Below are 72,089 nucleotides of genomic sequence, written 5' to 3' on the forward strand. Positions count from 1 at the left end.
ACTTCCGCCACCCCTACTGCCGTGGTCACCACCACTTCCGCCCCCACCAGCGCCACTCACCTGCAATCTGCTGACACGCCCCCCACAGACCCCACTGTCACTATCCCCACCCCCCAGAACCTCGAGGGGAACACTACCCCTGCTCATGACCCCACCCCCATTCCCCCCACCATCACACCCACTCCAGTTACAGGTTCCGCCCCCACTCCCAGCTCCACACCCACACAAGATCCCAGCTACCAGCCCTGCCAAATTTTCACCATCCCTCAAGACCTCCCCTCACTGAGGACGAACGATCAGTCCTCAGCAAAGGACTCACCTTCACCCCCCTCCGTCCACGCATCAATAAACTTAATACACGCCGTGATGTCGAACAATTCTTCCGTCGCCTCCGCCTCCAAGCTTACTTTCACAATCAGGATTCCCACCCACCTTCCGAGGACCCATTCGCCCACCTCCAACATACTGCATCCATCTGGACACCCCGCGCTGGCCTATTACCTGTCCACGACCTCTTCATTTCCAAGTGCTGCCGGGACATTAACCGCCTCAACCTGTCTACCCCCCTCCCCCACTCCAACCTCTCACCCTCACAACGTGCAGCCCTCCAATCCCTCTGCTCCAATCCCAACCTCACCATCAAGCCAGCAGATAAAGGGGGTGCAGTGGTAGTCTGGCGCACTGACCTCTACACCGCTGAAGCCAAACGCCAACTCGAGGACACCTCTTCCTACTGCCCCCTCGACCATGACTCCACCCCCCATTACCAGACCATCATCTCCCAGACCATACAGAACCTCATCACCTCAGGAGATCTCCCACCCACAGCTTCCAACCTCATAGTCCGGGAACCCCGCACTGCCCGGTTCTACCTCCTTCCCAAGATCCACAAGCCTGACCACCCTGGCCGACCCATTGTCTCAGCATGGTCCGGCCCCACTGAACTCATCTCTACCTACCTCGACACTGTCCTATCCCCCCTAGTCCAGGAACTCCCCACATGCTTTCGAGACACCATCCATGCCCTCCACCTCCTCCAAGACTTCCGTTTCCCCGGCCCCCAGTGCTTATCTTCACCATGAATATCCAATCCCTCTACACCTCCATCCGCCATGACCAGGGCCTCCAAGCCCTCCGTTTTTTTCCTCTCCAGACGTCCCCAATAGTACCCTTCCACCGGCACTCTCATTCGTTTTGCCAAACTGGTCCTCACCCTTAACAATTTCTCCTTTGAATCCCCCACTTCTTCCAGACCAAAAGGGTAGCCATGGGCATACGTATGGGCCCCAGCTATGCCTGTCTCTTTGTTGGCTACATAGAACAGTTGATCTTCCGTAATTACACCAGCACCACTCCCCACCTCTTCCTCCGTTACATTGATGACTGCATTGGCGCCACCTTGTGCTCCCGCGAGGAGGTTGAACAATTCATCAACTTCACCAACACATTCCACCCTGACCTTAAATTTATCTGGACCATCTCTGACACCTCCCTCCCTTTCCTGGACCTCTCCATCTCCATTAATGACAACCCGTATCAGCGTTCCGGAAAGACCACTCCATCCGCGACTCCCTCGTCAAGTCCACACCCCCACCAACCCAACCTCCACTCCCGGCACCTTCCCCTGCAACCGCAAGAAAAGCAAAACTTGCGCCCACACCTCCCCCCTCACTTCCTTCCAAGGCCCCAAGGGATCGTTCCATATCCATCACAAATTCACCTATACCTCCACACACATCATTTACTGCAACCGCTGCACCCGATGTGGCCTCCTCTACATTGGGGAGACAGGCCGCCTACTTGCGGAACGTTTCAGAGAACACCTCTGGGACATCCATACCAACCAACCCAACTGCCCCGTGGCTGAACACTTTAACTCCCCCTCCCACTCCTCCAAGGACATGCAGGTCCTTGGCCTCCTCCATCGCCAGACCATGGCAACACGACGCCTGGAGGAAGAGCGCCTCATCTTCTGCCTAGGAACCCTCCAACCATAAGAGATGAATGCAGATTTCTCCAGCTTCCTCATTTCCCCTCCCCCAACCTTATCTCAGTCCCAACCCTTGGACTCAGCACCGCCTTCTTGACCTGCAATCTTCTTCCCGACCTCTCCGCCCCCACCCTCTCTCCGGCCTATCACCCTCACATTAACCTCCTTCCACCTATCGCATTCCCAACGCCCCTCCCCCAAGTCCCTCCTCCCTATCTTTTATCTTAGCCTGCTTGGCACACCTTCCTCATTCCTGAAGAAGGGCTTATGCCCGAAACGTTGATTCTCCTGCTCCATGGATGCTGCCTGACCTGCTGCGCTTTTCCAGCAACATACTTTTCAGCTCTGACTTGTTCTAATCCCATGCTGCACTTCCAAGAATTTAGAAATCTCATCCTTAATGATGGATTCTAGAATTTTACCTACAATCGAGGGTAGGCTAATTGGCCTATAATTTTCCATCTGTTGTCATGATCCTTTCTTGAACAAGGGGGTTACGACAGCAATTTTCCAATCATCTGGGACTTCTCCTGACTCCAGTGATGATTGAAAGATCACAACCAATACCTCCGCTATTTCCTCAGCCACCTCCCTTAGAACCCTAGGATGTAGCCCATCGGGGCCAGGGTATTTATCAATTTTTAGACTATTTAGCTTTTCTAGCATTTCCTTTTCATAATGGTTACCATATTCAACTCTGCCCCCGACTCTCCATAATTGTTGAGATATTACTCATGTCTTCCACTGTGAAGACTAACGCAAAGTACTTGTTGAGTTCGTCAGCTATTTCCTTATCTCCCAGCACTAGCCTTCCTGCATCAATTTGGAGTGGCCCAATGTCTACTTTTGCCTCTCGTTTGTTTCTTATTCATTTAAAGAAACTTTTATTACCATTTCTAGTATTACTGGCTAGCATTCCTTCATATTTGATCCTCTCCTTCTTTATTTCTCTTTCTTATCCTCTGTTTGTTTTTGTGGCCTTCCCAATCATCTGTTTTCCCAGTGCTCTTGGCCTCTTTTTAGGCTCTGTCTTTTTCTTTAATACATTTCCAGACTTCACTTGTCAGCCATGGCTGTCTAATTCCCCTCCCCCTCCCCCCTCACCCCGGTAATCTTTCTTTGGGATGAACCTCTGTACTGTGTCCTCAATTACACCCAGAAACACCTGCCATTTTTGCTCTACTGTCTTCCCCACTAGGCTCTGCTTCCAGTTAATTTTCATCAGTTCCTCTCTCATGCCTCTTTAATTAGCTTTATTTAACTGTAACACCATTACATCCAATTTTGCGTTCTCTCTTTCAATCTGCAGACTGAACTTTACCATATTTGATCACTGCCTCCGAAGTGTTCCCTTACTTTAAGGTATTTTATAAAGTGGCTCATCACATAGAACTAAGCCTAGAATAGCCTGCTCCCGTGTGGGCTCCATCACAAGCTGTTCCAAAAAGCCATCCTGTAAGCATTTCATGAATTTCCTTTTTTTTGGATCCATCGGCAACATTATTCAGTCCAACTGCATAAAGACAGATCCTTTAAGCTCTAGCTGAAAGGTCAAAGTACTAAAACGCCAGCATCCAGCCATGAAGAGTATCCTTGAAATGTACTCTCATTCATCCATTAATTGGGTGCATGCCCCTACATGCAAAGTGCACTGTCTGTAGCATTCCAATGGATGCTGCCGGTGCAGCCTGAAGTACAACATTCAAGAAGAGCTGTATTGTGCCATGAGGGTACCGAGTGGTTGGTCTAAGTGTGATACCATCTTTCATGGCTGGGGAGATACGTGCAGTCACTGCCCATGGAGCGTGCTCTGAGATGTTTATGACTACTGTCAAAGACGGAGGCCTGCAGGAGCAAGCAGTGAGTTGGAATCGCAAGTTACCCATTGTGACTTTTGCATTGGAAATTGTCACCATCTAGTTTCTACCCAACAAGTAGGAAAATAGGAAATGGTAAATCAATGAGGTGAGATTAACTAATAATGTAATGCTATAGCATGTAAATCATTGCCTGCTCACAAGCAAGATTTCTGTCTCAGCATTGAACACCTGGTTGGAGAACCAGATCTTTGAGATCAAGCAAGTCATTTCTGATGATCTCACTCTATTTTCCCAACTTTCTCACACAATGCTAGTATCATTCAAGGTCTGAGAAGATTCTGTCCATAGTCACAGAAATTTCCAGACATCAAAGTTCTTCTGTAAGAATTTTGCAATTCCCCAATTCACACTTCTTCTGCCTGGCCAGTAAAAATATATACCATTTCCATGGACATGCTGCTGCCAAAGTGAAATAAAGATATGAGTTAGGGATGCTGTGGGAAGGTTTGAACAGAATTGATAAAGGATACAGTCTTAGTGATTTAACCCGAACGGTCAGTTTCACAGGGAAATGACGATTGTTTCTGAAGAATGTTTAAACTATCAGACTATTTTGGCACTCAGAATTGCTGCAGGTACAGCTGCATAAACAAGTAAGTTATCTCTGAACTAACAACAGGCACATGAATTTATTCAGGAATTTGATACTATTGCCCATGAATAGTGCTAGGAAAGGAAAAGCTTCCACTTACAAGGGGAAACAATGGCATAGTGGTATTATTGCTGGACTGTTAATGCACAGACGTGGATAATGTACTGGGGACCCAGATTCTAATCCCACCATGGTAGGCAGTGGAATTTGAATTCAATGAAAAAAAAATGGAGTTAAGAGTCTAATGATGACAATGAAACCATTGTTGATTGTCAGGGGAAATACCTACCTGGTTCACTAGTGTCCTTTTGGGAAGGAAATCTGCCATTCTTACCTGGCCTGGCCATGTGTGGATGACTCTAGACCCATAGCAATGTGATTGATCCTCAACAGCCCTCTGGGCAATTCGGTGTGGCCACTGATGCCTTCAGCCTGTTAATTAATGAAAAATAATTTGGGCCTTCTACAACCACTTGATATCCATTTTACTTTACAGACAACAAAAGTATTTTTAAGTGTAGTCTCTTGTTAGGTTGAAAACACAGCAAACAGTTTACAGAAATAAGTTCCCATTAACAGCAAAATGGTAATGACCAGGTAATCTGTTTATGTGATGTTGATTGAGGGGAAAATATTGACCAGGCTACCACAGGTAATCCTCCTACACGGTGGTTCAGTGGTTAGCACTACTGCCCTTGGTTCAATTCCTGCCTTGGGCGACTGTCTGTGTGGAGTTTGCACATTCTCCCTATGTCTGTGTGGGTTTCCTCCAACAATTCAAAGATGTGCAGGTGAGGTGAAATGGCCATGCTAAATTGCCCATAGCGTGAGGTGCGTTAGTTGGAGGGGAATGAGTCTGGGTGGATTACTCTTCAGAGGGTCAGTGTGGACTTGTTGGGCTGAAGGGTCTGATTCCACACTGTAGGAGTCTAATCTAATCTTGTGCAATATCCTTGTATAGAATCATTGACATCCACCTGAATGGAAAGACAAGGTTTCAGTTTAACATCCCATCCAAAAGATGGCACCCCTGACAGTGCAGGACTCTCTCAGTACTGCATCAAAATGACATCCTTCATTTTAGTGCTAGGTCCTGTAGTCAGTCTTCTACCCACATGTTTGTGATTTAGAAGCAAGGACGTTACCAAACTGAACACTGAGGAAATTCAAGTCCATTGCAATCAAGGTCCATTCTAGAACCTGATTGAATAATCTAAGCTGACAGTTCAGTGTTTGTACTGCCAGAAGCACCGAGCTTTGGATGAAATGTGAAACAAAGACCTTGTTCAAGTTGACTAAAGGACATCAGTACCTTTTGTAAGAAGAATATAGAGTTTTCTATGATATTCTCAACCAGTCTGATTTATTTAGTATGCAGCCATTAATATCTCAGCTACAGAGTAAATCTGTGTTCAGGACTGTTCTAAGCTTTGAGGCACAAAGTTGCTTAGCTTTTCCATAAACTAGCCTCAATTGTTGCATGAAGATCCTGAAAACATTGGCATTTTTTGGACTTTAAGTTGATTACACATGCAGTTCCTTTACATTGCTATTTTACTTCGTTCTGTGGAAATAAAGCAACTGAATGGTAGGGTTGCTAGCACACAACTGAAGAGGTTTCAGACTGGCTATATTCCTGAAACAGCACCACAGGACTAGTCAAATCTCCTGCTGAAAATTTGGCATGTTGGTTTCTGAGATAGGTTCATGTTGAATAATCATGTGCTATTCCTTGTAGCAATGACCTGGGTAAAAATGTTTTTTAAAGAATGAAAATCTATTTAAGGAACACAACCTTTTATCATAACAATCATTGCATATTCAAACCTAGTGACTTATCTTCCAGTTTAACTTTTTGGTTGAAAAAGTTTTTTAAACATTTTTTTATGAAAAACAATAGCAGTTTACAGCTTTTAAAAAAATCATGGAAATTAGCACTACATTTGAAGCATTAAATTTTATTCACAATAACCAAAATACCATTATGGCAATGGTGAGAAATTTTCTCAGAGTTGTTTTCTCACCTGATGCAGTAATGGAATTTGATTTTTGAAAAACAAGATTTTCCACAAAAGTTCTGGAGGGACAGAGAGACCACATCTGAGGAAATTCGGGACCAGGAGATTTACACTCTGGACCAGAGTTTTTCAGGAGATTGGAGAAAGTGAGGACCACAGAGGCTGGAGAATTGAAAAGTATGGCACTGGAAAAACACAGCAGCTCAGGCAGCATCTGAGGAGCAGGAGACTTGATGGTTTGGCATAAGCCCTTCCTAAGGAAGGGTTTATGTCTATAATGTCGACTCTCCTGGTCCTCGAATGCTGCCCGACCAGCTGTGCTTTTCCAGCGCCACACTTTTTGACACTTCCAGGCGGCTCATTTGTATTCAGATTTATTCATACATGAAACATCTCAATCAGATGACCACAATACTGTAATACTATCCCACCTTATTTCTGTAATCTTACTTTAAAATGAATGAGCTGACATCTCCATAAAGACAGTAGCTAGAGGACAAGCAAATGGATAGATAAGAATGAGGACAATTCTCAGTGTAGGATGATTCCCAACCTTCTGAAAATTTGTCAGAAAATGTAAGCCACTAAATTTGTAAAAGGGATAACTGTGGATGAAAAACAATGGCCATCGATCAGCAATCAAATACTAATTTCGATATTCTTCCACGGGATGTCTTCATCACTGGCCAGATAAGTATATATCCCAATCCCTTACTGGTTTGACAAGGCTGTGTAGTGTTTAGTTGAAAAGTGTGGCGCTGGAAAAGCACAGCAGGTCAGGCAGCATCTGAGGAGCGGGAGACTTGATGTTTTGGGCATACGCCCCTCATCTGGTATGTGGGCAGGGTGAAATGGGGGCTGAGAGATAAATAGGAGGGAAAATGTGAGGGGAAAGTAGCTGGGAAGGCAATAGGTAGATGCAGGTTCGGGTCGGGGCTGATATTGATAGGTCAGAGGGGAGGGTGGAGCAGATAGGTAGGAAGGAAGATGGACAGGTAGGACAGTTCAAGAGGGTGGTACCAAATTGGAGGGTTGGACTGGGATGAGGTAGGGGGAGGGGAGGTTGTGGGCGGCACGATGGCACAGTGGTTAGCACTGCTGCCTCACAGTGCCAGAGACCCAGGTTCAATTCCCGCCTTAGGCGACTCTCTGTGCAGAGTTTGCACATTTTCCCCGTGTCTGCGTGGGTTTCCTCTGGGTGCTCTGGTTTCCACCCACAGTACAAAAATGTGCAGGTTAGATGAATTGGCCATGCTAAATTGCCCGTAGTGTTAGGTGAAGGGGTAAATGTAGTGGAATGGGTCTGAGTGGGATGTGCTTCGGCGGGTCGGTGTGGACTTGTTGGGCTGAAGGGCCTGTTTCCACACTGTAAGTAATCTAATCTAAAACTAGTGAGTCTGGAGTCCATGAGGGATAAGTCAGCTGCAAAAGCAGATGCTGAGGAAGGATACGCGGCTGTAGTAGTGGGTCTGCTTCAGGACGTAGTTGAAGAGGTTCAGGGCAGAGGAAATGACCTGGAGGAGGAGAACTTCTTCAAGATGGGCAGTGTAGTGTCCAATTGTCAGGCCTAATTCTATCAGTTGTAACGTCAGACAGTGATAATTTATTTGAAAAGTTCTAACATGATTGAGTTTTATTATTTATGTTTCAGCGAAGCACATGAGAGCTGTGCAGTAATCTTATGCAAATGGAATTTCACAATGATTTGATAAAATACCACATAATATATAGGAAAGCAAATGGTATTAAAAGATTTACATGGATACAAAATTGGCTAAAAGACAGTGCATTTGTTTTAAGACTGGAAATGTACTGTGGTGTTCCCCAGGGTGTTGTATTAGATTACTTATAGTGTGGGAACAGGCCCTTTAGCCCAACAAGTCCACACTGACCCGCCGAAGCGCAACCCACCCAGAGTCATTTACCCCTTCACCTAACACTACAGGCAATTTAGCATGGCCAATTCACCTAACCTGCATATCTTTGGACTGTGGGAGGAAACCAGAGCACCCGGAGGAAACCCATGCAGTCACAGGGAGACTGTGCAAACTCCACACAGACAGCCACCTGAGGCAGGAATTGAACCCGGGTCTCTGGCGCTGTGAGGCAGCAGTGCTAACCACTGTGCCACCGTGCCGCCCACGGTATTAGGATCAATGCATTTTTTAACAACATGGATTTGGGGATAGTGGGCATAATTTCAAAGGTTGAAGATGACACAAAATTCCAAACTTTACTAAGCAATAAGAATCATAATAGCAGAGTTCAGGGTGTCATAGACTGGTGAAATAGACAGACACATGGCAAAGAAGTGTGAAGTGATCAATTTACTACGTAGAACATCTAAGTAACCACATTATGAACTAGATGGTACAAAGAGGATGGAGGAACAAAGGGAATCAGGGTGCATTGTACACAATCTTTGGAAGTGACAAGACAGATTGAGAAGGCTGTTTAAAAGAACAGAGAGATCCTTGACCTTATTAATAAACAGCGATCAAAAGCAAGGAGCGTGTGTTTATACAACATCTGATTTATCCAATTCTAGGTAAACATCTAAGGAAGGCTATCAAGGTCTTAGGAAAGGTGCAGAAAAGATTTATGAGAATATTACCATGGATCAGTTACATAGATACAGTAGAGAAACTGGAGTTATATTCCTTAGAACAGAGAAGATGAAGGGATGATTTAATAGAGATGTTCAAAATCATGAAGGCTTTTGATAGAGTACATATTAAAAAAACTGTTTTCCCTGGCAGAATGGCTTGTAACTAGAGGGGTACAGATTTAGGTTACTTGACAGAAGAATCAGTGACAACGTAAGGAAGCATCATTATGCAGCAAGTTATGAAACACATTGCCTGAAAGAGTGATGGAAGTAAATTTTAAAAAAACTTTCAAAAAAGAATGGGATAAATGAGCAAGCCACGAGGAAGAAGTAGGGAAGTGGAACTAATTGAATAGTTTTTCCAAAGAACAATGCGGACATGAGGAGCAGAACAGCCTCTGCCTGTGCTATAAATTATTCTCTGATTCTGTGATAAAGCCGAGTGCACAAATAACTTCAATTTTAGCTGAAGGCATCCTTAATATTTCATACAGGATACCATGATCATTGAACGGAATTTAGTCATATCTGAAAGTTTTAGAACATAGAACATTAAGCGCAGTACAGGCCCTTCAGCCCTCGATGTTGCACCGACCTGTCATACCAATCTGAAGCCCATCTAACCTACACTATTCCATGTACGTCCATATGCTTGTCCAATGACAACTTACATGTACTTAAAGTTGGCGAATCTACCACCATTGCAGGCAAAGCATTCCATACCCTTACAACTCTCTGAGTAAAGAAACTACCTCTGACATCTGTCCTATATCTATCACCCCTCAATTTAAAGCTATGCCCCCTTGTGCTCGCCGTCAACATACTTGGAAAAAGGCTCTCCCTGTCCACCCAGCTAACCCTCTGATTATCTTATATGTTTCTATTAAGTCACCTCTCAACCTTCTTCTCTCCAACGAAAACAGCCTCAAGTCCCTCAGCCTTTCCTTGTAAGACCTTCGCTCCATACCAGGCAACATCCTTGTAAATCTTCCACATCCTTCTTATAATGTGGTGACCAGAACTGTACACAATACTCCAAGTGTGGCCACACAATACTCCAAATGTGGGCGGCACGGTGGCACAGTGGTTAGCACTGCTGCCTCACAGCGCCTGTAGACCCGGGTTCAATTCCCGACTCAGGCGACTGACTGTGTGGAGTTTGCACGTTCTCCCTGTGTCTGCGTGGGTTTCCTCCGGGTGCTCCGGTTTCCTCCCACAGTCCAAAGATGTGCGGGTCAGGTGAATTGGCCAAGCTAAATTGCCCGTAGTGTTAGGTAAGGGGTAAATGTAGGGGTATGGGTGGGTTGCGCTTCGGCGGGTCGATGTGGACTTGTTGGGCCGAAGGGCCTGTTTCCACACTGTAAGTCTAATCTAATCAGAGTTTTGTACAGCTGTAGCATAACCTCATGGTTCCGGAACTCGATCCCTCTATTAATAAAAGCTAAAACACTGTATGCCTTCTTAACAACCCTGTCAACCTGGGTGGCAACTTTCAAGGATCTGTACCTGGACATCGAGATCTCTCTGCTCATCTACACTACCAAGAATCTTACCATTAGCCCAGTACTTTGCAATCCGGTCATTCCGACCAAAGTGAATCACCTCACATTTGTCTGCATTAAACTCCATTTGCCACCTCTCAGCCCAGCTCTGCAGCTTATCTGTGTCTCTCTGTAACCTACGACATCCTTCGTCACTATCCACAACTCCAATGACCTTAGTGTCATCTGTGAATTTACTTACCCACCCTTCTACACCCTCATCCAGGTTATTTATAAAAATGATGAACAACAGTGGACCCAATACTGACCCTTGCGGTATACTACTAGTAACTGGACCCCAGGTTGAACATTTCCCATCAATCATCACCCTCTGTCTTCTTTCAGCAAGCCAATTACTGATCCAAACTGCTATATCTCCCACAATCCCATTCTTCCGCATTTTGTACAATAGCCTACTGTGGGGAACCTTATTAAACACTTTGCTGAAATCCATATACACCACATCAACCGGTTTACTCTCATCTACCTGTTTGGTCACCTTCTCAAATAACTCAATAAGGTTTGTGAGGCACGACCTACCCTTCACAAAACCGTGCTGACTATCCCTAATCAAATTATTCTTTTCGAGATGATTACAAATCCTATCTCTTATAACCTTTTCCAACATTTTACCAACAACTGAGGAAAGGCTCACTGGTCTATAATTATCAGGGTTGTCGCTACTCCCCTTCTTGAACAGGGGAACCGCATTTGCTATCCTCCAGTCTTCTGGCACTATTCCTGCAAACAATGATGATTTAAAGATCAATGTCAAAGTATCAGCAATCTCCTCCCTGACTTCCCAGAGGATCCTAGGATAAATCCCATCCGGCCCAGGGGACTTATCTATTTTCACACTCTGTGGGCGGCACGGTGGCACAGTGGTTAGCACTGCTACCTCACAGCGCCAGAGATCCGGATTCAATTCCCGCCTCGGGCGACTGACTGTGTGGAGTTTACACGTTCTCCCTGTGTCTGCGTGGGTTTCCTCCAGGTGCTCCGGTTTCCTCCCACAGTCCAAAGATGTGCAGGTCAGGTGAATTGGACTTGCTAAATTGCCCGTAGTGTTAGGTGGGGGGTAAATGTAGGGGTATGGGTGGGTTACGCTTCAGCGGGTCGGTGTGGACTTGTTGGGCCGAAGGGCCTGTTTCCACACTGTAAGTAATCTAATCTAATCTAATTTCTAATACCTCTTCCTTGTGAACCTCAATCACACCTCGTCTAGTAGCCTGTATCTCAGTATTCTCTTCGACAACATTGTCATTTTCTAGAGTGAATACTGTCAAAAAATATTCATTTAGTGCTTCCCCTATCTCCTCTGACTCCACACACAACTTCCCACTACTATCCTGGATTGGCCCTAATCTTACTCTCGTCATTCATTTATTCCTTAAATACCTATAGAAAGCCTTAGGATTTACCCTGGTCCTATGCGCCAACAACTTCTCATGTCTTCTCCTGGCTCTTCTGAGCTCTCTCTTTAGGTCTTTCCTGGCTACCTTGTAATCCTCAAGCGCCCTAACTGAGCCGTCACATCTCATCCTAACATAAGCCTTCTTCTTCCTCTTGACCAGAGATTCCACTTCCTTTGTAAACTACGGCTCCTGCGCTCTACAGCTTCCTCCCTTCTTCCAGGTACATACTTATCCAGGACACTCAGGAGCTTTTCCTTGAATAAGCTCCACATTTCTAATATGCCCATCCCCTGCAGTTTTCTTCCCCATCCTATGCTTCCTAAATCTTGCCTGATCATATCATAATTGCCTTTCCCCCAGCTATAACCCTTGCCCAGTGGTATACACCTATCCCTTTCTATCACTAAAGTAAACATAACAGAATTGTGATTGCAATCACCAAAGTGCTCACCTACTTCCAAGTCTAACATCTGCCTGGGCTCGTACCAAATCTAATGTGGCTTCACCCCTTGTTGGCCTGTTCTACATACTGTGTCATGAAGCCCTCCTGCACACACTGGACAAAGACTGACCAATTTATAGTACTCGTACTATAGTGTTCCCAGTCAATATTTGGAAAGTTGAAGTCCCCCATGACAACTATCCTGTTTCTCTCACTCCTATAGAGAATCATCTTTGCTATCCTTTCCTCTACATCTCTGGAATTATTCGGAGGCCTATGGAAAACTCCCAACAGGGTGACCTCTCCTTTCCTGTTTCTAACCTCAGCCCATACTACCTCAGTTGATGAGTCCCCTAACATCCTTTCTGCAATTGCAATACTGTCCTTGACCAACAATGCCACACCTCCCCCTCTTTTACTATCTTCTCTGTTCTTACTGAAACATCTAAATCCTGGAACCTGCAACTACCATTCCTGTCCCTGCTCTAACCATGTCTCCGAAATGGCCACAACATCGAAGTCCCAGGTACCAATCCATGCTGCAAGTTCACCTACCTTATTCTGGATGCTCCTGGCATTGAAGTAGACACACTTCAAACCAGCTTCTTGCTTGCTGGTGCCAACTTATGTCCCTGAAACTTGATTTCAGACATCCCTACTCTCAACCTTTTCTATTCTCGAACTACAATTTTGGTTCCCATCCCCCTTCTGAATGAGTTTAAACCCACCCCAATAGCCTTAGCGAATCCCACCCACCCCCCTGGATTTTGGTATCCCTCCGGGCCAGATGAAGACCATCCTGCTCGTAGAGGTCCCACCTACCCCAGAAAGAGCCCCAATTATCCAAGAATCCAAAACCCTCCCTCCTGCACCATTCCTCTAGCCACATGTTCAACTCCTCTATCTCCCTATTCCTTGTCCCACTAGATTCCCTACAGTGGAAACACCCCCTTCGGGGCAACCAGTCCACACAACCCTCCGAAGAGTAACCCACCCAGACCCATTTCCCTCTGACTAATGCACCTAACACTATGGGCAATTTAGCATGGCCAATTTACCTGGCCTGCACATCGTCGGACTGTGGGAGGAAACTGGAGTACCCAGAAGAAACCCACGCAGATACGAGGAGAATGCGCAAACTCCACACAGTCACCCGAGGCTGGAATAGAACCTGGGATCCTGGTGCTGTGAGGCAGCAGTGCTAACCACTGAGCCACCGTGCTGTCCAATTAATCCAGTTATATTGATTATTGTCCAGGTTGGAACATTTGACGATAAATGTTATCACATGCTAGGAACTCATCGACTAGCATCATTGATAAGCGGGAGTGCTGTATTAATGATTAATTTATAGAGTGCCTGACTACAATGATTTTGATATTAGCTGCATTTTATAGATCCCATGAGAATAATTATAAAATATTCCATTGTGATTTACTTTGAGTATCATACACATTTTATTGCTTATGGAGAAAGTCAAGTGTTTCAAATTTTTAGACAGTTGACAGTGTCAGTTGTCTTACCCTTGAGACACAATTTACAGAAACTGTGAAGTGCAACTTGAAGATTTGACAGCATCCCTTGCAAATATAAAAGCTTACAGGAAATGCATACAGTAGAAGTTACTTATCCATAAGTCTTCAATTACTGACTAATATAGTTGTCATTCACAAGTAGATCCACACCCAAGTGACAAAGTAGTTTTAAATTTGTTGGTAATGTGCATTGTACATGAGTCAAATATTAACACTTAGAGGTAAATTTAGGAAACTGAAGTATGTGCTCTATTTAATTCTTTTGTAGCACACATTGTACATGTTTGCTTCAGGCTAGGTGTTTTGTTGTACTACATCATTATAGCATTATTGTCAGCAGCAGGCTAACCCGCTTCAGTTTCATTTCATAATAAGGTAAAAACAATTGCTTTTGCCCGAAACATCGATTTTACTGCTCCTCGGATGCTGCCTGAACTGCTGTGCTTTTCCAGCACCACTCTAATCTAGACTCTCATTTCATAATAAGCCCAACACCTAATCTATTAACTATTATGCACATTTTTTTGCCAAATACAATTTATGCATCTTCTGCAACTTGGAAAGATTACACTTGGTCCCCACACTGAATCATTGATTTGGATTGTGAACAACTAAGGCCAAAGCATTGATACTTGCAGTACCCCAGCTGTCACAGCCTCACAACATGAGAATGACCCATTTATTTCGACTCTTCCTACATGTTAGTCAATCCTCAAACTATGCTATTATATTTCCTCTAATACATTGCACTTTAATTTTGGTCATTAATCTAATGAGTCGGACTTTATCAAATAATTTCTAAAAATCCAAAAACAGCACATTAGCTGGATCCCCTTATCAACTCTGCTACTAACATAATCAAAACATATTTGTTCAACATGGTTTCCCCTTCAGACAAGGCATGCTGACTCTGACAAATCACACGATTATTTTCACAATACTGAGCAATCTCATCCTTTATAACAGGTTCTAGTATTTTTTTCCCACCACTAATGTCAGGCTTACAGGTCTATATTCCCCAATTTCTTTCTCTGTCCTCCTTTAAATAGTGGGGTTACATTTGCAAGCTTCCTATTTGCAGGCACTATTGCAGAATTAATAGAATTTTGAAACATAGTCACTAAGGCATCCATTTTCTCTGTAACCATTTCTTTAAACACTCTAAGCTGTAGTTAACAGGTCCCAGTGCTTTTCAGGTACATACACAATCATAATACTGCTGGCATGAACTTTGCCATATAGTTGGCAAGTGCAATTTATGCACAGAATTACACATTTATGAACATTGTTTTAAAAAAACGAGAAGTACTTAATTGTACAAGTGAAGCATCTTCTGCTGTAAAGTTGTAGGTAGCTTTGCATGTAATATGTGAACTTGCTTGCTTTAGTTCTAATCTGTGACCACTTTCAGGAAGTTTCAAAAACTCAAAATACAAAACCTGCAAAGCAATGAACTAAAGTGAAAATATTTATTGCACTTAATAATAAGTCATCCAGGAGGAGTTTAGCTGAACATTTTTTTTAAAAAGTAGAATCCAGAAACCGAAAATGAGCAATGAACATGGAATTACAAGAAGGAATGGCTGCAAGAGTAATAATAGATTAAATCCTGCTGACACTAAAGTAACAGGGATCAGGGAAGGTCAGTGGCTGAAGCCAAAACAAATCTGCCTTATTCCTAAAGTTACAAAATACATCAGCACCAGTTCAGATTCCAGCTGCACCCCCTGCAACCCAGTATAAAAAAAGTAAGCCATCTGTATCCACAATCCTACTCCAAATTTGGTTCCCTCTTGCTTCTCTCTTTTAGATTAAATTGGCATTTGCCCCTGCTGAACTGAAAAACTATTTTCATTGGTGCCAAGGCAAATATGGTTGCAAGTGGTATCAATAACAATAAAATCTGAAACAAACAGCAGTGTGTCAAAAATAACAATGTTTGCCCTTATTTCTCATAGATTTGAAACACTTGCCATTATTAACCCTATCCCCTGTCCAAAATGATAGATAGAGTGGAAATTGTGTGTGTCAACTATGTCAAAATCTGTTAAAGAATCACAATTCAGGGGAATTGTTTGCAGCACCAATTTATTGCACATAGCCAAAGGTGCGAGGAAACCCACCTGCTTATTTGAATTCAGTACTCACCATTCTTCTTTTTACGATCATGCATGATTGAAAAGGTCTAATTTTATTAGCTTTTAGATATTGTTATCATAGAGTGTACCAAAAACCTATTTGTTGTTTTGAGAGATCCAAACCCCCTTGGATAAATTCAGATTTACTCTATCTGTGCACATGTATTCTGCTCAGGTACCTCTGTAACCATTTCTTTAAACACTCTAAGCTGTCGTTAACAGGTCGCAGTGCTAATTCAGGTACATACACAATCATAATACTGATGGCATGAACTCTGCCAAATAGTTGGCAAGTGTAATGTATGCACAGAATTATACACTTATGCTTTTTTTTAAACGAGAAGTACTTAATTGTACAAGTGAAGCATCTTCTGCTGTAAAGTTGTAGGTAGCTTTGCGTGTAATATGTGAACTTGCTTGCTTTAGTTCTAATCTGTGACCTCTTTCAGGAAGTTTCAAAAACTCAAAATGCAAAATCTGCAAAGCAATGAATTGAAGTGAAAGTATTTGTTGTACTTAACAATAAGTCATCCAGGAAAAATTTAGCTGAACTACAGTTTTTTTAAAAAAGTAGAATCCAGACACCAAAAATGAACAATAAACATGGAATTACAAGGAAGATCTACTCAGAGACAGGTCTGGCTACATAGAAAAATGATTGTCACTTATCATGTAATGATTAAATGATTTGTTGTGATTGTTGTGCTATTTCAGTCTGTTATACCTTTTAACATATGTATTAATTATTTTTTTAATAATTCTGGATTTAAATAATGTCTTTTCAGAGTGGTGTATTGATCCATCGACATTTTCTGTTTTTCAGAGGAGGCAACAAACACTTAGCGTAATTAGAAATTAATTGTTAAAATTCAGCACCCAATAGCACACACAAAAGTATATGCCATAGGGGATTCAAAATGCTTCTTTGCCATAAAGACAGTTGTTCTGGGAATATACTGAAATATAACAAACAGCTCTTCTTGTCATCGCACTGCCTATTCTGTCGCCTAATGTTCAAAAAACTAACATTAATGGCACTTCCACTCATTCACCTCCAGACCTAACTTTCAGAGAAATGCTTGAAAGGCAATTTCCACTTTCCCAAAAATTGAACTCATTATGTTGACCAAACAAAACCGACATTAATGTCAGGCAGCATCCGAGGAGCAGGAGAATCGGTGTTTCGGGCATAAGCCCTTCATCAGGAACCATGCCTGAAACATCAATTCTCCTGCTCCTCGAATGCTACTTGACCTGCTGAGTTTTTCCAGCACTGCACTCTCGACTCTGATCTCAGCATCTGGAGTCCTCTCTTATACATACATTAAAGTCAGGCAATTTCCCCAACATTAAAGTCAGGCAATTTGTACTAGATTCACATTGACTAATAAAACAAGATTAGTTATTATTTTGTAAAATTTTCTTACAACTAAAACTAGATTCATTTTTAAAAATGGCTGTTACATAATATAGGAATAGCAAGGAGCTTTAAATAGAATGCTGCCACTTCCTACATAAAATGGAAGTCCAAATCTCTCCACAAAAAGTAATGAAAATAGGGATCCATAAAAAGTCTATCCATTAGACTAGATGGAACACAAAATCTAGTTTGGAAGTCCATGTTCAAACAATACACTTCAATCTTATGTGAGGCACATTCAAGCAGTTTGGATGCATTGTTGCTTTGTAACATGCATGCTTTATGAGGTAGAAATATTTGTTTATGATATTGTGTTGAATCTTCTGCCCTCTTTAGTGACATGTTTAGAGGCAGTGAAGGCATTTAATTATGTGGAAAGTTGGGGGGACAAGGTGAGCCACATTTTCTTTGCTGCCGTGCTGTCAATTGGATCCACTCAGTGAATAATTAATGACCCCTTAATGGCTTCATCTTGCTGGAGCTACTGTTAACCCATCAATGGATTGGAAACTCATGAGGAGAACAACAACTAACCCTGTGCAGGCTCATTTTGGTGCCTTCTGGGAGAGGGAGCCCTCCTTCAAAGTAACGTGGCGGGAAGGGAGAGGCCCTCTGAAAGCCAGTGATGTTTCCAATAATTGACTGCCTGCTCTCAGCAAGTGTAACTTCCTGCCCCCCAGTGGCATCTCAACTGCATGATTGGCATAATTTGGCAAAAGATGGTAATGTTGGTCTCCAACTGGTAATGGGAGGCCCCTGTCGTCCCACAAGATTTTAACCACTGTCTTACAAATAGCCTAATTCCTGGTTGCAATAAAACTCTGATAAAAAAAATTGCTTCAAGCAAACTCTTACAATTAACTATTGAGCATGTTATAACTTACTTTGGACTAAAATTAGCATTTACAATTAACATGTTGCTTACATCTGTTCCAAATCATATATTTATACATACATTTGCCACAGATGAAATACGATGTGAAGTGGCGTGCGGGACAACCATCAATCAAATGCATCCATGTGTCAGCCACTAAAGCCACAGTTTTATTTGATTCAGAAGCAAAGAAACTGAAAAATTTTGTTTATACCATTCTGTTTTTTGTCATTTCAGACATCTGCCTTGGATAATAACGCAACAGTTAAAGATGTTTCTCATAAAAAGAATATAAGCTTCCCATGATAGCTCGTCACAATGGCAGTGTAGAATTGAAATTGTGCTAAACCATGTCAAAGGTACTGACCCTGCTGTAATTTCTGAAGTTGGCTCATCTGAATATTAACAATGTCCTCCTGTTATTATAAACACCTCTGACTATAAGTTCTCGGGTGGAAATAAAATGCTCTTATAAAAATTACAGGTTGACCCAATGGCAACATAACAAGGAACTACAATATTCAAGAGTGCCATATTGGCAAGGAAGTCATAATATTGACAGCAAAATCTTGCCTTTCTTAGCTGAGAATGATGGACCGATGTTTTGGGCATAAGCCCTTCTTATGCCCGAAATGTCGATTTTCCTTTTCCTTGGATGCAGCCTGGCCTGCTGTGTTTTTCCAGCACCACATTTTTCAACTCTGGTCTCCGGCATCTGCAGTCCTTACTTTCTCCTGAGAATGGTGGACACCAATAAACTGCCTTGTAAAATGGATAGCTACAAAATCCACTTTTGTTAAGCTGAGTTAATAAAAAAATCTTAAAGTTGGTGATGCCATCTCTCCCAACAGAAATTCTTTGCAATATATTTTACAGTTAATGACAGAGGGGTAGCATTTACAGCTGAGTTTGAGAAAAAGTTGCCTTCAAATGTTTAAGGGTTCTGAGGCATCAATTTCTCTCATCTCTATATCAATTTTATTCTGCGGCAGTACCTACAGGAAATCTCTGGCATTCAGGAACAACTGGCTAAATTTTCCCAACCTATTTGTGACAGGTTGGGAGACCTGGCACATTGGCAGGGAGAGATGTCGTCTGATTTTTTCCAACCACTGTGTCATATTGTCAGTGCTGCAAAACATGACAGTTCAGAAACTCACACAGCAACCAATTAATCTTCTTTTGGGGCTAATTAAAAGAGGAACCACACATTTTTGAGCATTTTGCCCAAAAGGAAGTGCGGTTGTCACTTTGGGAAACTGTTGGAGCCTCCCATTAGGTTGCAGAGTAATATCCATTATCCAAAGAAGAATCGCTGGAAGTAATGAATGCCTTCTAGTATTGATGCCACCAAAGCTCCACATCCTTGTCCCCAGTTGCCAGGACATGGATGAAATATTATCAAGAAAGAGCAAAGATATCTCCTACTTTCCTGGATGACCCTAAATCTTAATCAACATTAATTAGAAATGAGCGAATTTGTCATTCATCTCAATTGTTGTGGCATCTTGCTAGGTAAATTGACTGTCACTGTTGGTTACAAACCAACAGTTGCCACCGTTTCATTGTTATGTGAGGGTGATATATTCGTGCAGGTTCTTCTTGTTTGAATTGTTCTTTATTTGTGAAAAGAACAAAATATAATGTCTAGTGAGAAGTCAGTTCAATGCCCTGTCACTGCAGCTACTGAGCCACTGGAAATAAGTGTTTATTTGTTAACTGAATTATGTTGTGCAATGCGTTACACATGGCATTGCTGCATGTCATCCATTCCAAACAATCGATTCTTCAACTGCTTTGCTTCACCATCCATTCCACACACCTCGGCTAATCCTTTAAATGGAACTGCTGGCACTATTCATTGCAAAACCACTGACTTACCAACTTCTTTTTACCTGTGTAGTAATGTTTAGTGTTTTTTTGTGAACTTTTTCAACTATTGCTACATAACACAAATAAGTTCCCAGTGATAAATTTTGATCACACTGAAAAAAAGCAATTGGCATTTTATGGTTAAGTAAAAATAATTTGAAATAAACTTGCTGACAATGAGTCATCTGTACTTGATTTTGTTATGGAATGCCAAATGTTCCACTCATAAGCCAATTATGGATTGGACCCCATGGTGTGATTGGGGTTCTCCCTAAAGACAAGACTGATGTGTTGTGTTCCAGAGGCAGTTGGTATGTTCACACACTACAAGTATTGTAGTAGGGCCCCTAAGATTCTTTGTTGTAGTATATTTTAATTCCCTGTTGAATGCAAAAGGTAACCTGCTGAAATTATTGAAAAGCATTTGATTACCAAGTGATGAAATTTATCATGTTTACTTTTCATGCATGCAAATTGGATCGGTTTCCTTATGCAAATATACTATGTAAAGAGCACAACCTTGACAGCACATAAAAATTTAGGTATCACAACAAAGAGAGCTGGGTGATTAGAATGCTAAAATCAGTGAGGGAAGAAAGATAAATAAATGCCTTGCTTTAAGGGCAGTTCTAATGACATAATTATGTAAACGCCAGAAGCAGAAACTCAGTGTGAGGTAGCCTTTGGTGAAAGGACTTGAATTTCACTGTACTTAGTTCTGGCAAAGTTGTCTCAGTTACTCAATTCAATAGATACCCAGTACTCCAAAGCCATTTGACTAGTATTGAAATAAGTAATTTTAGCCAGAGATAGCATCATTAGAGGCAGGGTCTCCAGTTAAACAAAAGGGCACCCATACACACAAATCCTGCACCTGAACATAGTCGCACCATTTTCACACTGGAGATATGGGAGTGGACTGGGGGGATTAGGTCACACTTCTGACCTGCGTGGTTCACAGAGGCAGCTGCACATATAGAACTATAGCTGCCTTCTATCAGATCTGACTTTTACAAAAAATGATTGGGGAATATGGTTTGCATGCTTTAAATTTATCAGGAGACAATCTAAACCTGTCAGAGTTACTTGGAGAAATATAGTACCCTTTTGGAAAAGTCCAGGGATTCCTTTGGCAGAGGTAAGGTGGCCTTTAGGTTGCCTTTGAAGTTTTTAAAAAATAGGCATGAATGTGCGTAGAAACTGGATAAATATAGAACATAGAACAGTACAGCACAGAATAGGCCCTTCAGCCCACGATGTTGTGCCGACCACTGATCCTCATGTATGCACCCTCCAATTTCTGTGACCATATGCATGTCCAGTAGTCTCTTAAATGTTCTCAATGACCTTGCTTCCACAACTGCTGCTGGCAATGCATTCCATGCTCTCACAACTCTCTGTGTAAAGAACCAGCCTCTGACATCTCCTCTATACTTTCCTCCAACCAGCTTAAAACTATCACCCCTCGTGTTAGCCATTTCTGCCCTGGGAAATAATCTCTAGCTATCGACTCTACCTATGCCTCTCATTATCTTGTATACCTCAATTAGGTCCCCTCTCCTCTTCCTTTTCTCCAATGAAAAAAGTCCGATCTCAATCAACCTTTCTTCATAAGATAAGCCCTCCAATCCAGGCAGCATCCTGGTAAACCTCCTCTGAACCTCTCCAAAGCAACCACATCTTTCTTATGATAGGGCGACCAGAACTGGATGCAGTATTCCAAGTGCATTCTAACCAAAGTTTTATAGAGCTGCAACAAGATCTCATGACTCTTAAACTCCATACCCCTGTTAATGAAAGCCAAAACACCCATATGCTTTTTTAACAACCGGGTCCACTTGGGTGGCCATTTTAAGGGATCTATGTACCTGCACACCAAGATCCCTGTTCACCTCCACATTGCCAAGAAACCTATCCTTAATCCTGTACTCAGCTTTCAAATTTGACCTTCCAAAATGCATCACCTCACATTTATCCAGGTTGAACTCCATCTGCCACCTCTCAGCCCATCTCTGCATTCCGTCAATGTCCCGCTGCAGCCTACAACAGCCCTCTATGCTGTCAACGACACCTCCAACCTTTGTGTCATCTGCAAACTTGCTGACCCGTCCTTCAATCCTCTCATCCAAGTCATTAATAAAAATTACAAACAGTAGAGGCCCAAGGACAGAGCCCTGTGGAACACCACTCACCACAGACTTCCAGGCAGAATATTTTCCTTCTACTACCACTCGCTGTCTTCTGTTGGCCAGCCAATCCTGTATCCAGACCGCTAAGTTCCCCTGTATCCCATTCCTCCTGACCTTCTGAATGAACCTACCATGGGGAACCTTATTAAATGCTTTGCTGAAGTACTGGAGCTATCAAGCTGTCAAGGTAATGGTTGAATGCTCAAGGCATTTAAAATTCCTGATCACAAACTATCAGTGATTTAAAAAAAAAGTGCTTGCTATCCGTTGACTTATGCCGGATGGTTATCACGATAGGATATTTGCTATGTGACTGATTTCATAACCTATCATTATCACAATGGTGTTTCTGTCATCTTACTGTTTTATTGACAGCTCCAAGTGTTTACAAAGTTCATTTGTTGGGTTTATGAATGCTGATACATTTTTTCATAAGGGATTAAGTAGCTGAAGTTAAATGTAATGATTGCATTGTTATCAATGATAAAAAAAATCCTGTCATGGTAGATGGTAGAATCCAAATTCAGTTTTTAAAAATTGGAATTGAGAGCTTAATGATGACCATAAAATTGTTGGAAAACCCCATTTGGTTCACTAACATTCTTTAGCTAAAGAAACTGCCATTCTTTTGTTTTATTTGCTCATGGGATGTGGGCATCACTGGCTGACTAGCATTCATTGCTCATCCCTAGTTGGCCTTGAGAAGGTGGTGGTGAGCTGCCTTTTTGAACTGTTCAGTCCATATGTTGTAGGTTGACTCACAATGAAGGAATTCCATGATTTTGAACCAGTGACAGTGAAGGAATGGCAACATATTTCCAAGTCAGGATAATGAGTTGCTTGGAGGGGAACTTGCGGATGGTGGTGTTCCCATATATCTACTGCCATTGTCCTTCTAGATGGAAATGGTCATAGGTTTGAAAGGTGCTGACTAGGGATCTGTAGTGAATTTCTGCAATGCATCTTTTAGATAATACACATTGAGTGTTGATGGTGGAGGAGTGGATATTTGTGGATGCATGCTAATCAAGTGGGTTACTTTGTTCTGGATCGTGCCAAGCTTTGTGCGTGATGTTGGAGGTGCACTCATCCAGGCCAGTGAGGAGAATTCCATTACATTATTAACTTGTGCCTTATAGATTGTGGACATGTTTTGGGGAAGTCAGAAGGTGAGTTATTTGCCGCAATATTCCAGCCTTGACCTGCCCTTGTAGTCACTGTATCTATATAGCAAAATCAGTTCAGTTTCTGGTCAATGGTAACCTCCAAGGTTGAGTATCTGAGGACTTGCAAATGGTGCTGAATATTGTGCATTCATCATTGAACATCCCCATGTCTGACGTTATGATGGAAGGAAACACATTGATGAAGCATTTTAAGACAGTTGCTGAGGACAATATCCTGAAGAAGTCCTGCAGAGATGTTCTGGAGTTGAAATCACTGATTTCCAACAAGCACAGCCATCGTCCTATGTACTAGTTATGATTCAAACCTGTCCCATGTGTGACTCCAGACTCTCATTAATATGGTTGACCTTAACTGCCCTCTGAAATGGCCTAGCAAGTCATTCAATTGTATCAGCCACTAGAAAGGAAAATAGGACCGAGCAAAGATGGACCCCGGCATTGAACAAAGCATGGACAACCACACCAATTTACCCCACTGCCCCATGGCCGAACATTTTAATTCCCCCTCCCACTCTGCCGAGGACATGCAGGTCCTGGGCCTCATCCATCGTCACTCCCTTACCACCCAAAGCCTGAAGCAAGAACAAATCATCTTCTGCCTCAGGATCCTCAAATACCATGGCATCAATGTGGATTTCACCAGCTTCCTCATTTCCCCTCTCCCCACCCTATCCCAATTCGAACCTTCCAGCTCAGCACTGTCCTCATGACCTGCCTTACCTGTCCATCTTCCTACCCACCTATCCGCTCCACCCTCCTCTCTGACCTATCACCATTACCCCCATCTCCATTCACCTATTGCATTCTCAGCTACCTTCCCCCCAGCCCCATACCCCGCCCATTTATCTCCCCATCCCCAAGGCTCCCAACCTCATTCCTGATGAGGGGCTTTTGCCTAGAACATCAATTTTCCTGCTCCTTGGATACTGCCTGACCTGTTGTGTTGTTCCAGCACCACACTCTCGACAGAAAACAAAATGGCAAAAACAACCCTATCACCATCCTGACTTGGAAATATATCGCTGTTCCTCCAGTGTCAATGGGACAAAACTTTGGAATTCCCTCCCTAACAGCATTGTTGGTCTATCTGCAGCAGGTGAAGAAAACGGCTCACCACCATTTTCTTAAGGACAACGAGGCACAGGTAATTAATGCTGACCTCACTCAGGAGGCCCACGTTCCAAGAATGAATAAGAAAAAGGATGTATATCAAGGAAAATGGACCAAAGGTGGGAAAATGGAGTCAATGGAAAATGTTAACTTATTTTCCCTCTCTACCCAAAAGGAAAAAAACAGTTTTCCTGGATTGGCTGGAGACTGTTGATTCCAGATGACAGCGATACACTTCACCACCACTTGTGAGCATTAAGAAGCAGGAGCAATCTTGGTCACTTCACGGATTGGAAACAATTGTCACTGGCTTCAGAACATTTGCTATTGCTCACATTTGAGCTTGAGGAGTAAGGGGCACCACACTGGTACCCTTTATTTTACTTGTTTCCTTAACAGGATTTTAAACTGCATTTGCATCACACACGGTCTACCCATGTCCAGGGAAATAGCTGTAGCCTGCATTGATGTCCTTATGCTTTAACAATGGATTTCAAACTTTGAATGCTAAAATGACCTCTCAACATGTGAATGCAAGTAATGGGACGCACATAAAATCACCATAATCCAATAGAGCTACTCTCTCATTGAAGAGAGACAACTGGAGGTGAGTTTAATCTGAGGGTCATCACACCTCAGGCAAGGAGCAGATTTGAGAAGGTAGGACCTCCATGGTAACCACAGAATTGAATATGTGCTGTTGGAGAACAGAGGTAACCAAATCCCAAGTACACATACAACACGCAAGTGAATACATTAAATAATTTTACTCAGTGGAACATGGCTTCTTGTTTAGACTTTGGGTTTCATAGGAGATATACTTGCACATTTTTGTTACAGTTTCCTTTTGGCCTCCTCCCTAGTGAATGTGGAGCTGGCATCTGAAGCTAGATGCATGGAAAAACAAGAGAATTAGCCACTAAGTTACTAATGATTTGCAGTGCAATACACACACAAAAGTCAGTTACAGAGAAACAATGGTTAGTCAAGGAACACATAATTTAAGTACATACCTTTCACAAGACTGGTGAAACACCAGCATCACAATGTCCCCACTGCTTATAAATCTTCAGAATGTCTACGGTACACTGTCTTCTCTCAGAATGTCTTAGATCCTCAGATCAAATCTGCCAGACACTTCTCAAATACAAAATTTGTCTTCCGGCTTTGAGTTGAGTTCCAAAGTTGTTCAGCAATCTCACCTCCACCCAAAAAGTGCAGAAATAATTAAACATGATCCCACTGACTTCATCCAGCAAAGCAAAAAAATGTGATAAAATTACAGAACCACACTTGAGAGCAGCAAACTTATTTCCTTATCACTAACCTCTGAAGAGATTGGCTGAATTTTCCCAACTCTTGAGTGTCGTGAATAATGGAAATAAATTTGGGACAATACAGCATAAATGAAAATATCTGTCGAGAAAAGAAACTCCAATTCTTCTTCTAAGGTTTCAATGGCTAAGTGAAAGTCTGGCCAGCAAGTGGTGAGCACCTTATTTTCATGCATTTGCATCTCATTATTAGCTCATCCTGCCTCATATATATGCAGTTCGTGATTCTCCCATATACTGGTGAGAAACTGTGCCAATTTCCAATTTGAGTACCTGGTGAATGCAGCTCACTATTGGTTTCTCCATGACTGTGTTCAGGTCTATTCAACAAAATCCCCATTGCAAAGTCGATGGGCAGCAACTGTCACCAGCTTTCATCAACAGAAGTAGACATTGGCAAAAGTGTTGCCTCATCACAACATCATGCCAGGAGGCTGGAAGAACACAGTATGCCAGGCAGCATCAGGAGGTGGAGATGTCAACGTTTTGGGTGTAACCCTTCTTCAGGACCTGCAGATTTTTTGACTCTGACCACAACATCATGGCTGATATTGGATTAAGTCAAAATACACTGAAGCACTTCACAACTGAACTCTGGAGCTACCGACATCTTAGAGTGCTACTGCTAGAACACACACCCTGCATCTGCACAGGGAGTAGCTTGTGGCTCTTGGCTTGCTTTCTTACTTTTCACTCAATTTGCATTTCCAGGGATGCTCACAGCATCTTTGCTTTGCCTTACATTTTAGTTGCTGCGTCATTGCAAGCTTACGGGGGGGGGGCGGGGGCAGGTGGCTTCACTTCCAATGAGAGTCATTATGTACCTGGTCCAGGATACTTTCTAGGTAAAAACAATGACTGCAGATGCTGGAAACCAGATTCTGGATTAGTGGTGCTGGAAGAACACAGCAGTTCAGGCAGCATCCGAGCTACAGTAAAATCGACGTTTCGGGCAAAAGCCCTTCATCAGGAATACAGGCAGAGAGCCTGAAGCGTGGAACACAGTGCTGAGCTGGAAGGCTGGAACTGCGGTGAGGTGGGAGAAGGGGAAATGAGGAAACTGTTGAAGTCCACATTGATGCCGGGTTGAAGTATTCCGAGGCGGAAGATGAGGCTTTCTTCCTCCAGGCGTCTGGTGGTGAGGGAGCGGCGGTAAAGGAGGCCAATGCCATCCTGTATTCCCAATTCCTCCACCTCCGCCGTATCTGCTCCCAGGAGGACCAGTTCCACTACAGAACACACCAGATGGCCTCCTTCTTTAGAGACCGCAATTTCCCTTCACACATGGTTAAAGATGCCCTCCAACGCATCTCGTCCACATCCCGCACCTCCGCCCTCAGACCCCACCCCTCCAACCGTAACAAGGACAGAACGCCCCTGGTTCTCACCTTCCACTCTACCATCCTTCGTATAAACCAAATCATCCGCCGACACTTCTGCCACTTCCAAACAGACCCCACCACCAGGGATATAGTTCCCTCCCCACCCCTTTCCACTTTCTGCAAAGACCGTTCCCTCCGTGACTACCTGGTCAGGTCTACGCCCCACTTCAACCCACCCTCCCATCCTGGCACCTTCCCCTACCACTGCAGGAATTGCAAAACCTGCGCCCACACCTCCTCCCTCACCTTCATCCAAGGCCCTAAAGGAGCCTTCCACATTCATCAACGTTATACCTGCACATCCACCAATATCATTTATTGTATCCGTTGCTCCCAATGCGGTCTCCTCTACATTGGGGAAACTGGGCGCCTCCTAGCAGAGCGCTTTAGGGAACATCACCTGGACACCCGCACCAATCAACTACACTCCCCGTGGCCCAACATTTCAACTCTCCCTCCCATTCTGCCGAGGACATGGAGGTCCTGGGCCTCCTTCACCGCCGCTCCCTCACCATCAGACGTCTGGAGGGAGAACGCCTCATCTTCCGCCTCGGAACACTTCAACCCCAGGGCATCAATGTGGACTTCAACAGTTTCCTCATTTCCCCTTCCCCCACCTCACCACAGTTCCCAAACTCCAGCTCAGCACTGTCCCCATGACTTGTCCTACCGGCCTATCTTCTTTTCCACCTATCCACTCCACCCTCCCCCCCAACCTATCACCTTCATCCCCTCCCCCACTCACCTATTGTACTCTATGCTACTTTCTCCCCACCCCCACCCTCCTCTCACTTATTTCTCCACGCTTCAGGCTCACTGCCTTTATTCCTGATGAAGGGCTTTGGCCTGAAACATCAATTTTACTGATCCTCGGATGCTGCCTGAACTGCTGTGCTCTTCCAGCACCACTAATCCAGGATACTTTCTAGTCAATGGTAACCTCGAGGATATTGATAGTCGGGGGATACAGTGATGGTGATGCCATTGAATGCCAAAGTGTGATGCTTAGATTCTTAGTTGGAGATCTTCATTGTCTGTTACCTGTGTGATGCAAATGTTACATGTCACTTGTCAGCCCACATGAATGTTGTCCAAGACTTGCTGTATGTGAATATGTCCTGCATCAGTATTTGTGGAATCATGAATAGTGCTCAACATTATGCAAATATCCCCATGTATGACCTCATGATGGAGGAAAGGTCATTGATGAAGCAACTGAAGATCTTTAGGCTGAGGACATTATACTGAGGAACTCCTGCAGAGATGTCCTGGATCTGAGAAAACTGACCTTCTCAACAATAATCACCTTCTGCCATGCTAAATATAACTCCAACCAGCAGAAGGTTTTCACCTTGATTCTCACTGACTCCGATTTTGCTAGGGTTCCTTAATGTTACATTCAGTCAAATGTGGCCCCTATATTAATGACGTGGATGTGCCGATGTTGGTCTGGGTGGACAAAGTTAAAAATCACATAACACCAGGTTATAGTCCAACAGGTTTATTTGGAAGTACAAGCTTTCAAAGTACTGCTCGTTCGTCAGGTAGCTAGTGGGGCATGATCATAGGACACAGAATTTATAGAAAAAGATCATATAAGTCTATGGGGTGAATTTACATTTGCAGATTTTTCATTTGCACATACATTCTGTTTTGTTGAAAAAGCACACAATCTGTAGGCAGTCAGTCCGTGTGACATTTTATAAATTCCTACTTTGAAAATAGAACTGGTCTGACTCAAGTTTGGAATACAGACAGACTCTAACCTCACACCTTTGATGCATTGTCTGAGCTGAGATGTCACGTATTTTTAATAATGTTAAAGCCTTAATTTATCTCGGGACTATTCTTTGAAAGAAGTTCTGGGATTTACATATTAATCAGTTGAAATCTGCATCCCCATTCGAAGTGATTAAAGACTTGAAAGCAATCAAATTTTATTCATACATTGCATCAGTTGAATGACACTTTGATCTTTTACTATAAATTCAGTGTTCTATGATCCTCCCCCACTAGCTGCCTGATGCAAGAGTAGCACTCTGAAAGCTTGTACCTCCAAATAAATCTGTTGGACTATAACCTGGTGTGTGATTTTTAATATTCATGAAGTCATGTTCACTTCCCATCTTATATTCCACTCTTTTATTCATGTCTGGACTAAGGTTGTAATAAACTCATTTGTCGCATTGCCTTGACACAACCCAAGCTGAGTATCGGTGAGTAGATTATTTCTTTACAAGTGCTGCTTAATAGCATTGTTAATTACCTCTTCCATCACTTTGATGATGACTAACAGATGACTGATAGGGTGGTAATTGGCTGTGTTTGATTTTTCCTATCTTTTGTGTGCAGGACATACCTGTGAAATTTTCCACATGATGCATGTGTAATAGAACTGCTTAGTTCGGGACACAGTTTATTTGAGAGCACAATTCTTGTGTTACTGCCAGAATATTATCAAGACACATAACTGTTGCAGTATCCTGTAGTTTCAGTTGTTTCTCTATATCATGTGGAGTGAATCAAGTTTACTAGCGACTGAAATAACATGCCTGTGCCAGATAGATAAGCAGTTTGAAAATATGTATTGCCTTCCTGACTAACTAGCAAAGCAGAAGTTGAGGGGGGAGAAAAAACATGTTGGTGATATCCAGTTAAACAGCTTGAGCCTTTCACAGCTGAGTATGGTATACAGGAATAGGAAATGCTTTTGATGGGTTTGGAAGTCTTAAATTTAATTGGACATGTGCAGCATCAATGCATGCTCATGGAATTGGATGAACAACACATCAAGAAGTCACATCCTTGTTAACATAATGTGATGCTGAATAGAAAGTATTCACCTTTACCCTAAGCATGTCCCAGCGTACACTGCTTGATGAAAGCCAAAGTAAACATGCTGGAAAAAGGGTTTCTTTTGAACAGGATATGCCACATCCTGACTTTAGTGGGAACAAGGTTTCAATTCGTATCACAGGAGCAGCACAAACGCTGCACCTCTCAGGCATCTCTCATAAATGCCAAACCATTTTGTTTGATATTTAATACTTTGGAGTGCTTAGGCTAAATGGAGTTAAACAAAAAACAATGAAAACGTTTTCCAGGTAATGTTCCTAAGGCAAGATTTTGCAGCAAATAGGTTTTTAAAAAACATACTTCATGCTAAGAATTGGAACCACGCCCAGAATAATTTAAACGACTTTGAAATGCTATTTGATTTAAATACTCTACACATAAAAGCCCCAATTTTGTGACCAAAGCAAATCAAATCCAGTCCCACCAATGGTACCAGTGGGCTTATGTTGGCAACTGAGCAGAATTTGTCTTTCCAAATTTTATTAATTAATCTTCTGATTTTAACATTTTGTGGGCAGGAAGAGGTGTGGAGATAATTTTATCCCTTTGTTCGCCTGTTGGTTGACTAAAACAAGATGCAATTTTGAGAGGAAATGTTTTGAATCATTTTGAGTGCTGTGTCTTTAAAATACAGACATGAACGAGCTTTGTAGTAAGTTGGGATGAAATGAGAGGACAAACATTATTTGTACAATATTCAGAATGTAAAAACATTAAACATCAATTACCCAAATGTAAAACACACACACACACGCACAAACAAACAAGAAACGATTATGTTGAGACACATAACATACATGTGGATTACAAACAGAATGATAAAAAAAGGTTATTTGAAACCCTTAAGATAGCTGTAAAAATGCTGTAGGTCTAATGAATAGCATTTTGATTTTTTGAATCTAAGTAGTGGTGAGAGGTTTCAGCTTGTTTCAAATGAAATTTGAATGAGATCCTATGACAAAGAAGTATAATCTTGCTGATAAAACAAAATTAGCCAATTTTCACTGAGTGAGGTAAGCATCCATTTGAAGTAGTATGCTTTTCTTTTATTGGCTGATCTCTCCCTATGGGATACTGATCTTAGATTGCCTCGCTGCCCTTGTGGGTAAATGAAGTTTGAGCTTCCTGTCCAGCCACTGTTAGCCATGTGATGTCAATGTCAATGTCAATGTACTTCAATGTCCACGTAATGAGTTGAGGTGTTGAAGCTTTTGGAATGGTGCACAATGTGGAAATGTTTGAAATCCTATTAACATTCCAGTTTTGATCATCTCATTGAATTTCTTTATCTGAAATTCCACCTTCATTGAGCTGACAGGTTTAGAAGACACTTTTGTTTCAAAGCTACCTCATTAAAATGGTGAGGGATAGTTAATCAGCATGTGAGAAAGCTTACAGCAGTTTTCTAGAGATACAGTGTCGTGCCTGACTCAGTCTGTCCAGAAGTCTAGATTAGAGTGGTGCTGGAAAAGCACAGCAAGTCAGGCAGCATCCGAGGACCAGTAAAATTGACGTTTCAGGCAAAAGCCCTTCATCAGGAATAGAGGCAGGGTGCCAGCAGAGTGGAGAGATAAATGAGAGGAAGGTGGGGGTGGGGAGAAAGTAGCATAGAGTACAATAGGTGAATGTGGGTGGGGATGGAGGTGATAGGTCAGAGAGGAGGGTGGAGTAGATAGGTGGAAAGGAAGATAGGCAGGTAGGACATGTCATGAGGGAGGTGCTGAGCTGGAAGGTGACCTATCACCTCCATCCCCACCCCCAGTTACCTATTGTGCTCTATGCTACTTTCTCCCCACCCCCACCCCTCTCTCATTTATCTCTCCACTCTACAGGCACCCTGCCACTATTCCTGATGAAGGGCTTTTGCCCGAAACGTCGATTTTCCTGCTCCTCAGATGCTGCCTGACCTGCTGTGCTTTTCTAATCTAGACTCTGGTTTCCAGCATCTGCAGTCCTTGTTTTTACCTTTTATATCAGTCTTTCCAGAAGTCATTTGACAATCCTGGGCCTATTTTGAGAATTTACAATATTCCATGTTGCTGTCTGCTTAAAAAAAAGTCAATTCCTCCAAAAACGCTTGACAGACAAAAGGACATATATTCAACATGCATAAGAAATGAGTGCTGGAAGTTTACTCAGTAGTAGAATTAGTTAGAGGAAGAGTTTTGGTGGACAATGCTGATAGAAGTGTTGCTTCCATGAGAAGTACAAAGAACAATTTAAAACAAAATTTTAAACAGAATTGTGTAAGAGTGAGGAAAGTTTGGAAAATGAAGGAATGTTTACTAAAGGCATTTTGAAAATCCAAACAAGAGAATTAGTAATGGACAAGGTTCTGCTTGTACAATCAGAGATTGATAGAGAATAGAAACTGGCTGTCAAGTTCACCAAAGAGTACTGACATGTTTCTCCATGCAGAGTGCTGGTCATCCCTTGGGCAGAGAAAGAGAAGGGCAAACAATGCAGCTTTCTCTGACGGGAACCACACCTTCAATAAACATTATCAAAATCTCTCAAAAGATTGAGGAATTGTCAGCTAATTGCTTTATTTGTCAGGACTTTAGTTGTGACAGGACCATGTCATGGCCTTGTACACAGAGCTATAAGTCCATCTCTGTTCCTTCGAACTTGCACAGCCCAACAGCAGTTTGCCATGGAACTTGTTCCTCAGAAAGAAGGGATAGCAGATAGATCAACTTTAAAGGCTTACCAAGAAAAATAATTTTATTTCGTTTACTTCCTAATGTCTCTTTATTTTGGAGAACTTCTATTCTGAGAGGCCAATAGAAGATAGGATGGACTAAGGTGGCAGCTGATTGACAGTAGATAGGAATGTGTTATATTTGGCAGATATAGATGCTGTTTATACATTGTTGGCTAAGAACATTTGTACAATTGTTTGATCTGGATATCTATGCTGGCCAATTTTCCTGGCTGTATTTGTATTTCCTTTATTTTATTATCATTTGCCATTATAGTATCATGAGTTTTTTAATATGTTTGATCCTTCCTGTATTGTTGAGATGTGCAATGTGCAACAAACTATAATTATTATTTTATCTTTGACGTATGCTTTGGTTTGCTCTGGAGTTCTTTAAGTTGGTTAATGTTGATAATGACATTTGTTATTTAGGGAGTTCTGTTGCAAATTAGGTGATCCCAGCAACAAACATCTTTGTCCTCTTGACTATTGTGATCCTGAGCTCTCTGAAACTCAGCACATTGGTATTCTACTCACTTCCAATTTGACCTTTTCACCTTTAGTTCCTCAAATTATTCCAAATGAAACTGAAACCAAGTTGAGAGGGAAAATCTGTCTTCAACACTCATCTGAATGTGGAATTTGTATTATGCTCACAGGAGGGGAGTCTGTAAACTGGGAAATATCTCTTGATTTTGAGGAGATGGGAGTTACATTGGCAGAAGTCATGCCCAACTTTAAATGATAATGTCTTAAAATTTCAATTTAAGGAATGTATTTTTAAAATCTCTTTACATAGGATTGCAAGCAAATACAGCATAGACATAAAAGATTTGGACCAGCTAGTCCTTGCTAGTGCTTATGCTCCATTCAAGACTCCTCCCATATTTCCTTGTTTAAATTGTCTTGGAAGAATTTACAGACTGATAGCTAGCCTGGTTAACCACTTTCAACGGTCAACAAGTCCTGGCATACCAGCACTGAATGCTACCACTGCACCACATGAACTCCTCTTATACTTGCACAGATGCCCCTTAAATGCATCTATACTACTCCCTTCAAAGAGTTCCATATCCTCACCACTCTTTGGAATTCCCCACTTGATTTCTTGGTGATTATTTTCTATTGATGGCCTCTAGTAATGTTCTTTCCCAAAAGAAAAAGACATTATCTTTATATCTAATTAATCAAATATTTCTTAACTTTAAAGGCCTTGATCAGTTCACCTAGAGTTCACTCTAGAATGAAGCAATGATTTACAATTAAAAACATAGTATTTTCTGTCTGAAAACCCCTAATAAAATTTTAAAGACAAAAAGCCACATGTGACTTGAGCTCTCAGTCAGCGATGGCCACGCATATACATCAGTGTACCATGTACATGTCAACCCATTGAAGCTGAGACAACAAAAACTGCATCAACAACAATTTCTTTGCAGTAGTCTAATTGAGGACCCTCTCCCAAACCATTAGCAAAACATCAGGAGTCATTAGATGGAGAGAAGCAATTAAACATAAACACTTGGACAATGGGACATTTCGATATGAAAGGAATGTTCTCAGATGTCATTTCATGATGTAAGCAGGCAACTGGAAGACACTGCCAATGACCATATTTGGATCACTAGTCAGTTGCAAAATGATTATATGACAAACCAACTCGCCCTTGTGTGCTCAAGCATCTATTTTCTCTTTGAACAGTGACATGCAAGTGAAGTGCTGAAGGAGCAAGACTCCAAGCGAAATACCATATTTTCCTGCCCAGACAACTTGCATTTTTCAAAAAAAGTCCAATGAACTGTGGATGCCAGAAATCAGAAAGAGAATTGAAAATTGCTGGAAAAATTAGGCAGGTCTAAGCAGCATTGTGGAGTTAAAGCAGAGTTAACATTTTGGGTCCAGTGGAAAGATTCTGAAGAAGGGTATGAGTATGTACTTCAAGTATGTCTGAGTATATGTGGAAGTCTGAGTTTTAAAATATATTTTACCTAGAATGGGCTAAGTGCTTTTTTGCATGTGTGTTTGTGATGGCGTGCATGAGATAAGTAAGTATGCCGATGTGTTTTTAAACATCTGGGGTAAGGGTATAATGATTTAAAAAAACCTACTTTATTTTAAAACTCACAAAAAGCATGCTGTTGGTTATTTCAGTTACACAGAGGATAAGAAAATCTGTTCACCATTTAATCAGATGGAAGTGTAGAAAGTGGGGACCTTGCCATCTTTCTGCCTTCACTCCGAGTATATCTGTGACAGGAAGACCTCTACACTCACCTTGAATTGAAGGCTGCAAACAGGCAATTAATACCCACTGGACATCATCATGTCAACACTAGTATTAATGCAGCGACAAGATGGGGCTCACTACGTGGAGGTCACAAGAGGCTGTCATGTGGGTTGCTTATCATGTCCATGGGATCTCATTCAAATGTAATCAATGCTTGATCATCAGAAAAGAAGGCCTGTTGAGATTCGCCACCTTGCTTTTTTTCAGGCCTCAGGAGGTATTTTATTTGAAAGTCAGTGGTGCTAACATCCTGTAAAACTGCCAGCCTCTGAAACACCAATGTGTTTCAGCAGAAGGGATTTCTACTACAGGGGTTCTTGATCTGGGTGGAGGCTTGCCACTGTCCAGTTATGTATCTCAGTGATATATTATTTTCCAAGCTTTCCATAAAAGAAAAACTATGTGGCTCCCCAATTCTCCAAGTAGAGACATGACTGCAGTTGTCTCCTTTATGTACCACCCTTCAAAATTGTGACTGAATCATTTTTTAGTGAAGTGTCAGTTTGATTGAGTTTCATAGATGGTTCCCCTCTGAGATCTAATGGGTTTTCTTCTCACATTTTACCAAACCCACCTCATTAACCACCTACTGGCATTCTTCTCATCCAATTCTAGACTCATTCTGCCATTGGCTATACCCAGAAAATCTCGTCACAACCTGGATATTCAGGATGGAGTGGCATCCTTGGCCCCAATGCCATCTTTAAAAAAAATTGAAACCTGGAGGTCCTGTTGGACAAGATGGCAAAGAGAGATAATTCCACTATCCACTTCCTCCCCCCCCAGGACAAATAGAATATTTCAAAATGCCAGACAATGCCAGCCTTAACCAAGGTTTCTACCAGGGATAGTGCAGTCTCAGAGTGACCTTTTCCACTCTAACAGTTTAAGTGCCATCACCTTCTCTCCAATATCTCACAGTTTATCATTGCTACCATCCCCACTAAGGCACAAGCTCTATCACTCTTAATGTTGCCTGCAACGTTTTCCTCACTCTTTGTCACCTATGCCAATGCCTGACACCACTAACCCTGCAAGATCTCGGTGTTGTCTATTTACTCACTTGGGACATCTCAGCAGTCCAGCTGTACCATCCAAATTCTCTCCATTAATACCTTTCTCTCTCTTATTCCAGGAGAAAAAAGAGGCCATGATATACAGAAAGATTCAATATAAATGGTGGGCTCCCCAACATTTGACTCCTCACCCCTGATGCAGAAAGGATCCTGACTCTCACCATGCTGAGTGGCTGACTGGCTGTATCCAAGCCCATGGACGTATATTGGAGCTTGCTTTTGACTTACTGTGTCATGACTCCCTTATTGTGTGCTGTCTACTGTGACTTGACCTGGGATTGCTCACAACCATGACAAACTTCCTGATTTTGCATGTGCTATCTGGCGAAGCAATGCCAGAATGTTATCTCTGGCTGAAGGTGTGATGCACAGAAAGACAAGGCAATACAAGGAAGGGATGATGTGAGCATCCAGGTAGGCTCAGAGTAAGTGAGTGCTAAGAGAGTGAGCAAACAGCTGCAGGTTCAGCTTGGTCCTTTCTGAGGTGGATACATGTCCCTGAAAGCAGTTTCCTTGCTACAACATTACAATGATAGGTGTTGGTAGCAGTCCAAGGTGCAACATTGAAGTAGAGAATCATCCAATAAGTGAGTCAGAAATGTGCTATGATGGTTCCTAGAGAATTTAATATGTTAAATACCAATATCCATAGACATAGGTTGCATGTGACAGATATCCATGGAGATGCTCTGAGATAAAGTCATACAGATGCACAGCATAGAAACAGACTAGTTGATTTTAACCCTACTGCGAATCCTCTTGCAAGGATGCCTGCCTTGAAGAAGTTTTCCTCCTCTCTCTACAAGAATCTCAGGGAGTCCCTCTCCCACTGCAACTCCCAGGTCATTACCTCTGCCCTGAAGCTCTTCAACCATGCCGTGAAAACTTCAACAGCTTCCTCATTTCCCCTTCCCCCACCTCATCCTAGTTTCAAACTTCCAGTTCCGCACTCTCCCCATGACTTGTCCGGACTTGTCCGACCTGCCTATCTTCTTTTCTACCTATCCACTCCACTCTCTCCTCCCTGACCTATCACCTTCATCTCCTCCCCCACTCACCCATTGTACTCTATGATACTCTCTCCTCACCCCATCCTCCTCTAGCTTATCTCTCCATGCTTCCAGCTTACTGCCTTTATTCCTGATGAAGGGCTTTTGCCCGAAACGTCGATTTCACTGCTCGTTGGATGCTGCCTGAACTGCTGTGCTCTTCCAGCACCAGTGATCCAAAATCTGGTTTCCAGCATCTGCAGTCATTGTTTTTACCTATAGAAACAGACTCTTTGTCCAACTCATCAATGCTGACCAGATATGCTAAACTAATCTAGTCCCATTTGCCAGCACTTGGCCTACATCACTCTAAACCCTTCCTATTCATATACCCATCCAGATGCCTTTTAAATGTTGAAATTGTACTAACCTCCACCAATTCCTCCGACAGCTCATTCCATACATGCACCATCCTCTATGTGAAAAAGTTGCCCCTGAGGTCCCTCTTAAATTGTTCCCCTCTCACCCTAAACATATGCCCTCTATCTTGTCTATTTACTCTATCCATATTCCTCATGATATAAAGAAAATTATTGGTCCTACTTTCAATTAATGGTGCCCTTCCTAATTTGGAGTGTATATGTATTTGTTTAATGCCCAAGCCCACTCCTGAAAACTTGAAACAAAGCATGAAAAATATGTAATGATTACAATGTAAGTTGATTAAACACAGCAGATGTATTTGGAAATATTAAACATTACAGCACACACATAGAATTAATAGGAATCAAATCATTGATAAAAGATATTTATCTCTAGTACATTGTTTCGGCAGCACTTGATGTTTCTGAGTACTTATATTAAGGATCTCCTCTACCAAGTATCTTGGAACTACAAAATAATTGTGTCTCCAGCCCAAGGAACCTAGTACTTGGCTCAAGGCACTGTCTTCCAGAAGTGCATTGTTTTGGTAGCCTCAATACATTTTTATTGTTATTAAGACCTAAAATAAGATGTTCTTGCATATTAAAATCACAAGGAATAAAATTGGTGTAATGACAAGTCACCAGAATACTTTTTCAGTTACTCCATTATGTTGAATGTGATTCTAACATAGACTTTATTCTTAGGTAGGACTTTTTTTTCCCATTTAATTGGTGGTATCTTGTATAGAAAGTATTGGTAAGCTCAATTTTGTACAATTTGGTTTCCATGTAAACAATATCATGAAACTCTGAAAAAGTCTGATCTTAAATTTCCAATAAACAATTTAATAATTTTCATTTCTAAATATTTGAATGGCTATTGCCCTAAATTGTGTGATTGGGTAGAAGACATTTTATCTCACATCACCTTAAAATCATAGCAGGTCTCACTGTGGTCAGCACTGTTGCATCACAGCGCTGGGGACCCGGGTTCGATCTCAACTACAGTGACGGTGTGGAGTTTGCACATTCTCCCTGTGTCTGCATGGGTTTCCAGTTTCCTGCCACAGTCCAAGGATTTGCAGCTTAGTTTGATTGAACATGCTAAATGGTCCCGTAGTGTCCAGAGATGTGCAGGCTAGGTGGATTGGCTGTGGTAAGTGTGCGATAGGGTTGGGGGAGATGGGTCTGGGTGGGATACTCTTCAGAGAGGCCATGCACTTGATGGGCTAAATGGCCTCTTTCTGCACTGTAGGAATTCTGATAAACTGAATGACTGCCTATGAAGGTATTCAGTATGGAGGTCCTTTAGAGCAAACTGTGAACTAGAGTCATCAGGCACCTGCTCTGACTTCCATTTTGAGAATTTTCAGAGTTGAGTTTCCTCACAGTAGCTGGTACAATAGAAAACTGCATTAATGACACGAGATGTGCAATTAACAAAGTGGTTAACAAGCAATAATCCTGTTAATGAGCAACTTGCCACACCCTAATGAGAATCTTGCTTTGACTGTCAGACCTATTTCAAAAGATTCAGCGAGTTGCTCCCGACAGTGCAACTTTCTGCATGACACATTTATTGCCATTGCCATTCAGTGCTTGTAAGATGTCAAGTTTCACTGACCATTTCTACTGTCTAATAGCTTTGATTAAACAGTTTTCAAGTCAATCTGTGATAAATGTATCTATTCTGGTGATCTTCATCTCTTCACTAACTTACAACTTCACTAAAATTTATTTGTCAGGTTTCTGTTCTAACAGAGGATATTAATTAAAAATATCACAGCCTGACCTTCCTCCTTGCAAATCCTGATTAACCTGTTTTGTGTCTCCATAATTTTCTGTTTTTACATCAAATATTTAGTACTTGGAAATTTAGTGAACATAAATTATTGATTGTGCTAGAGTAAGAGGCTATTGAGATAAGGATGGGAACTAATGCAAACAAAATGTAAAGATATTCATTCTAACCAGCTAAATCTTTGGTAGTATTTTTATTCCCTTTGACAGTTACGACCAAAATAATTGTTTTTCAAGGTCTCATGAAATATAATCTTTGCCTTTATTTGATTATATTCAAGCTTACTCTCAAGGTTTGTTTTCATTCTTCTGATTGATATGGTCATCTTGGTTCATAGAATCATTGTACGGTTACTCAAGGAAGGAGGGTATTCAGTCTGTCACATCTTAGAGTCATAGAGTCAGAGAGAATGTACAGCATCGAAAGACCCTTCAGTCCAACTCATTTACCAGATATCCTAAATTGATCCAGGCCTGCTGTCAAGGAAAGGCTGCCAGCATTCTCAAAGATCCATCCCACCCTGGCAATGTTTTTCTGCAACCTCTACCATCAGGGAGAAGGTACAGAAGCCTGAACAAACGCACCAGCTGGTCTTGAAACAGTTTCTACCCTACTGTTGTTAGAATACAGAATGGACTCACAAACTCTTAACATTCGCCTGTACCTGTGTATTTGTTTTTGCCACTGTTTACCTATTTTTAGCTATCTATGCTACTTAACTATGTGATCTGCCTGTATTGCTCACAAGACAAAGCTTTTCACTGTGCCTCAGTACACGTGACAATAAATGCAATTCAGTTCAATTCAATTCAATTAATCTAGTCCAATTTACCAGCATTCAACCCATATTCCTCTAAACCTTTCCTATTCATGTACTTCCCCAGATGTTTTTTAAATGTTGCAATTGCACCAGCCTCTGCCACCTCCTCTGGCAGCTCATTCCATGTATGCACTCACCTCTGCAAGAAAAAGTAGCCCCTCAGGTCCCTTTTAAATGTTTCCCCTCTCACCTTAAACCTATGCCCCCTAGTTTTGGATCCCCTACCCGTATTAGGTCACTGCAACAGCAACTCAATTCATCCCATTCCACTGCCCCTTCCTCCATATCCTTCAATTTGGATCTTTATGCAATTCCCTTTTGAGAGGCATGGGTGAATCTGCCTCTTCCATTTTCACACACAATGCATTCCAGGTCCTACCTGCTCACTGTGTGAGGCTTTTCCTCACGTCACTATCTTTTTCCAATGACTTGAAACTGGTCTCCTCTGATTTGTGAATCTGCTGCCAATGAGAACGGTTTCTTCCTATCTACTCTGTTTGACTCCTTTATGATTTTGAATTCCTCTATCAAATCTCCCAACAATCTTTTCTAAGCAGAACAGACTCCATTTGTCCAATCTACATACATATTTGAAGCCCTTCATCCTTGGAAATATTCATGCATATCTTTTTCTGGAACTGTTCTTAAGCCTTTGCAATCATCCTAAACACAATATTCCAGTTAAGATCAAAGCAGTGTTTCTTGCCTTCACTGTGATCACATTAGGATTTGCAACAAAAGAAGTTCAGTGCTTAAATAAATAGCAACATTCAAAGGTTAATTTTGTATTCCTTCAGTACTGCAGCAGTCATCATGAATTGATTTCTATGATTTGAAAAACTCACATAGTTTAATTTTTGGGTTTCAATTGCTGTATTTAAAATATGCCGTGGTTAACCTTGAATTATAAATATCTCTACTTGTGAGGCAACAATAATTTTGTCAGTTGTGAGTTTTTGATTGGGTATTCCCCTGAGCACTTTAGCCTCAGTCAGTTGGAAATATCATATATTACAAGTGGTATTGAAAAAGCCTCTGTTTACCAGAAATTTTTAAATTAAAAAGAAAATCTATTATAGCAGGCAGCAGAACTCTTGACTGAAGCACTGTCTTGAGAGCAAACTGTGTCTTTCTTAATCTGCATCCTAATTTATCTTTGCAGTCATGTTGCAGGGTGAATTGTCATTTTAAATATGGCTTGTGTGTGTGGCAATTGTTTTCTAACATGTCTACAGACTAATGATGCAAGAAAGCCGCACAGCCAACATACTCAAGGTAAATGGGTATTGCCTTAGTAGGAGAAAATGAAAAATCATTGTAATTGTTTTGCAATCTATGTTGATAAGTGTCATTGCATCATTTCTATGTAGTACTTCATGATAACGATCTCTTGAGACTTTCCTTTCACTAAACAGAAGCTTTGGTACCCTTTTACTTCCACAGGGAGTAGTCCCTTAAGATTTAAATGGATGCCTAAGTTAAGAAAATACTTACTATTGTCACAAATTCTATCTATGATGCATCAATGAATCTCAGGAAAATAAGGTCGTACTCTTCCTGGCTCAATTATGCCCTGCCAAAAGATATTAATAAATAAAAGAGATAGTCTTTATGTTGCATAAAGAAAACAAACTATACTGCTCATGCTTTCTGCCATTTCCTGTGGTATTCCAGTGCTTCAGATGGAGTAATATTGTTACACAGACTTCTGTTCTACTTGAGTGCATGCAGCCTCCTGGGTATTCCCTTGAGTACTTTAACCCAGGGTGTGAAGGAAGTGCTACTGACCTAACAGATGGAAGTAGGTCTCAGCTGAAGGAGGCCACTGGAGGTGCTGAGGCATGCATTGTAATGAATAAAGGCAAAATAAAAACACAGGAGCTCCCAAGGGAGACTGTGCAAAGCAATGGACAGGCAGTGACACTATCCATTGGTTCTAAACAAAATGAAGTCTTCAATTCAGGCCCTACATTATGTGGAGGGCCCAGACCATACAAACTTGCTTAAGGTTAAAGGTTCAAAGCTTTTTAAAATTTATGCATTTCATTGCTGACAAACTTATCAGAAAAAAACAGAAATGATGCAGCTTTATTTTTTTTTCAATTCTCTAATCATTTTGAGTATTATTTTAAATACATGTATCTTCCAAATTTTTAACAGTTTGGCTTGGATTTCCTGTAAGAAGTGAACTTGCAGCTATTCAGAGATGGTGTAATGGTGTAACATGCTGGATTTCCAATTGCTCACGCTGCCTGTTGTCCAAGGTAGGAATTAGTGACTGCATCATGTTGCTGAGCAAATAAAATAAACAAATACTGCGTAGTTTGGAGGGAAGACCAGATTAAAAGACATCACCAAGAAGTGCTGTTATATATCTCCTGGTACACTACAATAATTTAAGACAAAGAGCAAAAAAATGAATAAAAACCATTAATTATAAAACATTTCTGACTTACCTGTGATTTTCCTCAATCTCTACTTTAATGTTAACATCAGAAATTGTCTTCATTGGTTAAGTGCCAAATAGTGAAAGTATCGTTACTTCAGCACATTTAAGTTGATTAATAGCTGCAATAAAAGTGAAATATAATCTCCATTATTTTCAGAATTATTGTATTATTTTAAATAACAATGTTATATTATTTATGTTTGATTTACAAGAGAATAACTCTGACCATCCCTTGCCTCACAGCTCGTTAGGAATTTATTAAAGTCATATTTTTTTTTAAAAGTGTCAAAGATTCCCAGGTGATGGGGAGGAGTAGAGTGAAAGTTGTTTGTTTTTACTGGATGTATGATTGAGTCACCTATTATGTATAGAATTAAGAAGTTAATCTTTTTTAAGAATTCCAGCCACAGACAATGATTATTTCAATGGCTCTAACTTATTCCTGTGGTATCATTGATTTTTAGAATACTTTTGACTTAGCAAAAATTGTTAAAAGCAGTTTAAACCTTTTGAAGAATTATTGAACCCAAAATAGCAAAGCAGATGCAAGGAAAGATTTGTTTCAATTTGTTTCAATGTGGGTTTCTCTGACAAATCTAGCATTTATTGCAATTTGCCAATTTAGAGTATTAGAGTCATAGTGATGTACTGCGCAGGAACAAACTTTCAGTTCAACTCATCCATGCCGACCAATATTCTAAATTAATTTAGTCACATTTGCCAGCATTTGGCCCATATTGCTGTAAATACTTCCTATTCATATACCCATCCATCTGTCTTTCAAATGTTATAAATGTACCAGCCTCCACCACTTCCTCAGGCACCTCATTCCATTCATTTCTTTCAAGGAAGTTGTGATAAACTGCCATTTTGAATTGTTGCAGTCTGTGTATGTTGAAATTATACTCACAGTGTTCTTGGGAGGGATTTCCATGATTTTGACTCAGTAGCAATGAAGGAACGGTGATGTATTTCCAAACTTGGATGATGTATGACTTGGAGGGGAAATTGAATGTGGTGGAGTTCCCATGTGCCACCATGAATCATAATTAACATCTACAACCCAGAAAGACAAAAGGACAGTGTCCAAAGGTGGGTGGGGTGGGGGAGGGTGTGTTGGGAGGGGGTGGGGATTATCATAATCTTTGCAACATTGCTTGTGCACATTTAAAGGGATATTAACCTTTCTGTGACCGGTGCAGAAGACAAACAGCATTATCTTCCCTCATAACAACATTATAATTTAAAGTTAAAGTTTCATTTGAACATTTAGTTTTTATGTTGCAATGCCACTTTAAGGATCTGTCCCTTTTTTAAAATTTGGCTCAGTTTGTTTAATTGATTTTCATAAATAATATAAAGAGACGCTAACCTTCCATGACAATATCACCTGCAGGGATTGCTCCCCACAAAAAAAATCATTTTAGTTCAGTTAAAATTTCCATTAAAGTTTTTTTTCTCTATTACAGCGCTTTTTGAAGGGCTTTGCATCTAGAGCTGTATCTATATCTGGATCTTTGGAGGGTGACCACAGGTGTCCATTCATACACTTGTGGACTTCTATGACTAGAGGGCACCACAGAAGCCAGAGCACTTCATCACATTCTGAAATGATAGTTTACTTTAATTTGACAAGTTTCCATACTAAACATTCAGCACCATTTTCTCCTGTCACATAAAACATTGTGTTTTTTTTAAAAAAGCACTTGTGTATTTGTCCTGATGAGTAGAAGGTGTAAGGTTTCTATAACATGTCTCCCTTTTCAGAGGATATATGTTCTGTACTACCAAGTGACTGATTGCAAAAGCTGTTGTGGATCTAACCTATGAAACATGGTCACACTCCGAATTATACTATTTCAACAGTCTGTACTATTTTATCCCCATATCTCCTGTCTCAGTAAATTACCCTACGCAGTCCCTGAAAAAAAATCAGAAATATTCACTGCTAAAATAAATATATTATTTGCAAAGTGCAGAAAAACAGTTGAAAATCTCAAGAAGATATTTGGTACATAGGTATTTGGTCCATTTGGCTCTATGAACCTGCTCAGCTATTTCACAAGATCATGGCTGATCCAGTTGTGATTTCATTTTCACTTTCCTATCTGGACCCCTTTCCCCCTCACTACTCACACCCTCAAACCCCCACCACCACAACCCTGGACTCACTTGTCAATCAAAAAGCTTTCTCAGTTAGCCTTAAGTAACTTTAAAGACTCAGCCTCCATTACATGCAGGCAAGCGAATTCTCAGAACCCTCAAGGGAAGAAAAAATTCCTCATCTCTGTCTTAAAAGGGAGACTTCATATTCTTAAACAGTATTCTCTAATTCTAGTCACCCCAACAGGACGAAAACATCTTTGGTTATTCACCCAATCAAATCCTCTTAAGATCTCACCATCTTCAAAAAGTTCACTTCCCATTCTTCTGAATTCCAATGGATATAGTCCAAACTACTTTGACCTTCCTTCCAAGTCCTGCATCATAGTAATGAGTTGAGCAGACCTTCTCTGCACTATTTCTAAAGCAATTATCTTTTTTTTAAATAAAGAGACTAAGCTGTATGCAGAATTCCAGACATGGTCTCACCATGTCTAACTTCAGGAGGATTAGATTAGACTTACAGTGTGGAAACAGGCCCTTCGGCCCAACAAGTCCACACCGACCCGCCGAAGCGCAACCCACCCATACCCCTAACCTAACACTACGGGCAATTTAGCTTGGCCAATTCACCTGACCCGCACATCTTTGGACTGTGGGAGGAAACCGGAGCACCCGGAGGAAACCCACGCAGACACAGGGAGAACGTGCAAACTCCACACAGTCAGTCGCCTGAGTCGGGAATTGAACCCGGGTCTACAGGCGCTGTGAGGCAGCAGTGCTAACCACTGTGCCACCGTGCCGCCAAACTTCCTTACTTTTTAAATTCCATTCCCTTTGCAATAAACATCAAGATTCCATTTTCCTTCTTAACCTCTTGCTAAAGTTGCATATTAACTTTGTAAATCATGTACCAGTACATCCAGATGCCTCTTTCCACCGAGTCCTGTAATTTGTCTATTTAAATAACATACTACTTTTCTAATCTTCATGGTGTAATGGAGAAGTTCACATTTACCCACTTAAACTCCATTTACAAGTTGTTCCCAAAAATTGAAGTCGATCAGACCTATACATCTCTCATAACCAATGACAGCTTCATCTACCACAACATTGAAATTCTCTGTATGCATTCATCATGAGCATTCAGTGATTTGTGTATAATAACAGGCTGATCTTTTTCTCCTGCAAACTGCTTCAGATCATTCATTATAAATCAGAAGTGTAGTTTCTATTAGTTCCATTAACATGTTATGACCAGATCCACGGCAATGTTTCCCAAGTTATTACAGTTTAAGAGTAGGAATCCCAATTTTTTAAACTCTTGGGTGGCAAGGTTTCGCAGTTATTACAGTTTATGAGTCGGAATTCCTCACTCTTGTGTGAGGAGGGATGAACTGACTGCCCTTCTTGATTCACTTTCCCCCACAGTTGGTTGCAGTAACCCCTTGCTTCTGGATACCTTTCTCCCAGACCAAATTAATTTATATTTTTAAAAGAGACAATTTAATCACAAATTTTGGAGTTAAAATTAATTAATTTAATCACAATTTCTGGAGTATATTAATTAATGTGATAATCATTAGTAACAACATGCATACACATAAATTAGGAAAATGAAGTAAGTACATTTTTTTTCTTTTAAAAACTGGGCAGTCCCTGAGTAATTCATGAAGAAAGATGGAAGAATGTTATCATTGTTCCAACCTTTGATGTTGTAGTTGAAAGATCAGTTTTGAGATTCTTATCTTTGTATGTCAATGAAAATTATTTTGTCCTTGATCCTTTCAAAAGTGATTGGCTGAAAAATGCAGAGTGAAACATTGCTTTCCTTTCCTTACCTGCATTACAGGGATGCTTAATTGTTATCTTGACAACACACCAGTATACATACTAGCATGTGGAGCTATGACACACCCAGACCAAGACTGACATTTATGTTTAGCCCTTGTGTATGTATATTCTTGGAAGGGGGCAACACAGTAATGTATCTCATTCGGAATGCTGCATTTTAATCATCATGTTCACAGTCTAAGGCTGTGAATTCACTAGGGATTACAATTCAGTTTGTAGTGCATTTCTCACTTTAAGCTTCGACACCTATTTATATTGTGATGGTGCTGTCCCTTAAAAAGTTATGGTGTCCTTGATTTTCTTTTCAGAGAGGTAGTAAAAGACACAGACTCCAAAATGCTTTAGGGTCAAATTGATTATAGCTAACACATACTGCCTCAGGCAAAAGGCTTTCAAGTTTTAAAAAAACCTGTACATTGAAAGGGGAGTGGCCAGTTCTCCCAGATCAGCTTTCCTCTGGTTTGATTTGGTGGTTTTTAACCAGTCAGACTTTTGCTGAAGGCAGTCAGGCAGTTTTGAAACTGCTGGGCCCAACAAAGCAGGTCCATGTGAACCTTTTCCTCTCTGTGACTTCTCTCCTGTAAGACCATGGATTTGATTGTACCTTTTGTGCCAAGGAGTGTTTTTGGGGATTGTTGCAAGTATGAGGAATAGCATCATTAAGTTGGTATAGTCTGTTGGGTTTTCAGATAGGTTAAGGTATTCGGTATTTTGTGCTCTTTTGTTTGTGCTTCATTTGGTAATTTTGTAAGTGAATTCTGTTTTGTTTAAAACCAAGTTGTTTGACGAATTGCATCTCTCCTGGAACATCTGTGTTACACCTGCTTAAGAGAACTAGCAAAGTTAGGATCTATGCTACTTCTTTGAAATGTTTTGAGGGGCCATAACAATATTGGGAGTGATTTTAACTATGTCAATCTTTTAAAATAAAATTGTTTGCATTTAGAAGTTTGATGTGTCCTAGGTGATACAGAGTTATGACCCATAGTCATGACACATGCATGGCATTACATTTATCTAGTCTGTTGATCAATGGACTTAATTTTTGATACACACAACTCTGACAGAATGTTGGTTGAGCAGTTTTTGGGACCGCTGTCTGAAGTCAAACATGAATTCCAAAGGTTACTGAGGACAGATTTATACAGTAGACTGTTATGAAACTAGGTAAGTATTGCCCTGATACAATATTCATGTCATCGGCAATTCCTTTTGACGTACCCCTTTTTTTTAACTCGATATCCATTGTTTACAACCAAATGGCTTGCTCCTCCAACAATTGATTCTTGTATTTATATTAGATTTAGGAAAACTTCACAGATCTGAACCTCTCGACAGATGCTACCTGGTCTGCTGTGTTTGTAATATTTTCTGTTTCATATTCCATATTTCTTATATCCACTGTAATATGCATTCGTATTTTACTGCATTATGCTTATAATAAAATAGCGAAAGGAACTTCATAAGGGTTTTAAAAGGCAAGATTTAACATCAAGTTACATTAAAAAATGATCAAAAAGTTGAACAGAGAGGTAGTTTCAAGGAGAATCTTAAAGGAGGAAAGGAAGGTAGAGAGGTAGCTGAGTTGTAGAAGTAAATTCCAGAATTTAGGATTTGGGAACTAAAGGTGCAGCCATCAACAATGGAGTAATTAAGAATAAGGATGTTCAAGGGTTAACAATTGGTGGAGCGCAGATAACTCATGGGGTTGTAGAACTAGTAAAGTTTATAGAATTAGGGAGAGACCATGGTCGTGTCATACATGGGCTAATTAAATAATTCTGCCATGTGTAGTACATTCTGTGTAGTACCTTCTCACAATTACCTGTGGCAACTTCTACAGGTGGAGTTGTGGAGAATATGCATTGAACATCAGTGTCTTGCAAAGTTGTTGGTGTGTATCTAAAATTCATTTTCACATTAATAATCTCTGGATTTGATTATTTCAGTCCTCCTGAGTCGAGGTTGAGGCAATTGCACCTCTCCAATATAAATGCTTCACTACCGTCTTTGCCATGAGAATCTGTTTGTTTTTGCTTATGAACTTTGAAATGCCAGCTGAAAACTCAACAAAGTCTCCAACTGGGCCCAAAGAAGTCTAAATATTTTGTGCAGACGGATGGCTTGATAACCAGTGGTACAGAACATCATTATATCTTCAATGCATCTCCTCCACTTCCCACACCTCCACCCTTGAACCCCACCTCTCTACCCACAACAAGGATAGAAGTCCCCTGGTCCTCACCTTCCACCCCTCTAATCTCTGGATACACCATTCTCCACCATTTCTGCCACCTACAATCAGACCCCACTACCAGACATATATTTCCCTCCCCACTCCTATCTGCATTGCACAGATACCATTGCCTCTGCGACTCCCTCAATCGGTCCCCACCAACCCACCTTCCACTCCCGGCATATTCGCAAGAGGTGTAAAATCTGTACCCACACCTCCCCCTCACCTCTGTCCATGGCCTCTTCCATATCTGGCAGAGATTTTCCTATATATCCAAACACCTCATCTACTGTGTCCATTGCTCTCAATGCAGTCTCCTCTGCACTGGAGAGATAGAACACCAACTTGTGGAACATTTTAGGGCACATCTCTGGGACACATGCCCCAAACAACCCCACCGCCCTGTGGCTGACCTCTTCAACTCCCCCTCTCACATGCAAGTCCTTGGCCTCCTCCACCGCCAAATCCAAGCCACTCAGTGACTGGAGAAAGAACACCTCATCTTCTGTCTTGGGACCCTTCAAACACACGAGTTGACCCTTCAAGGTCAACTTCACCAGTTTCCTCATCTTCCCTCACCCCAAACCCAACCCTCCAACTCAGCGCTGCCCTCTTGAACTGTCCTACCTGTCCATCTTCCTTCTCACCTATCTACTCCACCCTTCCCTCCGACCTATCATCATTCCCACTTGCACTGACCTATCATCTTCTCAGCTCCACTCCACCCTTCTATTCATCTCTCAGAACCCTTCACCCTCCCATGTTCCCTATAAAGGGCGTATGCTTGAAATGTCAACTGTCCTGCTCCCTGGATGTTGCCTTACCTACTGTGCTTTTCCAGCACCACACTCTCGACTCTGCTCTTCCACATCTGCAGTCCTCACTTTCTCTCATTATATCTCCAGTAAGACCTTGGAAGACAAAAGAGTGCCAAAATTAATCTCAGAAAAGTAACAACCTTGACAATTTCTGGCTTCTTATAGTTCAGTTCTTGATTAAATGTAATCACAACTTGTGTCAGATAACTTTACATCTGTCACCTACCATCTACAGGCTCCTAATGTCTCCATGTCTGACAGAGAGGAATGCTGATGTTTTGTGGAACATTGTGGTATCTTTCTCTACATCTATTAGCTATACAAGCTTCAGTGGAGCACCCCTACTCCTTTCTCAATCCTTCGCTCTGCTCCAATAAAGGAGTGGAAGGACAGATCTGTGTTTGGCTGAAGAATATGTATTCTTCTAATGATGAACTGTATTTTTTTTAATGCGGTGTGGATGTCAATGGCTCAGATGAGATTCATTTCTCATTCCTCATCACCTTTGAGACGATGGTGGTGGTGAGCTGCCTTCTTTGACTGCTGCAGTCCATGACCTGCAAATAAACTAATAATGCAATTAGGAAGGCTGTTCCATGATTTTGATCCAGTGATAGTAAAGTATCCATGATTTAGTTCAAATTAGGGTAGGACTTGGGGGGGAGCTTGTGGGTGGTTGTGTTCCCATGCATCTGCTCCCCTTGTCCTTCCAGGTGGTAGATGTCATAGGTTTAAAAGGTACTTTCTGAAGAACCTTGGTGAGTTACTGCCATGCATCTTGTAGATGGTAAGCACTCCTTCTGCAGTGAGTGACTTGTGAAGGTGATTGGGGATCAAGCAGGCTACATTGTCATGGACAGTATTGAGCTTCTGAAGAGTTTGTGGAACTGTGTGCACCCAGGTAAATGGAGTTAATTCCATCCCATTCTTGTTTCTTGTAGATGGTGGATGGGCTTTGAGGAATCAGAAGTTTCATCACTCACCACAGAATTCCTAGACCCTGATGTGTTCTTGTAGTCACAATGTTTATATGGCTAGCACAGTTCAGATTTTCGTCAATGATAACCTCAGGATGTTAACAGCCAGATTCTGCAAATTGCTTGAGGATTAGCATAAGCAGCAAGGATGAATAAAGGGCAAGGAGAGAAAATGCATGAAAAGTGAAGAATGGGTGTTACTGAAATTTAAACAGACGTGAGGAGTAATGAAATGGAGCACACTGAGCATGACAGATAGTGTGCACTACACTGATGTAACTAAATTAACAATATAATTCAAAGTTTATGAAAAGATTTGTAGCTCGGGTCTTCGTTGTTGTGGCTCTGTTTGCCAAGCTGGGAATTTGTGTTACAGACGTTTCGTCCCCATGTCTAGGTGACATCCTCAGTGCTTGGGAGCCTCCTGTGAAGCGCTTCTGTGATCTTTCCTCCGGCATTTATAGTGGTTTGAATCTGTCACTTCCGGTTGTCAGTTCCACAAATTCAATCAATAAGCACATCGACCTGGACCCAATATACCAGCCACTGCGACGGACAGTTGGAACTGACAACCGGAAGCGGCAGATTCAAACCACTACAAATACCGGAGGAAAGATCACAGAAGCACTTCACAGGAGGCTCCCAAGCACTGAGGATGTAACCTAGACAGGGGACGAAACGTCTGCAACACAAATTCCCAGCTCGGCGAACAGAACCACAATAACAAAGTAATTTTATTTTCCTGTCTTTGCACTTCAAGCTGGTCTCATCTCCTCAGCCACATCTTGTCAGTGACAGCAATAGCTTTCTTCTCTCAGCTTTTCATCTCTGGGGAAAAGTAGATCCCTCCTACTATTGCTTGCATCCAACAATAAGTCACGGGAATCATAGTGAATCAGAGTGCTACCTTTTCTCTTTGTGCAAACATCCCAACTCCTACAGACTCCATTTCAACATCGGCATTTTAGATCTTTTTAATCAACCTGTGCAGATGTGTTCAGACACACCTCTGGAGCAGGTGGGATGTTAAGCTCAGCAGTGGGGACACTCTCACTGTGCCACAGGAGGCCTTGCATTGGCTATTTTTTTTAAACTATTGCATTGGCTTTTTAATATTTTTTTTCTCCGTTCAGAAGTGCTCTTGCACTCATCTGAATGGCTTTCCTACCATAAAATCACCATGATGTTTTGAAAATGTTTTAACTGTTAACCACCACCAGTAAGTAACCAATGCATTAATTAGAAATTCACTTGTAAAACCTGTCACGGGTGATGCAAACCATCAAAGTGAGGGATGGGTAGGGAGTGCAGAAAGGGATTAAATGAAAACAGAATTTGAGGGAGACATAAGGCACTGTACTCCCTGTGGTGCCCATTTCTCTGTGAAGGCATCGAGACAGTTGATCAATACCACATGTTCCCTCTCCAATGACACCTGGTGCACTGGCTTTTTAAAGAGTGGACCTTAACTCATTTCACACCCAGCTTAAAGGCTCCTGGCAAAAAATTAATGATTCAATCTAATTGTAAATGGAAAATGCAATTTATTAATTGATTTGCATCTCTAGCTGCTTGGAATCTTCCTTTGCACTGATACTTAAGCCATAGCCTCCAATGTAATGCCTCCGATGAGGGAATACATGAGACTGGTACAGATTCAATAGTATGGTGCTGGAAAAGCACAGCAGGTCAGGCAGCATCCAAGAAGCAGGAAAATCAATGTTTTGGGCATAAGCTCTTAATCAGGAAAAGTCAATTCTCCTGTTCCTCAAATGCTGCTGACCTGCTGTGCTTTTCCAGCACCACACTCGATTCTGATCTCCAGCATCTGCAGTCATCACGTTCATCAAGTTCAATAGTAGTTAACATAATGAAATGGATAAATCCATCTCTGAAGGAAAAACATGAGTGTTTGGAGTTAGAGCAGAAGTGGGGATGGAATTAACTGTGTGACTTTTCCAAACTGTTAGCAAGAACCAGATGAGATGAATGGTCTCCTTTTGTCTTGTATCAGTTTTGATTCTACAGTTGGAAAATCACAGTAATGGGGCTCAGTAATACAATCACATGGCACTGCATCTTTGTGCTCAAGGTTATCCCAACTGAGGCTGATTTAACACTTCCAGTCAGTGCACTGAACTTGCTTATTCTCCATTACCAGATCAAGATGGCATCTGTTAAAAATTGACATCATAGAAAATATTTGGGAAAGCTTGTATTATTTGATGAAACCAATTACCTTCAGTATTTCATATTTGTCTGCCAAACTATAACAGGTTCATAATAACCTCCAGAATACTACGCTTCATTGACTATTTGAGGCATTGAACTATACCATTGTTTGCAAAGGCCCTTGGGAAGGACAGTAAGTATAATGAACTTTAAGGTTAGTCTTCAATAACAATTAATTTGGTGACTAGATGCTATAAAAATGGAAAGAAAATAAGCCATTTTGAATTGAACTCTTTGATTGCAAGCAAAGAGGGAATACCTACGTGTACTTATAGATCTTGGAGGCTATACAAATTCTTTACCAGATGTGAATTTTTACATAGGATGAAATTGTTATTCAAGTGCTCACTGAAAGGTTGATTGCTGCAATAATTCATGATATTATCAATGAATAGAGGTGATATTTTTGAATCTAACATTTGATATATTATATACAGGGATTTGAATAAGGAGCCAGTTAAAGAACTCCTCTCGAAGTTAAAGAAATTAGTGAAGAATAGATTTAGAAAATTACCATATGGACCTTTCATGAGTGTTTTAATGCTGTCTCACAAACGCAACGTACCACAGATAATGTGTTACACTCAGAGCTATTAAAGGAGATGAAAACTTCCTTCAAGTAGGATTAAGTAGGGACAAGGAGGTTAATATTAGTATGTTGAAAAATAACTGATGTATTTATACTACCTGACAGCTTATTGTGTAAGCTTATTATTTCTTGCTACATGGAGTTAGAAGATCAGGAACTGAGAATCCAGACAAGACAGTTGAGTTACTGTGGAAAAAAGCAGATCCAAACCTGCATGTGGTTGGCCATTATAAATGTTTATTGAAAACTCGGTATTTTTTAAGAGTTTCTTTCGGTGATTGGGATGAGCTTCTGTATGATCAAGTAAATTCTTTGCTTGCTTGAACCATGTGGTCTTGGGAGTGGTAATTTTCCACTATAACAATGTTATTTTCATCAGGATCCGTGAAGTTTGATCACAAGTAATGGTTCAATGAGTGAGTGTGTTTACTTCAGATTAGGTAGGAAGGCAATGTTCAGGATGGGAACTGGCAGGCCAATTGGAGGATCCAAACCAAAGAGCAAGTCAGGGGTGGAGTAAGTGAAGATGGTATGGTGCCAGGATCATGGTTCCTTGTGCAAACAAGATGATAAGATTGTTTTAATGGTCAAACTGATGAATTAATGAATAACTATAGGGTAGAATGCAAGAGGTAATTTTCCCCACAGGATTGAGAATTAGAGTAAGGTAAAAAAAAAGAGATATCAACCTAAACCAAATGCTCATCATGACAGACCAAGATTCAAAGTGAGGACTCAGGGAGTCACTTCTGAACCTTTGAGGGTAGGACAATGATGTTTTGGATAAATTGACTAAAGAAGACTGGGATCCTTCTTCAATTCTGGACAAGCACAAAGAATAGAGGAAAAGTTAGATGAAAGGAAAGGGGGAAAAGGTAATAACTATTAAGTGTTAGTGTTATGTTAATAGTTATTCCTGATGAAGGGCTTTTGCCCGAAACGTCGTTTTCGCTGCTCCTTGGATGCTGCCTGAGCTGCTGTGCTCTTCCAGGACCACTAATCAAGAACTATGTTAAAATGTGTCTAACAGGAAAATCTGAGTTACATAGGCTAAGCCAGTTTAAGGAAAAATTGTTAAAGGCTAGAAGTACTTTGGGAGTAAATTTACTTTCACCAAAAGGTGATCAAGATCCTCACAATGGGATTGTTCTATCAGGATGGTTTAAATTTGGGAATAGTGGATAGAGGTTCTCATAATATGAAGCCTATGAGGATAGAAACTGAAACAGGCATGATCCAGAATCTGCATCGAGGGCCCCTTCCTAGTATGAGTAACTGGAGCCGTCCTAGCAATGTTCCTCTCCCTGATTGTTACTGCTGGTCAACATAGAATTTGGATGATCTCATCAGGAAATATCAGTAGAAGCATGCTGACATAGTTAGGATTACCCTGGTCATGTTCATAAAGTCATAGAGATTGACAGCGCAGAAACAGATCCTTCAGTCCAACTTGTCCATGCTGACCAGATATCCCAACCCAATCTAGTCCCATCTGCCTGTACCTGGTCCATATCCCTCCAAACCCTTCCTATTCATATACCCATCCAAATGCCTTTTAAATTTTGCAACTGTACCAGCCTCCACTACTCCCTCTGGCAGCTCATTCCATATACGTACCACCTTTTGTGTGAAAAAGTTGCCCCTTAGGTCTATTTTATATCTTTCCCCTCTCACTTTAAACCTATGCCCTCTAGTTCTGGACTCCCCAACTCTAGGGAAAAGACTTTGTCTATTTGCCCTATCCATGCCCCTCAAAATTTTGTAAACACTATAAAGTCACCCCTCAGCCTCCGATGCTCCAGGGAAAACAGCCCCAGCCTGTTCAGCCTCTCCCTATAGCTCAAATCCTCCAACCCTGGCAATGTCCTTGTAAATCTTTTCTGAACCCTTTCAAGTTTCACAACATCTTTCCGATAGGAAGGAGACCAGAATTGCACGCAATATTCCAACAGTGGCCTAACCAACGTTCTGTACAGCCACACACGATGTTCATTTGCTAAATCTCACTGTAACTTTACTGGAGCAACCTTCAGGTCAATGGGATGGGCTTGGCCACTTTATCCAGGAGTCCCTCCTAACTCTTTCTCCCGACGAAAGACTTGTTACTCCCATGAAGAATACCACTGCATTTTATGCTAATGATACAGCTGGAAATGTGTACAATAGGGAGTGTATGTTGCCAACTTGGAGGTGGGACAATTCTGGTGTCTGTGTTCACCATCCATGGGGGGAGAAATTTGTGCGTGTCCAACGTGGAGTGAACATCATGATAGTAAGGACTAATCCAATCCATTTTGCTGATAGCAAGAATTAGGAGACAATATTATGTATAGATACTTAGCACCTCACAGTCTGGGATGCTTTGGCAGTTGGTGGGATGTGAAGAATAGATATAAATTCCTCATGATTGTGCTGTAAGAACATGTTAATGGAACCCATACAGTGGAATATAAATTTGAATTCTGGGAATGGAGAAGGATAGATTGTTACATCAGGTAGATTCCTGGGTGTAAAGATCGAGGTTCAAATGGTAAGCTTGAAATGACAACATGAGAATGCAGTACCAAATCATAGCTCTGCATCATCTGCTTCTGTAATACTTTGAAACTCATCAGTACAAACATTGCCATACAGGTAGCAGTAGGCTCTCCTGATAAGGCCTATTAAGCAGTCCAGAGGTCTGTTCAGCAGTGATTCATCTTCTCAGAAATGATGAGATTCCTCTATAGAGATGGGAATGTGACAACCTTCTTTTTACAGATCACTAACCGTTTTTACTGAGGAGATCTTTCATCTTGCAGGCAGAGCATCTGTATTCAGTTACCTATTGAGCTCACAGTAGAATGGCTCATTAAACACCAACAATGTTCTAGAACATAGAACATAGAAAAATACAACGCAGTACAGGCCCTTCGGCCCTCGATGTTGCTCCGATCCAAGCCCACCTAAACTACACTAGCCCACTATCCTCCATATACCTATCCAATGCCCGTTTAAATGCCCATAAAGAGGGACAGTCCACCACTGTTACTAGCAGGGCATTCTATGAACTCATGACTCGCTGAGTAAAGAATCTACCCCTAACATCAGTCCTATACCTACCACCCCTTAATTTAAAGCTATGCCTCCTCGTATGACTATGACTATGACTCCATACGTGGAAAAAGGTTCTCATGGTCAACCCTATCTAGACCCCTAATCATCTTGTTCTGAGAAGGTTGGCCCCAAGTACGGTGGAAAGGGCCTTAGCTACCATTGAATTTTATTGAAGAAAATAATTAAGTGAACACCAATGTTGTGCCTGTGTTGGAAGGAGCGTGGTGAAGATGAAACTTCAACACTCTACAAGCCATACCAAAATGTAAATGTCCCACTTTATCTCCAAAATAGTAATTAGTTTCTCGTTATCACTGATATCTAAAACAAGAGAGACTTTCACAAAGGTTCTTCTATAAACTCAAAAATAGTTTGTTTATTATATAAAAAAAAACCATGACAGAGCCAAACATGTCATTAACTTAGCTACTTTGCAGCACCAAACTATATCACTCTTTTCCCAAACACACATACATTTATAGTCAGGCAGGACAAGTTGACTTAACAATAGAGAGTTTTGTATTTTGAAACCAATAGGCAAAAAAACGAGGAGCAACCCCCTGAACATCAAGGGTTCCAATGCAGAAGATATAATGTGTGGACTTCTCACAATGTGGAGGTGCCAGTGTTGGACTGAGGTGGAGAAAATCAGAAAGCTAGGGAAGCGATTGTGGGGCCTCTTATGGAAATATTTGTATCATCGATAGTCACAGGTGAGGTAGATTGGAGGTTGGCTAACGTGGTACCACTGTTTAAGAAGGGTGATAAGGACAAGCCAAGGAACTGTAGACCAGTGAGCCTGACGCCGGTGGTAGGCAAGTTGTTGGAGGGAATCCTGAGGAACAGGATATACATGTACTTGAAAGGCAAGGACTGATTGGGAATAGTCAACATGGCTTTATGCTTGGGAAATCATGTCTCACAAACTTGATTGAGTTTTTTTGATGATATAACAAAGAGGATTGATGAGGGCACAGCAGTAGATGTGATCTTATATGGACTTCAGTAAGACATTTGACAAGATTCCCCATAGGAGACTGGTGAGCAAGGTTAGATTGCATGGAACACAAGGAGAACTCACCATCTTGATACAGAACTGGCTCAAAGGTAGAAGACAGAAGGTGGTGATGGAGGGTTATATTTCAGACTGGAGGTCTGTGACCAGTGGAGTGCCACAAGGATTGGTGCTGGGTCCTCTACTTTTCATCATTAATATAAACAATTTGGATGTGAGCATAAGAGGTATAGATAGTAAGTTTGCTGATGACACCAAAATTGGAGGTGTAGATAACAACGAAGAAGGTTACCTCTGATAGAACAGGTTTTGATCAGATGGGCCAATGGGCTGAGAAGTGGCAGAATGAGTTTAATTTAGATAAATGTGAGGTGCTGCATTTTGGGAAAGCAAATCATAGCAGGACTTCTACACTTAATGGTACGGTCCTATGGAGTGTTGCTGAACAAAGAGACCTTGGAGTGCAAGTTTTTTTTTAGATTAGATTAGATTACTTACAATGTGGAAACAGGCCCAACAAGTCCACACCGACCCGCCGAAGCGCAACCCACCCATACCCTTACATTTACCCCTTACCTAACACTACGGACAATTTTGCATGGCCAATTCACCTGACCCGCACATCTTTGGACTGTGGGAGGAAACCGGAGCACCCGGAGGAAACCCACGCAGACACGGGGAGAACGTGCAAACTCCACACAGTCTGTTGCCTGAGTCGGGAATTGAACCCGGGTCTCAGGCGCTGTGAGGCAGCAGTGCTAACCACTGTGCCACTGTGCCGCCCACTAAGTTCATAGCTCCTTGAAAGTGGAGTCGCAGGTAGATAGGATAGTGAAGGATGCGTTCGGAATGCTTTTCTTTATTGGTCAGAGTATTGAGTACAGGAGTTGGGAAGTCATGTTGTGGCTGTACAGGACATTGGTTAGGCCACTGTTGGAATATTGCGTGCAATTCTGGTCTCCTTCCTATTGGAAAGATGCTGTGAAGCTTGAAAGGGTTCAGAAAAGATTTACAGGGTTGAGGATTAGAGCTATAGGGAGAGGTTGAATAGTCTAAGGCTGTTTTCCCTGGAGTGTTGGAGGCTGAGGGGTGACTTTATAGAGGTTTATAAAATCATGAAAGGCATGGATAGGATAAATAGATAAAGTCTTTTCCCTGGGGTGGGGAGTCCAGAACTAGAGGGCATAGGTTTAGGGTGAGAGGAGGAAGATATAAAATAGACCTAAGAGGCAACATTTTCACTCAGAAGGTGGTACGTGTATGGAATGAGCTGCCAGAGGAAGTGGTGGAGGCTGGTATATCTGGTCCGCATGAGCAAGTTGGACTGAAGGGTCTGTTACCGTGCTGTACATCTCTATGACTCTATAAATCACATGACACCAGGTTATAGTTCAACAACTTTATTTGAAATCACAAGCTTTCAGAGAGCAATCCCTTCATCAGGTGAAGTGAGAGAGAAGCAGACGGGCACAGTTTTTATAGGCATAGCGATCAAAAGGTCATTCAAATGGTAGGAGAATGGAATATCAAATAATAAGTCTCTGCAGGTGATCAAAGGGGTCAAATGGTGTGAGTAAAGTGTCAACAGCTAAATAGCAAGCAAAGGGATTACCTATAATCTAATTAAGTGAAGCAGAGAGACAATTACAAAAAATCAAAACTAAGGTGGTGCTGGAGACAAGCCAAATGACTGGAATAACATCATAGGTAGAACAGTTGCATGCCAAGTGTCTAACCAAAGTAATCCAAAACTGCACAAACTAATTATGATAGAGAGATATTGTGCTGTTTTGACACTAAGGAAGATTTTAAAGATACTTAAGTGTCGTGGGGTCACGTGTAGTGTGACATGAACCCAAGATTATGCTTGAGGCTGTCTTTCATGGGTATGGAACTTGGCTATCAGGTTCTGCTCGGCAATTCTGCATTGTTGTGTTGTCCACCTTGGAGGATGCTTACCCAAAGATCAGAAGCTGAGTGTCCTTGACACCTAAAATATTCCCAGCTAGGAGGGAACATGCCTGTCTGGCGATTGTTGTGCGCTGTCCATTCATCCGTTGTCGTAGTGCCTGCATGGTCTTACCAATATGCAATGCCTCCGGGCATTCTTGCTGCAGTGTATGACACAGACAATAGAATGTTGTCTATCTCATCCCTTCACTTGTTATTCAGCTGTTGATGCTTTACTCATGCCATCTGACACTTTTGATCACCTGCAGAGACTTATTATTTAACACTCTACTCACACCATTTGTGTGATCTTTTGACCTCTCTGCCTATAAATCATGTGCCTCTTTCTCACTTCAACTGACAAAGGGACTGCATTCTGAAAGCTTGTGATTTCAAATAAACCCATTGGACTATAACCTGGTGTCATGTGACTTCTGACTCTGACCTCTCACAGTTCTTTTGATTTCCCGTTGATGAGATCTGATTGCAAATCATCACAGAGCAATGACAGACCCTCAATCAGTTAAATACAAACCTCTCTACAACTGCACAACTCTTGCATCAGCAGCAAAACAGAAACCAAAAGCTTATAGCAACTAGCTATAAAATTAAATCTTTATAATCCATTCAATTCCACAGTTTTTTGTACCAAGCTAAATGAAATAATGGTTTTAAGTAGGCACACTAGTTATTTATTTTGAAAAATGTGCATAATTAGCATGTTCATTTGGAGATTGGGTGCAGATATGATAAGCTAAATGGCTTCCTTCTGAACTGTAATAATTTATGATTCTGTCATGAGATAATGGAGCAACATATAAACATTTCCAAGCTGCAAGCTACGTTATAAAGTATTCCCTCATTGAAAAGAGAAGCATACTTCCAAAGAAGGCAATTGTTTCAGGTGTAGCCAATAACTTTTAAAAGGAAAGCTTGAATAATACCTGTTAAGAAGCAAGATTTAATTTAGTGTTGATAAGGGCATTGATTGTTTCAGGGAGTTAGGAAAGAAACCTAATAGGTGTAATTGATCCTGGTGTGCTAGTGTAAAATGAACAAATCAATAGCTAATTTTAAACTCTGTCCCTTCTTCCATATTTTTCAAGTTAATATGAAATGCTGCTCTTTGGGGGAGAGAAGAGAAGATAGTCCATGATAGAAAACAGACTTGAGGCTTAAAAAAAATCCCGACTATTACTGCATTTAAAGGAACAACAACTACTAAGTCAAGGCTAGACAAATATTTAAGTTTGTCGCAAAATGCTTTTGAATTATAACTGACAGTCATATTACTGTTATTTACTGTGCTCCTTGGAGATCCTTTCTTGCCATAAATGTTGCTGTTAATGGAGTTACAGTGATACTTAGCACATGCCATATGTAACCAACAGTTCATATGCTACCTACAGAGCTAAGTGGTCTGTGACAGCAATTTATTTTATTTTAACAACTGAACGACAAATGGCTGGAATTGCCACACGATTCTTCCAGGTTCCCTCTCCTGCAAGGAGAAATCCTGGAAAAACTGAGTAAGCAGCCATTTGTGCAATGTCTTCAGGGTTCCTAAACATTATATTGCAAGAGGTGATGGAACTCCCAATGGACATTCTAATCCAGTAAATATGCTTGCGAATAATTCCAGATGCAGGTACTTACGAAAACTTTAACCCTGAACCTAACCCGATTGTTGTGCGTGCTTATATGTGTGTCTGCATGTACATTTTATTGATTACAATGATGTCTATTATTGAGTTGATAGACAGTAGTTGAGTAAAATGAAGAGATGCCACACAACTGATCACTGATGAGCAAATGTTAAGTCAATTGAAAAATGAAATCCAAAAAATTAGAAAAAATTACTGTTTCCCCTTAATAAATAGCAGACAATTTAAATAAACACTAATTATTCTTGGATAGTTCTGCCGTTCTTTGTTCTGTAAAACATGCAGCTTTTTGACAAATTTACAGCATTCGTAAACATGCAGCTTTTTGACAAATTTACAGCATTTGTTTCAAATATCTGTAGGTTCAGCCAAAGCTCATAATTTTAAAAGAAAATGTTTTCCTGCTCTGTTCCAGAAAGCGATGCAATAGGTCAGGACTGACAATATGTTCTTCATACTGATCATATAAAGAGTGAAAAGCTGAAGCTTGTCACAGAAACAAACCAAACATTTGGAGGACAGCATCTCGTGTGAGACGGTAGACTTGCTGCAGATTTTATTTCTTTTAACCATTTAAATGTGGCTTCAACCTATGAAAGTTAAATCGTTTAGCTTTAAACCTTGCAAAATTTTTAAGAAAGAAATTGACGGTGGTCGCTGCCCCTTATTTTCAAGATGACCTTTGTTTAAGGGTGCTAGTTTCTGCTGGGGTCTCCATGTGACCGATTTACAACCTATAGGTTTTTGGGCACATGGAACAGGAAGTCCCATGAGGTTGTGGGACCAGGACTGCAGAATTTGCTTCTTTTTTCTACTGCTGTATTATCTTAACGTTGAGATGTTGTGACTGAAAGTGTAATGGTCATGGTCTCAGTGGGCCATTTTGGACTGAAATGAGAGGACATTTCTACAACTGGAGAGCGTTAGGTCTGTCGAATGTTCTAATACAGATGGTTGTGGAGACAGAATCACTGAATATATTTAAAGAAAGGTGTCAAGAGGTATGGGGAGAGAGTGGGAGTATGGCATTGAGATAGAGCATCAGCCGTAATCATGTTAAATGCCAGAACAGGCTTGATGGGTCTAATGATCTGTTTCTGAGCCTGTTGTCTATATTTCTATGCTTCTAATTAAAAGAAAGAAAACTAGATAAAAGCTGTGATGCTCTACTAAGCAGCAGCACAAAGCAGCACAGTGGAATACAGATGCTGGAAGAACTCTCTGTACCTGACTGTCGATAGATAAGGAAAGTTTTTCTCACAACAGTATCCACAAAATCTGTGGTCTTAAAGAAGGATCAGTTTTTAATCTATTCTGTTACAAAGTCAGGGATATAACTTAAGGTAATACAATTCAAAGTTTTTAAAGCAGAAACATGGGTAGCAGAAACCTCATTATGGACCTGGCCAGTGACATGTTTCCTGATGAAGGGCTTCGGCCTGAAACGTCGAATTTCCTGTTCCTTGGATGCTGCCTGACCTGCTGTGCTTTAACCAGCAACACATTTTCAGCAGTGACATGTTTACTAAATTACAACTGTTTGAACTCTGTATGCAATTCTCTTTTGCACATCAAACAATCAATGATCCTGAGAAGAGATTTAAAAATCTTCCTTGCTGTTGTTGAGGAGGAACTTTTCACAGAACAGACACATTCTATGTGTGATCACAAAAGTTCTGGAAGCTTCTCAAAGACTAGATCATGGAAAGAATTAACTTCAGGAATGACAGACTCCAATTCATGTCGTACAGACAGCAACCAAGAGTCTATGACCAGCTTGCCAGAAGGTACACAGCAAAGGACATTAGTGAGAAACTGTGAGAGAGGTTTATTGATTCAATCATTCCCACAGAACAATTAAAGCCTTTAGGAAGGATCTTGGCAGTAAAAGAATGCGCCTTACCATTGCTCCATTACTTGAAGCTTAATGCAAAAATGAAGCCATAATAGTGGCCAACACAAATTACGTACTTTAGGTGCGGCCAGCACAATTGCTATGGTAGATAAATTGCACCAAACCAACAAAGTCTGTTACAGATGAGGTTTGCCTGAGCCATCCTCAAGCTGACTGGATTTTCTTGATACTTGTAAAATATTTAGCAGCAAGAGCTCATATGCAGGAAATCTGGCTTCATAGGCTGAGGCAGGCCCAGAACAAAACATAGGTGATCAGGAAGACAGTAAAAAGTGAGGTCTGCAGATGCTGGAGATCAGAGCTGAAAATGTGTTGCTGGTTAAAGCACAGCAGGTTAGGCAGCATCCAAGGAACAGGAAATTCGATGTTTCGGGCCAGAGTCCTGATGAAGGGCTCTGGCCCGAAGCGTCGAATTTCCTGTTCCTTGGATGTTGCCTAACCTGCTGTGCTTTAACCAGCAACATATTTTCAGCTCTGATCAGGAAGACAGTACAACATCACAACACTGTTATGAAGGTGCACATACACAAACAGTTCAATGAGGTTCAGAATCAATCAGCAAAATTAAAATTTTGGACGATGACTAAGCTTTCCACGTTGTAAACCTCAAATACCATGTTGATGGCACAAGGTGATCAGAACCATTAATGTTATATATCTTGGAAATGTCAGGATGGTGTATACTAAGAGCTAAAATTGACGTGGGGGCTAGTGCCAACATCTGCTCATCCTACAAGGCATGTAGCTGAGCAAGTGTCATTCTGTGGTATAACCTATAAAAGAACATTTCACAGCATACAATAAGCATTGTCAGAATCCTACTGTACTGTCAAAAGGAAAGTTCATCTTGGCTTCATGAATTCTTCTACCTGCTGGGTGTCAATGGTCCAGTAGTTGCAAAGTTACCAGTACCAGCCATTACCAGTTACAGATCTCAGTATAATCACAATTTGTGAGATTCAAGCCACACCCACTGTGACCAGTAGAGTCTGTCCTATTCCAGATATAATTCAGGGTGTGAAACAAATGCTGACCCCACAACAAAAAGAATATTTGTGATATTACCACAGATTTTTAAAAAATTCCCATCTTAGTGGACAAGACATCGTTACTGGACACATTTGCTCAAGAAAGAATGCCCACTGATTTGTGGTGGTTTTCTGAACACCAATATATTTTTGTTTTTCTCTGTCAGCAAAACCTTGCCCACTGGAAGACCACAACTCAGGAAAAGTCAATTTTCACGAAGTACATGTGTTGTGAAAAGGCCTAGACATATGTTTTTGCCACATCAATCTTCACCACCATCCTTTGTTTTGGATTTGACAAGTGAATAGAAGGGCAACTTAGATGAAAATTGTTACTTTTGTTGATAACTTGATAAATCCTGTTGCTACGTGAAAAACAGCTTCAAAACAGAAAGAGATCACATCACCAAAATGACTGCTAGCAATTAGTCAGGAATGAAGGGCTTCAATTATCCTTCTCACAAATATCCTACATTTGATTAGGACCTATAATCCTGCCAGCTCCCTTAGGATTGATGCTGTAGACCAGGTCTCAGCTTAGAGAATTTATTTAGGTTATAATAACCCTAAGTTATGACTGAACATGTGTGAGTAGCTTGTTTAAATTATGTGTAACATGCTGAGTTAAGGCAATGATGTACCTGCTTACAAGATAAAGTTAAACCATATGTGAAGTCATGTAAACAAGTCCAAATTACATGTTGTTGAATTGTTGCAGAAATCAAGCTGAATTGTTGGCAATGTAATAGGCAAAGTGTTATCCACGTTTGCTATCTTAAACCAGATGCATCAAAGAGAATCCTGATGAGTTGTAAGAGTGCGCAATGTTAAAACAATCAATCGTTGGCAGCGTAGCATTGGTCCCATTTTGCAAGCTAAATAAATAACCGTCTTCTCCTGCATTTGGAACATACCATGGATCAGTGGAGGTACATCGATTAGATGGCACAAAACTCAGTAACAGATAGAAGTGAGGCCAAACCTAAATTATCTAAGAACATGGAAGTTGAGCGTGGAAAAAAATTATGTTAAAACCAACACCTATGGAGTTAATTATTATTTCTTCCTGAAGGACAAGGTTACATTTTCCCACTGTAGACTCCATCTGATATTTTTGTGCCATTCACTTAGCCTATTAATATCCTTTGCAGATACTCTACCTTGATTTTTTAACACATCTAGCTGTCATCAGTAAATTTAGCTACAAAACATTTAGTCTTTTCAGCCAAGTAATTGATAAAGATTATAAATAGTTGAAGCCTATGGCACTCCACTCGTTACAGCATGCCAACCTGAAAAAGGCCCATTTATCCCTATTCACTGGTTCCTTTTAGCTAATCAATCTTCTATCCCTATGTATGGATAGAAGGGGTATGTTACGCCTTACACCATTAGTTCTTGTGTTTTGTATCATCTTTGATGTGGCATTCTAAAGGTTCACCTTTATCTACCTTATTTGTTACTGTCTCAAAGAACTCTTAAAAAACTAGGTGAATATGATACCCTTTCACAAATCAAATTATCGCTGCCTGTGAGTTATTAAGTATCCTGCTTTTTCATCCTCCATAACAGATTCTATTTTGTCATATTAGGATTTAGGGTAGCTGACCAATAGCTTCCTGCTTTTAGTCTCCTTCCTTTTTTTTTAGATTAGATTACTTAGTGTGGAAACAGGCCTTTCAACCCACCCAGACCTATTCCCCTACCTTTACCCCTTCACCTAACACTATGGGCAATTTTAACATGGCCAATTCACCTAACCTGCACATTTTTGGATTGCGGGAGGAAACCAGAGCACCCGGAGGAAACCCACACAGACACGGGGAGAATGTGCAAACTCCACACAGTCAGTCCTCTGAGACGGGAATTGAACCTGGGTCTCTGGCGCTGTGAGGCAGCAGTGCTAACCACTGTGTCACTGTGCCGCCCATGAACATTAACTATTTTCCACTGTAAACCCAAGAATCCAAGCAAATTTTAAAGATTATAATTAATGTATCTATTGTCACTGCAGCTTTTGCAACCACAGGCTGCAGGCATCTGGTCTTGAAGAGCTGTCAGACTTCAGGGGTTAAATTTTCTCATATTTCGCTAAGTGTCAATTTGGAGGAGGTTCAAGGGGTAGGGGCTTCCCTCTCAGAGCACTCACAACTTTTCCCACCCAACTGTCCACTGTTCAATTCATTAAATGGGTATGGCTTCTTCTCAGGGCCACTTTCATGTAAGCTTGTATTTAACAGAGGTAGGAGTGCTGAAGTCTTCTGACATGAGCAAGACATTTAACTCTAGCTATACAGCATTCCAACTATGGAACAGTCTTTAACATTGATAAAAACTGAAATTGCTGAAAAAGCTCAGCAGGTCTGGCAGCATCTCTGGAGAGAAATCAGAGTTAGCGTTTCGGGTTGAGTGATACTTCCTTAGAATGTCTTCTTCAGTCTTTAACATTGTATTGTTCCATCAGAAATCTGAAAGAGATAGCTCTTAAAGAGATGTTAGCACCACAGTTCTGATAGGGACCCGAAACTCTTGATTGAGAGGATGTTGGAGAGGAGGACTGTCCACCTTCCCCAGTACTGCCAATGGAGACAGTGGCACCAGATGCTGCCAACGTGGTCTGAAGTAACCACACAGTCAATGCAATGTCCATTGTCTTTAGGAATGCACAGCAATGATGCAAGCATGTTAAAAACCTTCAACACTTTGCAAATGTAAGCGCCAATGTCTTTGTCACCACAGCACAGTGGGTCAGTGGTTAGCACTGTGCCTCACAGCACCAGGGACTCGAGTTCAATTCCAGCCTTGGGCAACTGTCTGTGTGGAGTTTGCACATTCACCCAGTGTCTGCATGGGTTTCCTCCGGGTGCTCCAGTTTCCTTGGAGTTGTTCTTCGGAGGGTCGGTGTGGACTTGTTGGGCCGAAGGGCCTGTTTCCACACTGTAAGGAATCTAACCTAATCTAATCTCAGCACCCATCTCCCATCAAGGTTCATAACCTACTACTCTCACTATTTTAAGCAATATCTTCCATCAGTGGCTTTCATTTTCTCCATTCCCACAAGCAAAAAGGCATTCCTGTATTCTGCATTTCTTACTCACTCACTCGGAATACCTCACCATCTTTCCTTTTCCTGCACTAACCACTAACTGCTATGTCAGCCATTTTCATCTCACTCAGTCTCCCTTCTGGTCCCTTCATAGAAGAAAACAGCTCCCAGTACAACTGGAAAAGTACATTTGGTCTTTTTGTTGCAGTCAGAGAAGAACTGCAGAAAGTTGCAACACAAAGGGACTTGAGGGAACAGTGCACAAAACACAGAAAGTAAGCAGATAAGTGCAGCAGGCAATCAAGAAGGCGAATTGAATGTTGGCCTTTATTTCAAAAGGATTGGATTATACAAGTAGGGATGTCTTACTTCAACTGTACAATGTACTGGTAAGACCAGACCTGGAGTACTGTGAGTAGCTTTGGTCCCTTTATTTGAGGAAGTGTCACTAGAATGACATGTGGGGATTGAGCAAGGTTAATAATCTACTCACTGGAGTTTAGAAGAATGAGAGATGATCTCATTGAGACATACAGGATTCTTAAGGAGCTTTACTGAGTAAATGTTGAGAGAATGTTTTCGCTCAAAGAAGAGCCTAAGACCAGCGAGCATAGTCGCAGAATAAAGTGGTATCAATTTAAGACTAAGACGCAGAGGAATTCCTTCTCTCAGAGGGTTGTGAGTCTTTGGTACTCCTTGCTTCAGAGAGCTATGGGGTCAGAGTCCTTGTGTATATTTAAGGCTGAGATAGATAAATTCTTGATCAATAGGGGAATCAAGGGGTTCCAGGAAAAAGGAAGGAGAGTGAAAGTGAGAAGTCTCGGAACAGCCATCATCCTATGGAATGACAGAGCAGGCTTGAGAAGCCGAATGGCCTACTCCAGTTCCTATTTCTTGGATAATTACAGTTCATCTACAGAGGAGGCAGAATTTTCTCAGTCACTTGAAATAAACTGGGATGCGAGAGGACTGAAAATATAATGAGAGATAGCCTTCAGTGTAAGGGACTGAGATGGCAATATCCTCCTGCTATCATGGGGTATTGCTAGCACTGAGAACATTAGCAGTACATTAGCTGCCATGCAATCATTTGAGCTACATGAATGGTCAATAAAGGCAATTTCCTGCTCCACAATCCTTTTACCCAACTTCAGAAGTCCCATTACTGGTGAGGAGACAGTGAGGTCTGGTGGCCAGCAGGTTCCCGGTACAGGGACGGAGCTTCTTTACCCGGTACTCTATGACTCACTATGAAATCCCCAATTACAATTGCTGCCAAAAAGGTAAAAGCACATTCATAACTCCCTCCCATCACTCAATCCCAATGCTTCATGCACTGCCCAATTCCATTCCTCTTTAGGTGGGTTTTTACATGGATGTAGTCTCAGCAATGACTGCTCTAGCAGTGCCATTCTGAAGTTGTCAGCCACCTACTTGGGTCAGAAACAAGACTCTGTCCTCAGTTGGCTAGCACCACATAATTGAGCACTTCTAGCAATATGCCACCTCAGACATCCATTGGAGTGCGGTCACCTTGCAATTTTGACCTCACTGATGAGACTTCAAGATCCTCAAAAAAAAACTCAGCTCAAAATGTCTACTAACATATCAGATCTGATAAAAAATGTTTCGCCTTATTTGTATGAGAGTTAAGACAAAAAAATCCTCTGTATTTTGATGCCACATTAGCAATCCACTCCACGAAACACCTTCAGTCACAAATGGATAGACTCTCTTATGTCTGCAATCAGTTTGATTTGCCCATCAGGTAGAACAATGTCATGCTCCAGAACATTGCAAAATTGCCTTCAATCAGTACTGATAGTGTAATATAGAATAATGTGGTAGCTTCTCATATCTAGGTTTCACAAATGCCAGCAGTCTGTCATTTGAATAAAAGCTGTTGCTGTTATACCCAAGCTGAGTAAGAGAATGTGGAAAACTCAGACTTGATTTGCCAACCAGCCTCTTTCTGCACTGTAAAGTTTCTATGTCTATGCTAGCTTGGCAAAGTTCATTGGATGTACAATGGCATATTGCCCAAATATTCAACAAACTTGACACGAGATCACAACCTGCTGGACATGCAAGCCTCGATTACAAGCTCATCCACTAGCAAAATATACAGATGGCCGAGCAGCAGCAACACAGAACAAGGGGATTTGTTGCCTAAGGCTATGACCTCTGGTGGCTGACGACATGGAAGGAAACAAGACAGGCAAGAGCAACAGAGACCTCATCTGGCCAATGAGAGGGCCTGGAGTACAGAGATGGTTTTGCATGGGTCACATTTGATAAACATCACATTTAATATCAGTAAAGGTATAAGCATTGACTCAGAGTAGCTTCTAAACTTCAAATCTGTGAAATACTGTGAGTTTCCACCCTTGCACTCTTTTTATTAAAGGTTGAAACTTGCTGAATGAAATATGAGAGTTTTTAATAGTGTTCTATCTTCATAATTATTCCAAAGCACCCTCACAGGCCCTGAAAACCAAATTTTAAGTTTGTGAAGTATCAAACTGCTATGTTATGCTAAAACAATTACACATCATTGATGGGAGGGCAATGGCCCAGTGGTATTATCACTGGACTATTAATCCACAGATTCAGCTAATGTTTTGGGGACTAGGTTTGAATCCCACTCGGCAGAGGGTGGAATTTGAATTTAATTTAAGATCACTGAAATTAATAATCTATTGATGACATGTGACTCCAGAGCCACAGCAATATGGTTCTGAACCGCTGTCTGGAATGGCTTAGTAAGACACTCCGTTGTAAAAACTGCCTCAAAGTCTCATCAAAGAAATTAAAATTGACAGACTATATGGCATCATCCTAGGCCCTGGTAAAGACAACAGCAGAAACAGCCCTATAGAGCCTGCAAAGTCCTCCTTACTCACATTTGGGCACAATGCCAAAATTGGGAGAGCTGTCTCACAGACTAGTTAAGCAACAGCTTGAAATAGTCATACTCATGGAATCATATTGTATTTGTTTTGATTTGAAATAATATTGTTATGTACCGAGATACAGTGAAAAGTCCCACTTTCAGTCCTGTATAGGCAAATGATACCTGACATAAATACATCAGGTTAATAGAACAGAATGCAGATATAGTGAATTAGCCACAGAGAAGGTACAGAGAAAGGTCAACTCTAAAATATGAGAGGTGTGGTCAGAAGTCTGATAACAGCTGGGAAGAAGCTGTTCTTGAGTCTGTTGTTACATGTTTTCAAACCTTTATACCTTCTGCCCAATGAAAGCAGTCAGTGGAGAGTATAATCAGGGTGGGAGAAGCCTTTGATTATGTTGGCTGTTTTCCTGAGGCAGTGGGAAGTGTAGATGGAGTCAACACTTGTGGGAAGTGTAGACTGGGAGAATCAGGATGATATTGGACCTCAAGAAAGAGACTTTGTGGAGTGCCTCAGAGATGGATTCTTAGAACAGCTGGTGCTGGAGCCGACCAGGGAGAAGGCAATTCTGGATCTGGTATTGTACAACGAATCAGAATTGGTCAGGGATCTTGAAGTGAAGGAGCCATTGGGAAGTAGTGACCATAATACAATAAGCTTCAATCTGCAATTTGAGGGGGAAAGAGTACAATCGGAAGTGACAATTTTTCAGTTGAATAAAGGGAACTATGGAGCCATGAGGGAGGAGCTGGCCAAAGTTCAATGGTGCAATACCTTAGCAGGGATGACAGTGGAGGAACCATGGCAGATATTTCTGTGTGTAATGCAGAAGTTGCAGGATCAGTTCATTCCAAAAAGGAAGAAAGATCCTAGGAGGAGGCATGGGTGGCCATGGCTGATGAGGGAAGTTAAGAAACATATAAAGTTAAAAGAGAAAAGGTATAACATAGCAAAGATAAGTGGGAAAACGGAGGACTGGGAAGCTTTTACAGAACGACAGAGGATTACTAAGAAGGAAATATGCAGAGAAAAAATGAAGCATGAAGGTAAACTGGCCAATAATATAAAGGAGGATAGTAAAAGTTTTTTTTAGGTATGTGAAAGGCAAAAAAATGGTTAGGACTAAAATTGGGCCCTTGAAGACAGAAACAGGGGAATATATTATGGGGAACAAAGAAATGGCAGAAGAATTGAATTGGTACTTCAGATCTGTGTTCACTGGGGAAGACACAAGCAAACTCCCTGAGGTAACAGTGGCTGAAGGACCTGAACTGAAGGGAATTTATATTTGCCAGGAATTGGTGTTGGAGAGACTGTTAGGTCTGAAGGTTGATAAGTCCCTGGGGCCTGATGGTCTACATCCCAGGGTACAGAAGGAAATGGCTCAAGAAATCGTGGATGCATTGGTGATTATTTTCCAGAGTTCGATTGATTCGGGATCAATTCCTGTGGATTGGAGGGTGGCTAATGTTATACCATTTTTCAAGAAAGGTGGGAGAGAGAAAGCAGGAAATTATAGACCAGATAGTCTGACTTCAGTGGTGGGAAAGATGCTGGAGTCTATTATAAAGGATGAAATTATGACACATCTGGATTGTAGTAACAGGATAGGTCAGAGTCAGCATGGATTTATGAAGGGAAAATCATGCTTGACTAATCTTCTGGAATTCTTTGAGGATGTAACTCTGAAGATGGACGAGGGAGATCCAGTAGATGTAAT

This window comes from Hemiscyllium ocellatum, chromosome 9 (genome assembly GCF_020745735.1).
Source record: "Hemiscyllium ocellatum isolate sHemOce1 chromosome 9, sHemOce1.pat.X.cur, whole genome shotgun sequence".
Lineage (NCBI taxonomy): Eukaryota > Metazoa > Chordata > Chondrichthyes > Orectolobiformes > Hemiscylliidae > Hemiscyllium > Hemiscyllium ocellatum.